This window comes from Azolla caroliniana, unplaced genomic scaffold, assembly GCF_043228905.1.
Source record: "Azolla caroliniana isolate FFs.n. ecotype wild unplaced genomic scaffold, voAzoCaro1.0.p SCAF_10, whole genome shotgun sequence".
NCBI lineage: Eukaryota > Viridiplantae > Streptophyta > Polypodiopsida > Salviniales > Salviniaceae > Azolla > Azolla caroliniana.
The window spans coordinates 14,690,720-14,762,808 of NW_028230445.1; the positions used below are offsets into that span (position 1 = coordinate 14,690,720).

The 72,089-nt window shown below is 39.8% G+C and overlaps 4 protein-coding genes across 4 annotated transcripts; 2 read left to right on the plus strand and 2 right to left on the minus strand.

The window, feature by feature from the left end:
- The first annotated feature begins 10,330 nt into the window (after positions 1-10,330).
- LOC147859136 (U-box domain-containing protein 26-like) lies at positions 10,331-13,494 on the plus strand. The gene has a single exon (XM_087325752.1). It carries the CDS (start codon positions 10,712-10,714, stop codon positions 12,338-12,340), a length of 1,629 nt encoding a protein of 542 aa, XP_087181878.1. The 5' UTR covers positions 10,331-10,711; the 3' UTR covers positions 12,341-13,494.
- Positions 13,495-23,105: 9,611 nt separating this feature from the next.
- On the minus strand, positions 23,106-27,923 carry LOC147859137 (uncharacterized). Its single transcript, XM_087326257.1, has 7 exons — positions 27,787-27,923; positions 26,268-26,400; positions 25,997-26,100; positions 25,134-25,305; positions 24,478-24,618; positions 24,265-24,363; positions 23,106-24,124 (listed from the first exon to the last, which is right to left on the minus strand). The coding sequence occupies exons 1-7, from the start codon at positions 27,828-27,830 to the stop codon at positions 23,402-23,404; spliced, it is 1,416 nt and encodes a 471-aa protein (XP_087182383.1). The 5' UTR covers positions 27,831-27,923; the 3' UTR covers positions 23,106-23,401.
- A 3,928-nt stretch (positions 27,924-31,851) lies between these two features.
- Positions 31,852-38,994, plus strand: FKGP (L-fucokinase/GDP-L-fucose pyrophosphorylase). Its single transcript, XM_087325493.1, has 7 exons — positions 31,852-32,166; positions 33,851-34,082; positions 34,175-34,551; positions 35,178-35,304; positions 35,446-36,450; positions 37,007-37,695; positions 38,380-38,994. Exons 1-7 carry the CDS (start codon positions 31,864-31,866, stop codon positions 38,758-38,760), a joined length of 3,114 nt encoding a protein of 1,037 aa, XP_087181619.1. The 5' UTR covers positions 31,852-31,863; the 3' UTR covers positions 38,761-38,994.
- A 1,282-nt stretch (positions 38,995-40,276) lies between these two features.
- Positions 40,277-41,016, minus strand: LOC147859139 (uncharacterized). Its single transcript, XM_087326138.1, has one exon. It carries the CDS (start codon positions 40,996-40,998, stop codon positions 40,300-40,302), a length of 699 nt encoding a protein of 232 aa, XP_087182264.1. The 5' UTR covers positions 40,999-41,016; the 3' UTR covers positions 40,277-40,299.
- Positions 41,017-72,089: the final 31,073 nt, after the last annotated feature.

Sequence of the window (72,089 nt, forward strand, 5' to 3'; positions counted from 1 at the left end):
CATTTTCAAGTACATATGCATACACTTACACTTATATATACTCATACCCATACACACATCCATAGACATTCATATACCCATGTACATATACATAAAATATTGTATACACATACACATTAATACATACATATCTTCACATATTTGCAAAAATAGAGATACAATTTCAAGCACATACACATAAACATTAATTCAAACATAATACATATACATATATAAACATGTCCATACTTATACAAGTAATCATATGCATACATTTGATTGTGTGTGTGTGATGTAATGTATGTATGTATGTATGTATGTATGTATGTATGTATGTATGTTACACGTATGTATGTATGTATGTATGTATGTTACACGTATGTATGTATGTTACACGTATGTATGTATGTATGTATGTATGTATGTATGTATGTATGTATGTATGTATGTATGTATGTTACACGTATGTATGTATGTATGTATGTATGTATGTTACACGTATGTATGCATGTATGTATGTATGTATGTATGTATGTATGTATGTATGTATGTATGTATGTATGTATGTATGTATGTACTTGCCCATATATGTGTACATATATACATACATACATACATACACACATATATACAAATATACAAATACATATACACTTACACATACAAACACACATTGCATTTATGCATACATACATTTTAACACATATCCGCACACATATACAAGACAATTACATAAGTAATATTGTATGCTTATTCTTTTATTTTTAAAAGAAGATATCATGTCATTAGTGTGAACATTTTACAAGATTTTAAACTCTATGTGATCAGTGGGGGAAACAACCATTTCAGAGGTTGAAAATGCCAATAAGGAGTGTCGTAATTGGATGTCATGAATGAAGTAGTTGTCTGGACGATAGGAAACTCATGCCGATGAGCAATTTTAGCCTCAAAATCTCCAACTATACCATCCCATTGACCCTTCTAAGTATGAACTATGTCTAACCAAATATTTGAAACCAATTCAGTTGGTGATGTTTTCAGTTGATGGAAAACGAGAGAGCACCGAGGCTTCCATATGTGATATACAGTTGTACTATTCAGTATCTCCCATATTGGTTGGACTTCCTTCTGTATTCCTGAAAATTGTAATGACAACAATGGTAATGCATGAACACTTCCAGATTTAGTGTAAAATCCATGGTCCATAGAGTCGGCATCATAATGGAATGCATCATGGACAAGTAATGTCCAAACCACCATGCCCCGAGTGAAAACCAATGGGGGAAAATAGTTAGCAAAAATTCTAAGGAGACATTGCCACATCAGTTGAGACTCAATGCATTCCCAAAACAATGTTTTTGAGTTTCCATTTGTAAATGGCATCGAGCACAACCAGAAGATACGCTCATCTTATGCAACCATGTGCTAACCGGTAAGGCTCGATGTACAAGTAACCATTGTACATGCAATATTTGGTCTAGTTGTTTTCTTGCTCATAAGATAACCCAGAAGTTTGCAAGGAATTGGAGAGTAATACCTTGTTGATTCCAATATTGAAATGCCACCAGTAACACATCCCGTGTATCTAAAAGCACATGTCTTCCCAACTGTACAAAATATTGGAAGAAATTTAACTTGTTACCCGTAAAAGGATTTGTCCACTAATAATCAATTGGGTCCCAATCTAATCTAAATACTGGTTTCTTGGCCAACACACACAACTTCCAATGTGCCCTTATATCCTCTATTAGTGGATCAATATACCATTTACGATCAGCATATCCGATGACCCTTATCTTGTGTTCAATAGCGCAATAGTAATCTATCACCATTTCCCCCAACTGAGACAATTGATTTGTTTCATCCACCTCAAAAAACCGGTAGGTCTTATACTCAGAATACCCCTTAACATCAAGAGTACTTCCAATCTTGAAAAACCCCAACCCATGTATGGTTAGAGTTATTGGGTGGTATGGGGAGTCTACTCATAGCTTCCTGAATTTGCTGACACATTATTTGACCTCCATGCATATTACCTAGGATTTCCTTTTGCTCTTCTCATGAACACGATAAAAATTCTTGCCAGGTCCTAACTGATTTCATAGGACCTTCCGTCATTTTTCCCCATGATAACCATTGTCTAGAACCCAACTAAACCATATGATGTTGTAAACAACAGGTTCCAAACTATCCTTTGTCTGAGATACTCAAGATAATGTTTGGGGTTGGGTTTATTCCGAAGCAAACCATGTAATACTTGTTTCCATGCTGAAAATAGTCTCCTAATAAATTTGTCTTCCCATCTATTGGTTGAAGGTACTTAGAAATTTCCCCTAAATATCCAATTTACATTCTTCGACCAGGAGCCACCTAGGTGAGGAGAGCAATCTGAACAACGGTCAAGTAATAATACTTTCCACATCTCTCTCCCCAAAGTAAATCCTCTAATGAGCATCTTACTTAACAATGCTCTTGATTGGTCTACTAGGTCAATAATACCGAATCCTCCTTTAGAACGAGGTAAGGTAATATGATTATTCTTAAACTCACATACATAATGAAATACTCGTATACTTTCACTAGTACATAGAGTCACACTTAGATACATAATCAAAGTTCATCAAGCATGTCCGAGGGAAATTACAAACCATTACAACCAACAACTATGAGGGTCTTGGAGTCATCAACTTGATCCAATCCCATCTTCCTTAGTTAAAGCCCTAGGCGGTCACGCTCATATTTCACACACGTGTGCAAGTAACATCGTGAAAATGCTTCCTTTCCATTAGATCTTAGCAATTTGATCATGATTGTGGAGCATTCTGAAATACTATGGTTTATGATCGTTGTCTTCTTTGGGACACTCATCAAGCTAGAAGTTAGGCCACCAACATGGTCATGTAGTGTTTGTCTTGGCTTATGTTCTCAATCATTATGGAATACATCACGATGTTTATTTGTCAAATTTCATGATACATTGGTATAGAATATCTTTCCAAATAGTAGGGTTGTGGCACATGTTCAAGTCAATGGCCCACAAAGATGCACATAGTTGGTTAAGGACGAAGCTTGGTTCATACTTCATAAGAGACTTTCATATATGTAATGTATCCAAAGACTTTGTAGCATGAAAGACCTAAATTCCATCCAAAAAAGTGTTTATGGGGAGTCACGTTGTGTAATACCACAATTAAGCAACAATTCATAATGTAGAACACCATGGCTCACACAATCCCCCACATCCCCCAATTTAAGCATGGAATGCTCTTTCTTGATCATGAGCATGACACTTCTTTGATATGATGATTCTTTAGCTTTGCTATTTTTTTGTTGAGGCATGTACTAATGCATGAGTTGTCTACATGTTCCCACTCTTTGTTGGCATGATGTAAATTCATCAAAGATACTCTCTAGAGCTATCAAATAGAAGACATCAAATCTTTTGGTCAATATATTTCTTCAAAAAACTTCACTCTTTACAAACATTAAGTGAACTCGTGTGTGCTAAGAGTGATTTTCAATGAAGATGACATAATATCTAAATCCACTTAGTGTAATGGTGTGCGTATGCCCCCCCATATATCTAAATGGACGACGTCTAGGAGTCCATTACTCACATTCCAATCCTTTGGAAATGAGTGTTAATTTTGCACACACCACTCACCCTATTTGCTTTGAAGCTCATGAGTCAACTCACAACTCCTCGTCTTTGCATTGTGTTCTTAACTTTTGCAAGTTGATATGACTAATCTATTTGTGCCATATTTTGATGTCAAATGTGTTTCCCCCCATTGGCATGCATCACAAATTTTACCATGTTGCCTTCAAGTATGAACATCTACCCTCTCTTCTTCAACAAGTGACACTGGCCTTTCTCGATGAAGCATATGTGACTATTGAATTTAAGTTGCATGCCTTGCTCCACTACATTGTATGGTGGAAACAAGTTCTGTATAATAATGGGAAGATGCAAGTAGTTCTTGATGCACTTCCTTATTTTTGTCATCATTGCTAAATGGGACATCTTGGATGTGGAAAATAGGGTGCTTGGTGTCATCACATGTGTCCACGTAGTTGGGTTGCTTGGGTCTTCACAAGTTGTGAAACCATTTGTAGTTACTTGTCAGATTTCTTAGATGCACCCAAGTTGACAAACCATACATTATCTACCACACTAGTGTTTGTTGTTGTAGAGTTTGCTTTATTGCTCATCACAAACATTCCTCCCACAATCTTGATGGTCAAAGTTGGTGCAGCAGTTAGTGAGTTGTTGGCCATTGGCAACATTACTCTTTTTCTTGCAACAGTTCGCATCAATATGATGAGTCTTGCCACAACACTAGCATTTTGTTTTGCTTTGTCAATTTGAGTTGTTTTTTGAAATTCTCCCTTTTATTTTTCTCGTCCACTCATGCTTTTGTTTTCATGTCGAGGTTTGGAATCCATGTTTTGTGAATATCATTCTCTACTGCTTAATCATTCTTCTTCCACAACTAACTTGTCGTTTGAATCTGAATAGAGCACTAGGCTTTTAAAGGTCATAATTTTCATGTGAACATGGTTTTCTTCAACTAACAATGTTGATTAGAAGTTAAAGAGAGACGACAATGTTTCTCTAGAGACAATAGTGAGAAGTTATTGAGGCATATCTCCACCATCTATTTCTCACGGACTTGCACGTTGATGGAGGCAAGAGAATCACACAAACAATTGATTTTGAGAGTGTAGTTAAAGAACAATGACGATGTTTCTCTAGAGATGATACCAATTGTCAATGGAATGAGCTCTTATGAAGCATCTCGTCATCGACTTGGTCATTGACGGAGGCAAGAGAATCACATAAAGATTTGGTTTTGAGGGAATAATTTACATATTCCTTTTGTTGGATGTCAACCACAATATCCTTGTCCTAAGTACATATTATATCTCCATAATGCAAATTTACTTTAGTTAAGCTTCCACTTGCAAGAGAGATATTGCATTTGTGTGTTCATCATCAATGGTGGTTTCATTTTATTTTCTTGCACATTTCTTCACAATGACGAACAACAATAGAACTTTTCCATGCATGAGCAATGTAGGCACACTACAATCGTAGTGATCGACCACGTTGATGTGTATAAGACAGTCCTTCGACAAATTGATCACTTCAAGAATAACACACAAGAAACGAAGAGGCTACCTCAATGAATATCCTTCATGCTCTCATACCATGTTAGTGTATATGTATGCGTGGATGTACATTTAGTATGTACGAGATTTTTATCCAATGTTTCGTTGGTCTTTTATCTCTTTTGTACGCACTAAAGTTCATGATTGTAAAAAGGGAAAAGTACCAGGATACCCCTAGAAGTTCGTCTATTTACCAGAATGCCCCTAGAAGTTCCAAATTTACCAAACTACCCCAATGTCCCAAAAATTACACTTTATAAAGTAATTATACACTCAAATCTACAAGCCCTATTTACCAAAGATGGAAGAAATGGACCCGAACTAGCCTTATTTACCAAAGATTTGAGTGTATAATTACTTTATAAAGTGTAATTTTTTGGACATAGGGGTAGTTTGGTAAATTTGGAACTTCCAGGGGCATTGTGGTAAATAGACAAACTTCCGGGGGTATCCTGGTACTTTTCCCTTGTAAAAATCAATTGTCGAAGTCAATGAACTTATATAAAGCCCAAATTTGCAAAAACTAGAAAGGAGTCATACATATTTATATAAGCTTCGTTGTTATGACAATAGCTCCAACGAATCGAGTTTCTAAGTTCGTCACATCAATGTTATATCGTTCACCTACTACGAATAAAGCTAAAGTTAAAAACTTGTTCAATATGAACAAGTCGACGACAGTTCTGGATTATAAAGGTTGTCACTATTCTTTGTTTTGAATATTTAGAAAACATCTATAGATCAGTCCAATGCATCACTATTAATTATTGAATCACAATATTTTGATGAAGGTATACATGCACACCCAAGTAAGGAAAATTATTGTCACAATAGGTGTTTTAATGTACAAACATCATGTTTCTTTTTGAAGTAATGTTATTGCAACATGGTCAAACGTATTTAACTCGATGACAACTTTTCGTGACAAATGATGATCAAGTGGTAATGAAAAGGAGAAATGTTTGGGCTTTAATGGATGCTTTAACAAGAGCATTCCGGTTGTATGAAAAGCTATTCTCATAAATTTGAACTCGGGGGAAGCATATGCTTAACATCAACTCTAACCCACTTTAGACCATGCCTTCGGTTATCATCATATATAGCAACGCCTCAAAATTTTTATGGAAATCAATGCTTTCAAACCTGGACAAAATAACATTACCTTGGTGATTCGATTAACGACATTTCTTGTGACAAAACAAAAGGGGAAAAAGGCCATTTATATCATTTATCCTCGAACAACGTATTTCATCTATTTGGGGGACTGTTTCAAATAAAACAACATGATTTTTCGGCATAATATATTTGATCACACATGTGATATTGTGTAAATGCATATCACCATAGAACTAGATGTTCACGGAAAGATCGTCTTCAATTACATGGAGTAAAAGCTAAGGGACTTCTTCGTAAGAGACAACCCTTTTAATACTTGATTGGGGAACTCACGGTCGAAATATAAAATGGGTTTAAATCAGGAAGGTTCTTTTGTGGCCACAAAATCTATTTTTAAGGACTTGTGGCCACCTTACCTAAATTGTAAGGCTTATTAAAATGCATCTCATGGATGGTGAAGATATTATTCATGAGTTTCAAAGTAGGCCATGAATTTTATCCTTACTTTTTTGGAAAAAAATAAAAATAAAAATAAATTATCCTTACGATGTTGGGTACAAACTTGAAGAAAGTTTGAAAAAGTGCTCATACCAAGGGTTGTTCAAGGGTAATGACCTCTTTTTACTAGGCAATCTTTTTCTTTTACGCCCGGAATGCTTTTGCTCAATGGCCGACAGCCAATTGGTGGCTTTCTCATTGATAACACCACCAATACATTACATACGAGTGTAAAGTCTAAGATAAAATCTATTTGCTTCATTTGTTACAACTATCGGGAAAATGATGTTGTCACTTTGTGATTCTTGTGGTATTCTTTGAAACGATCCCCCCCCCCCTTCCTCTAGTGGTCACATATTACTATTTCCTTGACTTCTTTTTCTTTCTACTTTATTATCGATGTGCAAATTTTGAGTCCCAATAACCAATTGCTCAACCCCATGGACCTCGTGAGCCTTTCTCAAAAAACAATACATATCGAGTTCCCAATCTCCTAGTGGTCCAAGTGATGAATTGTGCTCCTTTCCATGCCTTAGGGATAGTCACTTTTGAATGGGATTGTAGCTGGTCAAAGACTGTGCTTGGGGTTTCACATCCTTTATTTCTTTTCTTTCTTGCTTTTCATCGATGGGAGACATGTGCAACGAAGTGGGTGAACATGTCCCTTTCTCCCACGGGCGCAATGAAATTGAGGAGTGGTTTATTCAATGTTCCGATATTACGTGTCCATGAACTTTAGGGAGGTATGCCAACCATTCATAGTTGTGTTATTCCGAGTTTCAACATATATTATATATTATATTTATATAAGTGTGTAAGATAGAAATCCTTATAAGGCCTTTGTATTTAACTTTGATACCTTATTATTTGCTCCACCATCCGTATTCTAATATATTTTGCCAAAACAATGTCTATCCACTACAGTATGTCATGGAAACAAGATATGTCAAAGATAACATAAAGACTAAGAATATAAAAACGCATGGAAATGGAACCAAGATCCCATCAAAGAAAGACAATACTCATCACTTTTCTTTTGCACAGAAACAAAGTAGATGGTGTTGTATGGACAATTGAAATCTAAGGATGCCTATTCCATTTCCATACATGAAAGCAACATGTGGACACAGTCACACATACCATGTGTGACTTTGCACACAATATTCCAATTTATACCCCACCTCTTTCGATTTGTCACCATGTAGAGAATGTACGAAAACTCTATCCCTTGTATGAACTCATCCAAGTTTTATAGCATCCGACTTTTATAGGCTGCCAACCTAAGGATCTAGATCTATGTAATTTCGATGAGTAGAAAAAGGGTGTTCCTACATTTTTTTTGTTGAACAAAAATGCACAGGTGGCAAGGAGTGGAAATATTGCCCAAGTAAGTTACCCTTTGTAACCCATTAGTATTGAAATGGTGCAGTACTCTAGTTCAAATGTAATATATTGAGTACAAGTTGTTTTAAGCAATGGGTTCTTTCTCTCGTGTACTCTTACAATAAAGAGCTAGCGTCAATATATGCGCAGAAAGTGCGGGCTTGAAGTAAAAAACACAATGCTTGCGTAGATGCACTTCTAAGCAAATCAATCAAACATATTGCAAGCAATGTTGTTTTGTGTACCTCTTACATTATTCCATCCATTTAGTAGATGTTTATTTGTCAAATAGCATGAATTTGATTGTGTTAATGGATCACTATATACCTTGGGTTCATTCATAAAGTGATGGTAATTGATGGATGGCAAGTTATGTCGAAATGTCCATGAGCACTTCCCAATGCATCACAAAATTCATTCACATGTGGATAAGACAAATGTGGCAACCTAACCCATAATGGCCATGTGAACTTGACACCATTCTCACCTTCCTTTGTCATGGAACTACCTGCACTCTCCACTGAAAATGCTTGAACTTGAGCATCAAAAGATGAATGAGCAAAACAAACGATAACCACAAACACATGTCACGAAAGCACAAACTTGAACCAAAGAATTATTACTAGCCTTGATACAATAGCCAAGGAAACTACAAACACGTGTCACGAAAGCTACAAACTTGAACGAAAGAATTACTACTAGCCTTGACACAACAACCAAGATACTTCGCTACTTGATGATGTGGTTTGAGAGGCATATGTTTTTGGATGATGTTGGCATGCCACAATATCATTGTTGTCTACAAGTTGAAAATCGGACAGGAAAGTCAAGCAAGCCCAAAATGTGTGCAATATAGCAAGTCCAAAGAGCTTCTTGGGGAAGAGGGGAGAGCACAAAATGTGAGTTCTTGGGGAAGAGGGGAGAGCACAAAATGCGAGTTCTTGGGGAAGAGGAGAGAGCACAAAATGCGAGTTTAGTGAAGTGTGAACAACAAAAGGAAGCTCGTCTCAATGAGTCACTGCATGGGCGGGCAGCCGTGCATCCCAGCCACCACCGGTGGTGGTGGTGGGACTGGAGCCTCTTACATGCAAATCGTGTTACTACAAACATATAAAAACACACACATACATACAATAGTACATACATACATACATACAATAGTACATACATACATACATACATACATACAATAGTACATACACACATACATACATACATACATACATAACATACATATATGTATACATAGATGGATGGATTGGATGGAGGGGCGAATTCCGGTAAATGTCTAGCGTGGAGGAGATGATATGTATGTATGTATGTCACACAATGGGGACGAAAGAGAGAGAGAGAGACAGAGACAGAGACAGAGGGGGGTAGGTCTAGAGAGAGAGAGAGAGAGAGAGTATTGCGAGTTTCTAGAAAGGGCGATTCTAGAGAGAGAGAGAGAGAGAGAGAGAGAGAGAGCATTGCATTGAATTTAGAGAGCGCGAGTCGACGGTGGTTGGGCCGGTTTAGGGGTTTATTTAGCTTCTCGGTTTGTTTATTTTAATTTTTTAGGGTTGCTTTTTTTTTAGCTGCTGCTGCTGCTTCTTCTTCTTTCTTTTCATTTTTTTTGTTTAGGGTTCCTTTTTAAGGAAAAGCGAAGAAGAAAAAAAAAACAGAAGGAAAAGAAGAGAAGAGAAAGGGCGGGTCGCGGTCATTGCCACGCGTGGGGGGAGGGGGGGGGGGTCTCCGGTCAAAAGTGGATATTTGACCAGGAAAGGGTCGGTTTTGTCGTGACGCGCCCAACACAGCTCAGCTGACGTGGCAAGCCACGTAGGCTCGCGGCCCTGGCGGTCTTCGGTCGTCGCCTGCCTTTTTCTTTTTTTTTCTCTCGTTTTGGAACCGCGCCTGCTTCCACCCACCCTCTCTCGTGAATAAATAATAAAAATATAAATAAATAAATAAATAAAACAGAAAAACAAATATATCTATATGTATATATTTTTTCTCCCTCTCCTTTTTATCGATATCTCTCTCTCTCTCTCTCTCTCTCTTCTCTCTCTTCTTTCTCTCTCTCTCTCTCTTCTCTCTGTACTGTTCGTCTTCTTCTTGTTCTGTTCCTTCTTCTTCTTTCCTCTGTTTTTGTTCAAAATGGCTCCCCTCCTTCTGTTCAAGAAGGTCTCCATAGCTTCCTTATCATAATACATACACACAGTCCCTCTCATCTCCACAAGCTCTGACTTCTCTTCCTTTCTTCTTATTCTTCTCTTTTGACCTATCCTTGCTTAATACTATCTATCTGCAATCAATCACTCCCATCTCGCCATAGCCAAAGAGCTTTTGATCATCCCATCTGATCTCTCTCTCTCTCTCTCTCTCTCGTATTTCTCTTCAAACCTTCCGATCATATCCCCCCCTAATCATTCACCTGAAGCACCGCCATAGCCAATTCCATCATCGTCTCCAACATCACCACCATCAGCATTGCGGCCATAGCCACGACCTCAAAGCTCCACATCTACAACCAGACCTTCCTTTATTTTTTATCTTGCTCTTTCTGTTTCTCAAGGTTCAGAGAATGCCCGCTCCTCGACCCCTCTCCCCACTAAACCTAAACATCCAAATCCCTCTCCATTTCCGATGCCCTATTTCTCTGGAGCTCATGAAAGACCCCGTCATTCTCTGCACGGGTCAGACCTACGACCGATCAAGCATCGAGAAATGGGTCGCCAGCGGCAACACCACCTGCCCCGTGACTATGCAGAAGCTCGACGATTTCATTACCTTCATCCCTAACCACACCCTGCGCCGTCTCATTCAAGAATGGTGCGTCGCAAATCGATCAAGAGGAGTCGAGAGAATCCCTACCCCGAAGCAACCTGCAGATCTGAACACCATCCGAGCTTTCATGGCGGAGCTTGCCCCCACTTGTGGTAACGGTGATGATGAGAGCGAGGTTGGGAGGAGGATCTCTGCATTGCGGAGCTTAAGGAACCTCGCTAAAGAAGGCGAGAAAAACCGAGCTTTGATGGTGGAAGCTGGTGTGGTACCGGCAGTTCTCGCTGCAGTGTTTGATGACATCAAAGAAGAAGAAGAAGAAGAAACAGGAGAAATAAATACAGAAGAAGAAGAAGAAGAAGAAGAAGAAGATACGGAAGGAGATACAGAAGAAGAAACCGAAACAGAAACAGAAACCGAAACCGAAACAGAAGGAAGCTGCAGCAGCAGCGATGGAGATGGAGATCTTGACAGTATACTGTATAAACTAGATCTGAAAAAGATTAACAAGAAGAAGAAGAAGAAGAAGGGAGGGAGATCAGCGAAGACGACGCCGCCTATGATTTGTGGATCTGTGGCGGAAGAAGCCTTAGCTACCATCGTTACGCTGCCGATTCGAGACACAGAAAGGTGTGATGCCGCGAGGCCGAGGCGGCTGCGATTCCTGTCAGAAGTCCTGAGGAGGGGCAGGAGCATGGAGGCGAGGGTGAACGCGGCGTCACTGATCGAGATGATGAGCGACTCGAGGGAGCATCAGGAGATGCGGGTGAAGCTGGCGATGACAGAGGGAGTGATGGAAGGTCTGGTGGAGCTTCTGCGGCAAGGGGCCACGGGGGGAGATCCAGGGAACAACAACAACAGTGAAGAGGCGATGGCGATGAAGAAGACGACGAAGGCGAAGGCGAAATCGGCGAAGGCGGCTATGGCGTCGACCTCGTCGTCGAGGTGTGTGAAGGTCGCCATTAAAGCTCTGTTCTCGCTGTGTCTGAGGAGGCAAGGGAAGGAGAGGGCGGTGGAGGCGGGGGCGCCGGAGGCTTTGATCGAGAGGCTGCCGGAGACTGTGGCGGATCGGGGGGATGCAGAGAGGGCTCTGGGGGCGATCGAGCTCCTGTGCACCACAGAGGGGGGAGTTATGGCGGTGGCCGGCCACGCCATGTCTGTGCAGGTCCTGGTCCGCCTCATCCTCAAGGTCTCCGGCAGGGCCACTGAATTCGCCACCGGATCCTTACTCGCCATCTGCAGCTTCTCTGAGAGATTGCAGAGAGAAGCTGTGCGCGCAGGCATCGTCAAGGAGCTCCTCCTGTTGATGCAGAGCGATTGTACCCACCGCGCCAAGACCAAAGCCATGAACCTGCTCAAGCTCCTCCGTGGCTCCTATGATCAATCCGTCATGCCTGAATATGGACGCACTGATGTTGTTCCTTTCTGATTTCTCCCTCCCCCTCCCCCTCCCTTACCTTACCTTACCTTCTCTTCCTCTCTCCCTTTTTAATTCATCAGGACCAAAAAAAAAACGAAGAAGCTTTCGTTGCCATCGCCATCGCCATCGCCATACATTCCTCCTGTTTTCTTCAGGAAGGAAAATATGCTTTTGCTTCACCACGAAAGCTCCTCCACTTGCCAAATGATTCCTTTGGATTGCGAGACTTTGAATTAGGCGATTCATATGTTGTCCATAGCTTAGGTGGATCTTTTTCCTCCCTCTTCTTATCCACCAGAGGCATTGACACTGCAATTGTCGGTCTGGTCTGGTCTGGTCTGTCGACATAGCCATAGCTTCGTATGCAGCAGAGAAATGGCGAGAGCACAGCAGTACAAGTCCTGCATCTTCAATAATGTCGGAAGCGTCCTTCACAGAAAGGCCAGATCCTGCTGCTTCTTTTGCTGTACTGCAGAAAATAGCCAAAATCAGATCGTTACAGCTGGATCTCTGAGTTCTTCTGCGCAGGGAATATGGCGTCACAATTAGCACAGGTTCCATCTAATTTCTCTTCTTGTTCTTCATCAGAAATAACTTCAATGGCCATAGCTTCCATGGCATGTTCTACACCGTTACTAGTGACCACAACCCTGCCTTTTAACATCAGAAGCTTCAATGGCCATCGCCATAAGTTGTTGCTTCTTCTTTATCCTGTGCACTGGAAATATAGACATAGCTTCCGCTCTTCTATCGCCATAAAATCATTGGCCCTAAACCTCTGGAGAGATCGTAACTATAAACAGACAAAAAAGAGTAAAAGATGTAAATCTGAACCAAAGATCAATCTTTACCAGAAAGATCGGAGAATTCTCCCCCTAGCCAAGAGCAGTTACAGTGACATCCTATCTATATAGTCTTTTCGCCATAGCCATCTCTGCAGACTTCTATCTGTGCATCCAGAACTGATCAGAATCCGGTTCTATGTTGGCCATGTCCATCGCTGCTAACCTCTACATTCTATCCCTGCGATTTGAAAGAAAACCTAATTTCTTCCTGTGTAATGTCGTCTTCTTCCTCATCATTCCCTTTGCTTTGTACTTTCCCGTGTATATACATATGTTCAAAAATCTGTTTCATCAACAAAAAGGCCCTAATTTTGTTTCGTTCCTTCGGAAGAAACCCTGATTGTTATTTACTTTTTGTTCTATCAGTCCATCAGAATGTTATGTTTTTCCTTACACGCAGGAAAACGGAACCCTAATTGTTAGGTTTCGTGTCTATTCAAGTAAGATTACAACGCCCCGCAAGTCTGTTTTCCTTCCTACGTGCAATCAAGGAGACGGAACCCTAATTCTGTGTAATATTAGCCCTAATTGCATTCGGCAGGGGATACGAAAACAAAACCCTAAATCGATGTCTGCTTCTGCTTCTCCTCCTCCTTCCATTTGCTCGTGTTATTCATGAACGGATTGAAGAAGAGGAAGAGTCTATTTTTCTGTTTCTTTTCTTAAGGTCCAAGGTTCAAATCCTAATGGGAAACCTGTGCATTCATCTTCCTTTTTCAGTGTTAATTAATTGTATTGTAAGTGTTGCTTAAACATTAGGTTCCAAGGGAAATTGGACCTAATGTTTGTCACTTGGATGAATTTGTGTCTCGCGTGGACGAGTTGTGCAATTTGGCCTGTAGTGGTGAACAAATGGCTGAATCCACTCGGCCAATTCATGCATTCAGGCATTACACGTATGTTTGTTCAATCGCATGAGATAAAGCCATGCTCGAGTAATCCCCACTCTTCTTTTATGATTCTCAAGCACCCCAGAAGAAGTTTGTTGATTTGGTATAAATAAAGGTTTGGGGTTCGATCACTCTTTTGAGACTTGGTCGATCACATGTGTTCGAGAGAGTATCGAACACTCGACTCCATGAATGTGGGGCTACTTGGTTAGCAGTGATGTTGAATGACAGAAGGTTTGAATTTTGAGTCATGATAGAGTGAGTCCTTCCAACATTTTCTAACATACTCCCATCAACATGAATGTTGGATGAGTTACCCTTCCAACGCCATCACAATGACCTTTGTTGATCTATCATGTCCACATATCATTGATCAAGTAGGATGAGGTGATGGGTGACAATCAAGAGTGCAATCTTTGAGTCAATGTGGCGACCATTGTTGATTTACCACGTCAACATATCACCGAGCAATAGGATGATGTGATGGGTGATAATCAAGTGTGCAATCTTGAGCATTGACTGCAACATATCAAAACCTTCTTAGGACCCCAACATATGGTTGTGCTTGCAAGATGAGTTACCCCTCCAATATCAACATATCAACGATTATTCACTTACCATGAAAGCCATTAACGAATGGTAGGATTTGATGACACTTTAAATGTCTCCACAATGACAGTCAAGATTGCAATCTTGAACACCAATTAAGAAATGTCAAAACCTTATGCTACGAACCTAGATTTACTTATGCACATAGGTTGGTTGCACCTCTTTGCTCATTTACCATGTCAATGTATCACCAAACCATAGGATGAGGCACAAAATAAAATTGTCCACAATGACAATCAAGATAGCTAAATCATTTAATGAAGAACACGAAAACAATAATCACAAGACCAATAGGAAGAATTAACGAGGGACAAGAGCAACTTGGTAACAAGCCATACGATGAGGCATAGAGTAAATTTGTCCACAATGATAATCAAGATAGCTAGATAATTTATGGAAGAACATCAAAACAATAATCATATGACCAATTGGAAGAATTAACGAGGGACAGGAGCAACTTGATAACACTTTTCTTATGCTAACACTTCGTATGTAGAAGTAGGCATTATAGTTCCTCAAATACTATAGGAACTTTTGATATTACCCCTTATATATAATAATCAAGCCAATACTTTGCTATGTAGAAGTAGGCATTATAGTTCCTCAAATACTATAGGAACTTTTGATATTACCCCTTATACATAATAATCAAGCCAATACTTTTTAGCAAAACCTAGAAGATTTGATAGATGCTTAAAAATCATCTCCAACTAGGCTTCTCTAAACATATGCCTAGTGATATTTGAAACTCCTCTTCCTTCCTTCCTACTAGAACGTTCTTCTTTCTATGACTTTCTTGCAAACAACATCATCAAAGAGAACAAAGGGACAAGTTTGAGATTTACATTAGTGGTGCATGGTGTTGGATTTGGGTATTTTCACAAATGGCTACAAATTACAAATTATTGGGACCAAATACTTTGCTAGTGGCGTCAAGTCTATAACAACCCATATTTGTTGCAAGATGATGTCTCAATCAAGGCATTTCTAACACATGACCACACTGTCCTTTCCAAATCATGATCATTTGGTAGGTCTCATTTGGTTCAACAAGTTTTATGGCATGCGTATTTTTATGTGCTTATGACCGACCGTTTGAAAGTTGCACATAAGATGTGTGTGTTCTTGTCCATCTCCTTCCTAAATCATCCCTCTTTTAAAATGAAGCCCTTGGAAATAATAAAAAGAACCCACAAAGAAGTTTAACATAACATCATGTAACATCCAATGGGCACTAAGAGTGTTTGGCATAGTGTAAGTGTAAATACAAGAGAACAAGAGACTATTAGTAAACTAATGCTTGCCATCACATTCTTAAATTGGAGTTTAGGAATCCTATAAATAGGATAACTTTATTCTCATTATCCAAATTTCACCACTATTGCTATCTAACTCTAGACTACATGGAGCAAAGGTCAATTCCCTTGTCATTGGATCCCACACTCAAGGGTTATCTAGCCTTTGGAGTATGTCATGTCTGTAGCTTGTGGATCATCGAGAGTACTGTCATGTTCTTATTAGGATGTTAGCATGTTATGAGATGATATATGCACTTATGATGTCATACAAATTAAATTAATAGCTTGAATCTTGCATTAGATAAGCTGCTCTAGAACCTTTATAATGCATACCATTGCGCAGTCATTTTTCCATTCCAACAAATTACACACATATATCATGGGGCAAGTTTGAGCTCATATAAGGTCCTCATCTACATAATGCCCTAGTATGAATAATGGGAACATACTCATGTTGATCACTTTTATTTCATATGCTCCATAAGTTATCCTTCTAAACCGTTTATCGGATATCATAGCAATTTGTTATTATTCCACTGAAAAAATCAATACATGCATATCCCTTTGCGTGTTTTCCTTTGGCTTCTAAAGAATTGGATAATACTAAGTGTAGACAATACGTAAGGTCCAATTATTGAAATTTGAGCCTCGCGTCCCTTTTCTAATTTAATGCCATTGTAAAATGAGTAACTTATTTCAACTCAATGGTATATGCTTATATGCAATATCACAACCTATTTGATGCTTTTCACCATGGTTTGTCTTCTCATAGCCACATGCAAGTTTACAATAACATTGCTTATTGCTTACTCGAAGTAGTAGGACATGTCATTCTGATCTCATTCCCCTAGTTTGAATCAAAATCTCATTGTTTTCATCATCAAAATAGGTGAAGATATGTACATATCCTCAAAATGGTTTAAATAAGACTCACATATTCATAATTATTTGCTTCCTTCTCCATTTCCTTTTGTCACATGACGTTATGTGCTACACTTTGTGTATGGTTATGAAGACACAACATCCATACATCATCTACCAAAATGTACACATTCTCAATTTATATGAATTCATGCTACAACGATATGTGCACATATTCATGTGAGTGTATGCTTTCAACTATAAAACATAGTTGCTAAAGTGGGAAACTTGTAAAAATCTTATTCAAGATTCACATTTTTGCACAATGTTGACACTTTTTTTCATGAGATTTTGCATAGTTTGTAGATGCCACTTGTGTGTATTACTACTTCTATGCTTTGGTACTTCAATGTTTGATGAGTGTGGGCATATGACATCTCGTACACATTGATGCTATGTTCTAATCAAAATTAAAGGACGAAAGAGAATAGGTGAACACATTCGTCTTGTATGATAGTTGAGGCTCATTGCAACAATTTTACACAAACCTATATGCTTGATGTCTCACTCATTCAAATGTTAAAAACTATTTGTACATGAATCGGTATTATATGGAGAGAAATGTGGTATGTTTTCTTTTTTAGCGAGCCAAATAAAAAAAAGTGAAATCATTGAGCATTGAAGCCTCAAGCAAGTGCTGAGTGTAAAGTTTAAACTATTCTTCCCGAGAAAAAATGGTTCTTGTCAAGTTCGTATCCATGTATATATATATATATATATATATATATATTTATTTATTTATTTGCTCATAAGAACTCCTAGGAAAAGTTTCAAGGGATTTTTCTCTTGTTTCAAAAAGCCAAAAAGAGATTACTCATATAAGAACTAGAGTCTTACACATTATTCTCACGTTTGAATCTCTCGCGGTCAAACTACAAATCCTGACATAAATAGGGCGCACGAAATGCAACTACTATATCATATATAATGTCACGGGTTGATACGTTTGGGTTGCATTGGATCTTCTAAAGGGCGGTTACTATGAACACATCAAGGGGCAATGGGCCTATATGTGAAAACCATGTGGCTCAAAACATGTTAAGGGGCTGAATAGAAGTTCTCCCTTCATTCATAGAGTTACAAACCCATTGGCTGAAAAGGAATAAGGGAAATCATTTTGAAAATAGAAACAAAAGACATATTGTTGTGGTATTTGTGCGATACGATTCTTCTTAAAGACGCCAACATGTGACCAAATGGTAAAGTTTTCCCTCCCGTCTTTGTAATTTTTGCTAAAAAGTTAAAGCACATTGGGTCCCGCCCCCCTTTCCTTCCAAGTCTCCCATCTAATGTGTTGGAACATGCGTGGGATGGAATTCACATATAGATTCATGAAACAACACCTAGCAATAGTGATGTGCATCATCATTATGTAGCACCGAATCATGATAGTTGGCGATCACCTGTTAATAGGATGACGCACATGATTGGGATGCCACAAACAATGTTGCTGGCATTTTACAAAGGGATGATGTCATAGGACGATATGAAAAATGTGTCACTGTCAGGGACATATTGTAGGACTCATTGCACAAGGCCATTAAGTTAACTTTGACTGATCATGCATGTAATGTTGGATCTATGTTAGCCTTACCCTCACTGTTAAACTTTGAAAATATATCAAATGTTCCTTCATTGAGAAAGCCTTGTTTTTGGAAGCAGGACTCGTTTTTTTTCCGAGACCACGTCTTTCTTATCTATTCTTTCATGGTATTACATCGTCAAAAGTTCACCACATCTTCACTCTTAATTTCAAGCTTCAAAGAACTATGTACTATCAAAATTTAAAGAGTCACGACAACTTCAAGGCTGAAATTTCAACTCCCTAAACTTTAAACGCGTCCTATAATGGTTTGGATTAAGTTTGTGGTTAAGTTTTTTATGACAACATGTAGATAAAGCCCTCCCTCTCGATCTTTCACACTCATCAATAGCTGCCAAAATAACCCTAATAATCAATTCCCAAGTAAGAAAAAAACACACTTGAGACTAAGCATGAGTAGCTAAATTTTCTTTCCATGCATGCTACTTGAACACCGCTTGCCGCTTGGTCACTACTTGGGTTCACTACTTGGGTTCAGGTAGGGGTGAGGTATTATGGATGGAAAGAAAATAGCTAAACATAGTCTCTCAAATGTGCTTTTTTCATACTTTGAAGCCATTGTTGAAACCATTTCCATTGTAAGTTCTTGATCATTATCCTTCATCCAATATCTTTGGTTTAATTTGAATAATCTTCCAACTCCTCATCAACTCTCCTCTTAATGTTTTTTTATTTCTACTTACCTTTGGAGACTAATGTTTTTTTTCTTCTCAACCCATTGTATGCAACCAATTTTCTATGACTCGTTTTCTAGCACTTGAATGTTTCAACTGTGGTACTATTATCTTATTGGCCATGACACTCAATTATCACTTACACTATTTGGTTCTTGGTCTTCACAGTAGCAAATTGGTCCCACGCACATTTTGAGCATAACATAACACATCAAATTGTTATCACCGCTTTGCATTGAATTTGAGTATTGCACTACTCATCAAATTTTTATCACTCCTTGGATTCATGTAGGGTTGACATATAATGGATGGAAGGAAAATAATGACAGTCTCTCAAGTGTCCTTTTCTCATACTTTGAAGCAATTGTTGGGAACCAATTCCATTTCAAGTTCTTGATCATTTCCCTTCATCCAATATCTTTGGTTTAACTTGAATAATCTTGCAACCCCTCATCAACTCTCCTCTTAGGTTTATTGATTTCCACTTACCTTTGGAAATTGGAGACTAATATATATTTTCTCTCAATCCGTTGGAGGCAACCAATCTTCTACGACTCATTTTCTAGCGCTTGAATGCTTCAACTGTGGTACTATTATCTTATTGGCCATGGCACTCAATTGTCACGTATACTATTTGGTTCTTGGTCTTCACAATAGCAAATTGGTCCCACATGCACTTTGATCCCTACTCAACACATCAAATTGTTATCACTCCTTTGCATTGAATTTGAATGTTACACAACTCATCAAATTGTTACAAGATCTCATAAGAACTCTGAGTATTACAAAAGTAAAGTCCACATGCATGGGGCTCACAAATTCCATTAATGCTCATTTTAGCATTGTGCCATTGACAAATCACTTGGTAAGAACATTCATAAGATTCACTCTCCATGACACGAACAATGTCAAACATCATCAAAGCATATAGAAAACTTCCCATGTGCATTTTTAAGAGGTTAGGCATTAGCTATTGCATAACTGTATTTCTATGTTTAGAAACATCAATACCACATGTGATATTTGTCCTACACTTTCTAAGTCCAAAAAACATCACTTTGCATCCTTGGTCAAAAGCACATATGCCCCACAAGCTTATCTTAAATATTTTGAAAAATTGTTCATTCACCAAATCAAACAATTCATTATTATTGGTGAGATACGCCATAACATAACTTGCATAGTTCGGTTATGGGTTAATTAGGAGTGAACCACGCTAGCACTCAATCAAAATATTCCCCATTTACATAAGGAGGGTAGGAGGATAGTGTGTCACTAACATTTTTAATTCTCCTAATGAAGAAAGTTGCAATTAGAATTATTGTAGATGTTGTAGAAATGCTTTAGCCATAATATTGCCTCATTAATCACAATGTTGAGTATTGTAACGGTATTTACTATTGATCACAATATTAAGTATTCTAACTGGCACTCATCACAACATTGTGTTCCATATATGTAGCACAAATTAATTATCTTTACGAGTATCATGTCTCTCCTAATGAATTTGTTGTTTCTGTGAAAATGATTAAAATATGATTTTGCACATGTAGTTGAAGATCAGATATTTTTTAGAATAATGAAGGGTATATCCACATTTTGACCACTTGAGAAAGGGTCAATATTTCTAGAAAGACAAAGTGTAGTAGTGCCCACAATACGAAGGCATAGCTGGATACTACGAAAACATTTTACAATCTGTACTTGCCATTTATAAGTACCTTTTACTTTTCATTGAATTTGGCTTTTTAAAATTCTCATAGTGTACAACGGTCATATGTCAAGAAGCGCTAATAAGTGCTATACTCAATTTATTAACCCTCAAGAGTCCTTGAAGCTAGCCTCTCTTGTATATTCCCATAACTTGTACATCTTACTTGAATCACTAGTTCATTACACGCCCTTTAGTGCCTTTTTCTTTAAGGCAAGTCTAAAGTTCTTCAATATGTTTCTCTCTTAAGGCACGAATAAAATTGATAAGTATACAAGTAGTCGAATGAGAGCTCCCCACACAAACTTTAGAATGTACGAGCACTTGAACTTGAGACCATGTTGATGCTCTCGCACACTTTAGAGCTTTCATTTACATTGAGTAGATTCCTTGAGTACTCCTAACGAGGTGGGAAAAAACTTATCACAAATGAAAATCAACTAATAAAGGGCAAACAAATGTTCTTTCGTGGGGATCTCAAACAAAAAAATACATGAGGAAGTCATCTTGTGGAAGATTGTGTAGTCTGGTCAATCATACAAGGAATTTTGAAATAGCTACTTATCAACGTAATAATTACAAAGCTTATTCATCCAAAAAATGAAATTGTTTGGACTGAGAAATAGCTCGACAAATAACGCCTAATAACACTTCCAAAACCAAATCATTGCAAATCAATTTTTTGAAGATTGTCACCATGTTATCTAAAATGCATTTTAGTAGCTTGGCACACTATAGCAAATTTCTAATAGAATCTTCATCAATACTTTAGCAAGAACATAGTATATTTCTATTAGAATTTAAGTATCATGCGATATCTTTGCAAATTGCTTGGCATACATTTGACATATTTTAGTAGCTTGGCACAACATAGCAAATTTCAAATAGAATCAATCTTTGCCAATACTTTTTTGGGAACGTAGTATATTTCTACTAGAATTTAAGCCAATCATGCAATATCTTTGCAAATGGCTTGGCATACATTGTCCCTCTTCACAGTTGACACATTTTGATGCCTCTAGTCAGCCCCACTTCAATAAGCTAATTTCAATACCCTTTGATAATTTTCAGCAGTCTACATAGAAATTGCTAACATGCAACATCAATTTATTAATTGCAAATCTTGTGGCTATAACTAAATGATGGACTACTAGATATTGAGGTTACACATAAAAAGTAATTTGTTTTCCCAATGGCAATAGATATTTCATGATAGGGTAAACAAGATGAGTGATTAAGTCAAGGGTTTTAAATGGATTTGTGTTGAGCAATTATACAAGAATTTCTTCCAAGTTGCATGACCATGTAAGAGCATTTACATACACATGTTGTAATCATTACTCACAATAGATAGAATTTACTACATCAACAAAATAGAGAGTGGAGGTTTGTTTTTTTTATGAGGTGGATGTGAGAGGTACATGTGATGTGTCAAGGCAGTTGTGCTTACAAGGGTCCATGTACAAAGTGATATGTATATAATGAAATGATGCCAGTGAACCCCATGCATTGGGTGTTTGAATATGATAACATGTATAGGTCTATGCCAATGCTTCATAGTTCTTTGACATGTCTACCAAAGCAGCCAACCTTTAGTTTATCTTTTTTGATCTTTCAAATTTCATAACTAGCAGCCAAATCAGGTACTCAATTTGAAGCATATTTCGAAACTTAACTACTTTCTTTTTCGAATTCAACCAAGCTCCATTTCGAATTTTATCTCAAAGAGACTTATGTGACTCCTTGAGAATATTGATGAACAGGCCTTACTAACCAAATGCTTGAGCCTATGCCAAGAATATGCACTAACATTAATTAATATAATGAGCATAGACTATTTATCATATTATTTAAAATGTACATACATATATATGTCCACAATATGGTTGGTTGTGAAGAAGATAACAAACCTTAGTGATTCTAAAACCTAAACACATTGAAATGATTCCTTAAGCCCCCCTCCCCCTCGAAATTGTGACTGACTTTCTTTTTATTCACTTTATATGTGAACACATTAAAAGCACATACTACTGCATTAAATGGCAAAAGTCTTTCTTTTTCTTTGTTGCAATCCATAAAAACTCAAACACACCCTACATATCTCCAAAAAATGTGCTCTGAGTTCCCCGTGACAAATTGAAATACATTACACTTAAATCAATGGTATTCACAAGATACTTTATCCCTTTGAATTCATTCCACTTTCATGCAATTAGATTTAAGTGTAGAAAAAACATCTTGAATAGAATATGCATTTGAGATGAGATAAATTTAAACTGCAATACAAACTTCATTTCAAGTATCCACAACCATCGATATTCAACACTATAATGGATGTATTGTGAATACTGGCTATTAGTTCTGTTAGTAACACACACTACTTATTTTCTATTACGTTGTGGTAGTTATTATTCCATGGTACAACATGTATATCAGTATAACAGTGTCAATGACAATTCTATAGTACCAAGTGTATATCAATGTAAATGTGGAGCAAACAACCACAGGTTTGAGATGATTTACCGTTTTGTTTTAAAACTCTGAAATAAAGAAGACAATCTATCATAATCTGGGAGTTCTGAATGAGCATGAGTACTTGAAAACCCAACTTCTGGATCTATATCTCTATCAAAGAGGTTACTTCTATAACTATCAGTGTCAAGGTTGCCTTCTTGTTCATGTTCATGTTTCCTTTTAGAATAATTACTATCACCATTCAATGGGTTATTTTCGTTGAAGATTTTATGAACGTTTATACTTCCTTTCTCTTTAGCATTCTCATCAAACAGCGGATCTTCATTCTTTATATGGTGCTCATTGTCTGTAGTATACATCACCGATTCATATGTCTTGTCTCTCGATAATGGAGCATAGTCATCTTCATCAAAATCATATTGGAATTCCTTACTTTGATCAAAATGTTTATTGGCAAGAAGAGCTGCAGCTCGGGCAGCATTTGCTGCTCTCTCAGCCAATTTAACTGCTGCTTCAGCAGCAGCAACAATATCATATAAAGAATCTTTTGTATGAATTTTTGTTTCAATTTTATCATCATCATTAACATTCTTACCATCATCATCATCATTGTCATTACCATCATCATTATGAAAAATATGCGGTTGAATATGATGGCTATCTTCTCGTAGTTCTGGATCAACTCTTCCTAAAGATTCATTCACATAATTTGTCTTTAACAATTGGTTCACAAACGGCAAAACCAAGGGAATGCTTTGTTTTTCATCCTGCAAAATGCCAGACAATCTATAAATATATTTTCAAAAGCTTTGAGACAGGTACAGTGAATTAAAATATTATTATTATTATTTTGGAAGGAACTGGGAGTGCTTAATGATATCTCTTTAGGATTTTGTGATGATGTAACCTTAGGTTCTCCTCTTTTTGTTTGCTGATACTGTTGTTTCTCTTCATAACGTGACTGTAATGACATCTGCGTTGCACCCATAAATATGTTTGATCCCTCCTGAAAATAAAATTAACATGGGTGTACCCATAGTATATATAAGCTAGCATGTTATGAAGACAAAAGTTACAAGAAAGCTATTGCATTATGATGAGAAGAGATGATAATACTTACAAGAAGATCTTCAGGAGCCTTAAGAAGCTCTGATTCTGAAGTTGTAGGGTCCCAGTCTACACTTAACTCTGATGCTATATCCTTCATGAGTTTCAACTTTACTTCTCCAGAAGGTGGCCTAATAGACAACTTTTCAATCACCTGTCATAACAGACCAGGATTTTCAGATGCTCATATTGGTTGTGAATCAGAAATCATTAAGAAGTTTGTGTCGCGTAAATCTTTCTAAGAACAATATTTTGGGTGTGAATGCAGATATGAAAGATGAACCAAGATACCCGCATAACTAAAGAAAAAGTCACCTTCTCCAAACCATAGTGAAGAGAGAATACACATGTGTTCATTCGGATGAAAGCATCTCAATGCATGAACAATCACATATATATGTACATAAATCCACACAAAAAGAATACATTTAGATCGAAAGTAAATTTCAAATCCATCCTATAAAAATCATAAGTAACAATAATATGTACATGTGAGAAAAGAACAAAAGATGACACTGGCCTCCATTACTCAAGAATTTCTAAATACTATATATATAAATTATGTACAGGAATTTATATACTAAGCAGAAGATTTAATTTAAACAATCACATAAAGGAATTTACGCACCGATAAAGTAGAATACGGAAAGTTCAAATAGATAAAGTTACCAGCCTGTTTACACCACAATCAGGACGCAGTTCAGCTGCTGAAGCTACAAACTCTTTTCCATACTTAGAACCCAAAAGGTTCCCAATTTGAAGTAACTCTGGGAGATCAGCACACCTTGGGGCAGCAAAAATTATACTAGCTACTGCTTCTTTCAGATCGATTGGACATTGCCTAGACACAAAAGAAAGCAAGAAAGATATATCAACGTCCACTAGCGGCCAAAATCATCCGTGAAACAAATCATGATTACAAATTGACATCAGACCTTCACACTAATGCATACTTCTAAAAATAAAAGATTTGGGTTTCCTAAAGCTCATAGTGCATGAGGTGGGTTTATAAGATCATTGATGTTGTACTCGCAACTATTTCTAGATCTACTTTGACGTTGACTAGAAAGAAAGATATATTTGCATCTACTAGAGGCTAGAATCATCCTATGAGACAGATTATGATTACAAGTATGAGTAAGTTCTGGTTTGAATCCATACTGAAAAAAAACTAAAAGCTTTGGGGTTTCTTGATCTTAATGCATGAGATGGGTTTATAAGATCATTTATCTGATACGGACTACTAGTTTCAAACCTGTTGGGCATTGCCTAGTTATACTCTACTAGATGCAGAAATCTGCCTAAGAGACAAATCAGGTTTACAAAAGTGACTAACTTCAGGTTAATCCATACTGAAAAAATAAAAGATTTGGGTTTTCCAACAGAATCAAGATGAATGATAATGTTCTTAGTACATGAACTGGATTTACAATTGGTAATGATTCTTCAGATAGTTTTAAAAAGCATATATGCATAACTACTGTGTAGGAGACTAATAATTAGACAACGGTGTTGTTTATATGAACCCGAACCTTTGTGCCTCAATGATTGGAAGTCGCACAGCAATAAGTTCACAAAATAGCTCAATTATCTCATAAGCTGCCATAATATTCTGCTCACGATATATATGTTCCACCTGTTCCAGCAGTTTAGACATTCTAAGTATATTCTTAAATTTGATTGAAAGGTGTTAAATATTAGGAATAACTCTGTGGCAATTTGGAGTCAATTGGGAAAATAAATAAATAAACTCTGGTGTTTTTGAGTTTTCCCTTAAATATGACCTCCAAAGTGTCTACTTACCCTAATGCAAGCACTAGGCTCTTGATCACTTTGAAGCAACTTTACCAATTCTCTCTTCATCTGTTTCAGTTGAATGTCTCTCTTGTTCCTCAGCAGCTTAATGCGCGATATTGCAAGGCGTAGCAAGGTTTTACTGTAAAAAAAGTTATTTCGGCGGAAGCATAAGAAGACATAACAAAACACCATAAACATTGGTCATATAATGTTGCAACGCATAACAAATTTTTGCCTGAAATATATATTTCTTCTGATGATGAACAGACTGGAAGAGAAAAGTACCAAAAGCTCCATGAAAGGCAACTTGTAATATCCTTCACTTTTGTTTAAATTTCATGAATGTATGTCCGGAACATATGAATATCAATCTATTTTCAATTTCTATTTGGTAGTAACTTTGGTCTTATAAACTGCACTAGCCTTTTATAGACACTGAGACAATAAATTTTCATGCAATGCAGACACTTGCGGTTTAGATATTTCCCCCAAGTGAATTTTGTTATTGTTAACATTCTCTCACTTTTTATTTTCATTTGTCCATTTATCCACGTAGTGAATAATTATCAAATATTCTTCTGTCATGCATGCCTTTGAAGAAGTTTTTCAAACATAAAATAGGCCTGGGAAAATCTTTGTAGAAGTAAAATTTTCTATTTTGTCATCTCTAAAAGTCCTTTTGTCCATCTAGTTTTAATGATCGGAGGTAGAGTATCCTATCCCTCTTCAAGTTTTAGAGGTAACTTGATTTTTTCTAACCTAATTCTCAAGTCGTGATGAAACATATAAATCTCCAGATTTTAAAAGCTTTATCACAAATGTAAATTTCAAGCTTCTATAATTTATTGCTTTGCTCAGTCTAATTCCTTTTTTCTTGTCCTTTTCCATGTCCAACCTTCTAAGTTATTTCATTTACTGACTTCTATATCTTTCCCTCTCTCATTTGTTACTCTTAATCTCTTATCCATCTAGTGGTAAGAATTTTATGCTGTCAACACAAGGTTGTGGGTTCAAAATGCCATATCAGTTAACACAAGCATCTCAACTATGACCCCAATTCTCTCTCTCTCATAACGCGAGAATGTGAAGCTTTTACTCATCTAAAAGGAATGTATTGATAACTTTCATCTTGTTAAGTCGTTAGAGAATCTCCAAACATATCTATTGCAAGTTCATGTTCTACATTAGGGTTGCAACGGCGAACTTTCACTTCCTAGATCTAAAATCACAGACTAAAATGGTGAAGGGAGAGGATTCGTATTCACAAATTCGAAATTCACTGGTTCCAAGAAGAAGATATCAACATCAGTTGACTAGTTGATCTTCTAGGAGAATCAAATAGAAAACCACACAACCAAGAATTGAAGCAAAAAAAAGAAACAAGGAGATTAAAACAAATCTATTCAAACGATCATATAAATAAAGGGAGAAAGATCATCATCAAGTGAGTATTTGATCGTCTGATGGAAATCAAATGCAAAAGCAGCCATAAGCAAGGGAGGGGGAGAACAAAAAGAAGTCCTACCATTTTGGAGAGTTGAAAGGGGTGCCGAAGAAGGATTCGAACATGGCTAAGCTTCTTACTCCGTCGTTTTCTTCTTCTTCTTCTGATTCGTCGTCGTCGTCGTCGTCTTCACAAGGATTTGCAAAATTGCAGGAATTGCCCCCAACCCCACCTCCCCCAAATTTTCTAGAATTCCCCAAAATACCCCTCTCCTAATTTCTTTGAGATCATCATGAGATTCATCATCATCAATGCCTGGAATAATGGAAGTAAAACACCTACTTCTCATTCGAGTAATACACACGCTTAGAGGGCTCAGGTAAAATAAAAACACATCCTTTACATCGATTTGCCTACAAGAAGAATCGCATGGGAAACTGCTTAGAAGATGAAGAATCGCGTTGGATTGCATTGCAAATAATTAACTTATATGGAAAAAAATGAAAGCATGCCATGGTTTGGAAGATTGTGAACACGCTTGACTTGCTTCGTGCAAACAGATACATCCATTAGATTCCTCTACAAACAAGGCCTCTTCCCACAACCCCATTGTATCGATTGGCTCACATTTCTTACACATTATTGTTATGCCCCTATTTCATGGGGGTCCTTAAAACCACAAGAAAACACGATTGGGACATAAGTTGGGACGCACAACACACTCATATATCATATAAACAAGATAAATCTTACAACAATCCCAAATTTGGGACAAACCATAAGCCAAAACTCAGAGTTGGGACAACTCCCAAACAACACACACGCACACACACACACACACATAGAGAGAGAGAGAGAGAGAGAGAGAGAGAGATGAAAAATGAAAAATACCAAGTTGTTGATTCACTAGATATAGTTTATGATAAGATTATTAAACTGCAAAAATAACGGTCATATTAACATGTCTTTGAGCATAGGGAATTAATCCCATATCTTCATAGAGTTTTAAGAAATGACCCTTGTTTTAATTAGGGACTAATCATACCAATAGCACTCAATCTTATCGGACCAATTAATCACATTTGATTCATACTCCAATTAATCCCATCTAATTCAGAAAATAAACATATCCTACTATCTAATTAATCCCATCTAATTCAGAAAATAAACATATCCTACTATCCAATTAATCACATCAAGATTCAAAATATGACTGCGATGAATCCACATGACCCTGATTTGATCACCTCATTATATGATGACGAGGATAGTTATGGGCCATCATACTCTGCAACTTTTGATGAAGAGTTGGTGTCGTCTTCATTAGAACGGGAGGAGAAGGAGCTTGATCCCTTCATGTACTGTTCATCCAGGTATTTTGCATTCACAAGAGGTACATATGATTTGATGCTTGTAGCAAGAGGTACAAAACATTAAGCACAGACGCAAGGGGTGCACCTCTCAATCTCCATGCATGGAGGTGCATGAAGAGCCGTCTCATGCTTGGAAATGAGAGTGAGATCTACCTTAAGGAATCACCTAATCTTCAAGCTACTTACGTAGAGAATTGGTGGAAGGTAGTATTGGCGTCACATGGTGGCGCATCGCATCACCCATTGACGGGTACTCTAAAAGTCTAGTTAAAGAGACATTACATCCATGATCTTCATGACCATGGGATCCCCAGTGTGTATGTGAAAGCATTGGTTGACCATTGTTGTTGTCAACTTGTGTCGAAGTCAACTCCTACCGACATGGGGGGGACAAGTGTCATGAAATATAAAAGTTGCAAATGGGCAAAGGTCGCAAACACATTATACGACTTTTGTTGTGTCAGTTCCACGCTAAAAAATCATGTTGTGGAGAGACATTGCCACTTTATCAAATATACTACCTTGAGAGGAAGAAAAAAACCAACCAATTCCCAATCTTGTGCATGTTTTAATTGCAGACAATGAAACTAGCACTTGAATGGTACAAGCAACGACAAGAAATATGTGAGAGTGGTAGATTTGCACCCCATCCAAATTGTAGGGATCAAAGGTGAAGAATTAAAGAGGCCAAGAGTATACTCGAAATGTTTGAAACTAATATTCCGACAGTACATATTGTGGATGAGGCCCGATATTGGTTTAAAATATTGAGCTTGACAACTCCTACTCTATGGTATAATGTATCACTCTACTGCTCATATTGTGATTGCCAAGACCTTGTGAGTAAATGTAAGCACATACTCGGCATCCAGATGATTATTGAGAGGCATGTGCCACATTTATGTGGGTCGTTGCCTTTTATAGATCACGTGGCCCATATGCGCAATGACCATTTCACAGGAATAGAAGTGGAGACAAAGGTAGAACCAATCGAGGAGACAAACCCTATAGCCTCAGATATGGAGGAATGGGAGTCGAAATTACGAACAACCGAGGCAACTATTCAATGTCTCATGCAAGGGTTACGATCCCTCAACCGTGCAATAGTTTTGGCATGTATGGAGTTCATTGAAGAAATGACTCAAACTATGGTGTATCGCGATGGTGCACCGAAACCAACCAATGAAGAAGAGGGTGGATCCATAAGGTGGAAGCAAGCAATTGGTACAAAGAGAGGAGCATTAGTCGACATTTCACAAGATCTTATTGGCAACTCCCCAAATACTTCCAAAACGCACACAAGAAAAATGCAAAGAGGTGCAAGTCAAGTTAGGAGGCGGTTGCCAATATGTGTGACGAAGAAGATTCGATGCTTGCATTGCAATGCCTTAACCTTTAGATCAAGGGACTCGAATGCTGATTGTTGCGAGAATTGTGGCCGCATCTTGCCATCATCCCTAGATGAGCCATAAACATGGCTTTAATGGTTGTTTAGGAACTTTAGTTTAGTCAATTTTGAAAGACCAGAACATTTTGTTTTAGGACCATTGTAATTAGATTTATGAATCAAGTATGTTTTATGTTGATTTATGTTTTAAGTTGACTTTGTTGTTTGGTCTAAATTTGTGTATTTTTTGAAGTGTTAAAATGATTTTTTGTTGTTAAGCCTAAGTTTGTAAGTATGGTGAAGCTCATTGATTTTGGAAGTTTTAATGTTTTAGTTTGTGGCAGATTGACTTGTTAGTTTAAGTTTTAATTTCAAGTTCAAAGTGATTGTAAAGAATCGATGGTGATTCTTGTGTAGCGAAAGAGATGTGTGTTATATGTATGTGTGAGAGAAATTAGAGGAGAGATGAGAGAACACAAGATAGATAGAAAAAGGAATACTCAAGAAGAATGTGTATATTTCACAAGTCGAATAAGAATTACAAAATGTAGCATAATAAGGAGTCACAACCGACTTAGTATGAAGTACGAGGAGGGTGCTTTATATAGAGTCACCCTCTCTCTCTTGGGGAATGTGAAGACTCATAGTCATGGGGAATATATAACTCATTAGTTATGTGTCATAGAATATGATTCTATGACACATAGTTAATGTCTAGAGAGTAGTGGTGTGACTCTTGACCTTTGAGTAATCATGGATTCTCAAAAGCTGTGTTCACACGTTGCACTATGTTGAGCTTGATTCTCAACAGTGATTAAAAGATTTTGGTGGAAATGATACATTTGGTTGGGTAACCTGCAACGGTCAGAGTTGGGCGACCTCTAATAACTCTTTTTTCGCGCGTATTTTTTATCTAAATCAGACAGTGTATATCACACACACCCTCAACTGAGTGACATGTACCGTTTGTGGTTGCGATTCCCTTGCCAACCCTATTTATGATTTGGTTGCGGATAGACATGCGCCACACACACACGCCCACACATTCTATTATCTTCTTCGAAGATCAAATATGACCTATGAGACCAAAAATATTACATTTCATGCGATATGTGTGAAAGTGAGTAGCGACTCTCGATGTTCAAGAACTTTACCAATGAATCTTGCAATCAAGAGTGCATATATGTGATTAGTGTGAGAAATTCGTGCAAAGATTGGGCTTGATCGAAGATATGTGGAAAGCATGGTTGAATATGATCGAAGGGCAGAGCATTGTGAGAGAGTGTTCATGGAGTGAGTGATTTGTATATAATGGACACATTGATTACATAGAGTGACTGATTGAGTGTACCACACGAGAAATCACTTCCATAGCTAATATTATTGCACACGCATACCATGGAAGAAGATCCTCTTGCAATCCTATCCAAGTCATGGTTCAATCTAAGGCTATCTGTAAGATGTTCTGCTAGGGTTTCTACATGGGATGCTATTCTTCTCACGGCCTCAAGCCCTGAACAAGCTCTGCTTTACCAATGGAACTTAGACTATGCGAAGGAAAGAGGAACCATTGCATCTTCCACTGTTGCTCTTGCGATTCCAGACCCCCTCGGCTGTCGGATCGGATCGGGAGGCGCCACCCTTCATGCCATTAGGTCCCTCTTTCTTTGGCTTCGCAATTCCTCCCCGTCTTCAGCCGAGGTAGGTCGATCAATCAATAAAACGAAAAGGTCTTATCTATTGTTTCTATTTATTTCACCAAATGTCCCTGAGTTTTTATTATTTCCCTAAATGCCATAGTCAACTCTAGATAGATCAACCCATTAATTTCTCAAGTTGCTCGAATATCTGAAATAAAGGAGATGTATTGATCAAGAATAGTACAAAGATAAGCGCTTTAGGCGTTTGGCATTTGGGAAATTACAAAAACATAGGGGTATTTGATGAAATGAAGAAGAATTCAGGGATATTTTGTATAAACCAATTAATTAAAATCTAGTTCTAATGCTTTATGAAATGATCTATCTTGTTGTTCTGTCAAAGGAATGGCTTTTATGATGGAAAATGGAAAATGCGTAGCTATTGTTTTTCTCTTGAATAGGTCTCATAATGGGTGTGCAAATTTAGTGGTATTTTCTCATCAGTTCATATTAGTTGAGCTAGAAATTTAGTGGTGTTTTTTCTCATGATTCCCTCTTATTTCATGCATGAAGAAGAAACTCAGCTGATTGATAAAAGAAAAATCCCCCCCTTGGATGTCGAATTTTATTGGTATTTCCTCATGGCTTCTATTGCTTCATGCATGAAATTAGTGGTATTTTCCCATGTGATGTGAAAAGGAGACTCGACTTTGACTGATTGATAAAGAAACAATTGCTCAACATTTGGACTCATATGCATCAGTGACAGCTAAGCCCTATCTAATTCTACGTATATCCTTCAAAGCCTTCAAAACATGTGCCAAGAAAGTAGTTGCAATCTGACAACAGAACCATTGCTCGGGTCTTCAACAGATAGCTATGACCTATCTGATCTTACGTATGACCTCCAAAGCCTTCAAAACATATACCAAAGAAAGTAATTGCAATCCGACAGCAGAACTATTGCTCGAGTCTTGAACCCATGACCTTGAATCTGCAAAGCACAATCTTTACTGCTGCACCATCATGTTTCTGTATTACAATCTAAGAATTGTAAAGAGGAAAGCTTGTGAATTTATGACCAACAACTTGTGAGTTGGAAGTGCTTGGAATCTCTAAAGTCTCGTATATGATGTATAAAGGCAATGCTCTCATTCGTGGGGATGTGTATGGTCTCTTATATATGGTATGCAATGGCAATGCTTTCATCGGTGGGGATGTCTAATGTCTCTTATATGATGTATGAAGGCAATTCTTCCATTTGTGGCGATGGCTAAAGTCTCTTATATGATGTATAAAAGCAGTGATTGAATGTTGTGCTTTAGCACGTAATGTCGCTGGAAATTCTTAACCATGATGAATGAGAGGAGCGTTCTCATTCATACTAGGGAGCAATCTCAAATATTATGCCTTAATGAAGATATCTGTCAAGTCCAAATTTAGTAAAGGTACTTACTTCTGATATTATTGGTATCTTTGGCTCAGGCTGAGGACAATTTATCTATGACTCCAGAAATAACAGACTCAAAACTGTTGCTAGCAGAATTATTTATGTGAAATTTGTTTTAAATCTTTAATTCTTTCAGTTCTAGCACCAACTTTGTCATTGTGGTGAGCTATAGTCAAACAATGTTTTTCATCTCTTTTGTATTCCAATTCAATAGTTCTACATTTTCTCAATTTGTACATGTATATAATAAAGTGCATATGTAGAAATTTTTCTCAATGGAGGTTTCACTCCACAGGGAAGTGCTAAACAAGATCATGAAAGTGAAATCAAGTTGATCTCAGACATGAAGATCTTGCTTGTTCATGCTGGTGGAGACTCAAAACGTGTTCCTTGGGCCAATCCTATTGGAAAGGCATTCTTACCTTTACCATTTCTAGCTGAAAATGAACCAAATAGCCAGGTCCCATCATTATTTGATCATATTCTAGCAATATCATCCTACACAGTCCAACAGTTCAAAAACAAAGGTTCGGAATTAATGGTATAATTTTCTTACGAGATCTCCTATTACAATATGCAGTGATAATTGAACTGAAATAAATCTTTTTAAGGGTGGCAGGAGGTTTGTTTATCATGACAGGAGATGTGCTACCATGCTATGATTTTTCTGATTTCATGGTACCAGAAGATGGAGCGTGCATTGTGAGTGTACCTGCTGAACTAAGTATAGCTTGTAATCATGGAGTTATTCTAACATTTGCAGAGGAAAAGGAAAGTGTTGTTAATGGTCAAGAAACCAAGTTGGAACAAGTGTCATCATTGCGACAAAAACCAACCTATAATGAGCTCTTGGAGAGTGGTGCAATCCGTTCGGATGGAAGAGTGCTCCTCGATACTGGTATCTTTGCAGTTCGAGGAAAAGCCTGGAGAAACTTGATAGGTCTTTCCATTGAAGAACCAGACCCTATTTCAGCCCTTTTGGAGAATCAAGAAGAAGTAAGCTATATCTATTACATGTGCTTCATACATGAGTCATTGCTAAATAGAAACTTTTGGATGTAATTTGGAGGTTTTATTTCTATCCCAACAACTAAAATTTAGACATAAAGTTTTTGTTGTATACATGCTCTTTTGGTCCATCAATCTAGGACACAATTTTCACACATTTGTTTTGTAGAAGGTATTTTTTTACATTGTTATTCATTTTGATTCATGTTTCCTTGTGTTTGTATGCATAAGGATACCACCAAAATTCCAATCAGATATATCCTTTTAGGAACAAAGAGTTATCCAGTATGTATCTTGAACATTGTTTTACACCAATACAAGCATGTATTTTATGAAGTTTGAACCAAGTTTTAAAAATGTGTTTCAGAAACAACTATAAAACATTGTAATAGTTTGTATGGATTGAAATGGCAAAAAACAATGGGGAACAAAAATACATATTTTACATTTTGAACAATATTGAATTAATAGATTTGTGAACAATAGTGTATACCTAAGTCATGTTAATACATGCTATTTGATGATATGAAAGTGGTTTGTGCATATGAAAAACGTAGAACATGGTCACTATGGAACTGGCTTGGTGATGCTTTTTTGTGGGTTTTTCATTGCAGATCAGTTTATATGAGGAAATTGCTGGAGCTTGGGTCCCTGCTTGTCATGAGTGGATTAAAACTCGTCCGTTGGGTGTCAAACTTCTTGAAGCTCTTTCTTCAGAATTCCTCTTCAGTTTTTGTGCTCGTAGGTGAATTACGGGATGCGGTTTTTGTTAGGCTGAAGATACAATGTGGATAGGTGTTATGAATATTGGAGGTTATTCTTGTTTGAATAAAGGGACAAATTGCATTAATTTATACTAATCCTTAAATTATCATTGTTCAGAGGATTTGTCATTTCTTCATTTCGGAACTAGCTTGGAAGTGTTAGCTCATCTTTCCAAGGATCATGGAGGACGAGTTGGACGTAGGCATATGATACTTGCATTTGAAAGTACCTTTACTCAACTAGCATCTTCTGCCATCATACTTTCGAGTGAAATTAAGGGCGATGCTTCAGTGGGCGAGAAAAGTCTTGTATACAAGTGCACATTCACAGATAGTGTAGATATTGGAAATAATTGTATTGTTATGGGAATTCATTCAAACAATTTGCGAGGAAACCAATCTTCATTTTCCCTTGTTGTACCTGATCATCATTGTCTTTGGGGTGTACCTGTGTTTGGTAATGGGCCCAGAGTGACCTTATGTTGCAGTGTCCATGATAATCCAAAGCTTGCACTAACAATGGGGGGAACTTTCTGTGGAAAATCATGGAAGGAAAAATTTGAGGAGCTTAGAATCAGTGAAAATGATGTTTGGCCTAATCATGTTTTGAACGATGAGAGAACCCTTTGGAATGCAAAACTATTTCCAGTGGTAGCACCAGAGAAAGGGATTGTTTTTGCCATGTGGTTGATGGGGGTCTATCAAAGCTGCAGCGGTCTTTTACACGAATGGAAGATGTGTGATCGTGTCAGTCTTTCCAGAGTTCATAGGCAAATTGATTTCCATACGTTTTGTAATGAACTGGATGCACATCAATCAAGAATTGCTTTAGGACTAGCCAAAGGTAGTTTACAATCGGGCCTACTCGATAGGGACTTGTCAAAATTGTGTAAACAAATAGTCAAGGGCTGCGACAGAGGTACAGAGATATGCAAAGATTTGCTTACATTTTTCTCCGATCCGAGAGTGGATACATGGAAGGTGCCATTGAGTAGAGTCTATCAGGCTCAACTAGACATCAGTAAAGCATGTAATGATGATGTGGATTCCATTGCTACCTATGAAAAACATGTATGGGATGCTGTGGCTGAAGAAACTATGATGGCTATTCACCAAAACCAAGGTAAATATCACACATTTTTGTTGGAGTCTTACTTATTTTAGAAGAGGGAAAATATAACATACAAAAGAAGGCTCCATTACTTTTTGCTGCAAGGGAGGGATTTTTATTAGTAATATCTCTACTTCTTTAAAAGCTGCAAGTTCAAAGGTTTTTGTAAAGGCTGATTATGAGGATAAAAGAGCAGAGTTTTAGTCGTCCTTGGAAGCAAATAATTATTTTTCAAAACTTACTACTATCTAGGAATAGGTGAATGGAATGTGGACATTTAGCATCTTTTAACTTTTTCTAAAAGTAAGAGAATTGTTCATCTAAACTCCTAAACAATGATTTACTACTAAGTTCCTCTCCTCCAATCTCTATCTTATTTTCACTTGGTATAAGCCATCAATACATATGCAAATAAGAGACAGTGTATCGCTTGTGCCATGTGCATAATGTCAATAAGAAGCAGTCATCACATTGTACTTTGTATTTAATGCCTTGTTTTGTGTTGTTGGTATCTCTTTCATTTGAGAACAGGAAAACAATTACACAATAATCTCATTTCTTTTTTCAGAGAGGGATGTAATATACAAGCAACCATGCTATATTTTTCCGGTTATTAGAGCGAAGGTGGAACTACCTGTGCGTATCGATTTCGCGGGTGGGTGGAGTGATACACCACCATGGAGCTTAGAAAGGGTAGGAAAAGTATTCAACATGGCTATATGTATTGATGGATTGGTGCCCATTGGTTCCGAGATAATAGTCACTTCAAACATAGGGATTTCACTTATTGACGATGCGAATCACCATCTAATTATCGAAGATCAATCCACTCTTAGTGCTCCTTTCGAAGTAGATGATCCATTTCGGCTTGTTAAATCAGCTCTCGTTGTCACTGAAGTTGCATATTCATCAGCTTTGAAGAATAATGGTCTTTCAATCAGGACATGGGCTAATGTTCCCCGAGGGAGTGGTCTTGGAACATCAAGCATTTTGGCTGCCGCTGTTGTGAAATGTATTTTATGTGTAATGGGTCGGGATGGGACCAATGCAGAGGTAACTAATCTCGTTCTACTCGTAGAGCAACTAATGGGAACTGGTGGAGGTTGGCAAGATCAAATAGGAGGTTTATACCCGAGTTTAAAATGCACAACTAGTTTTCCTCGACGCCCTTTAGTGTTGGTGGTTGAACATATTCCTATTGCCCCCTCTCTTCAGAAAGAGCTTGAAGACCGTCTCGTGATTTTTTTCACTGGACAGGTGTGTTTTTAAGGCATTGATGATTTTCACAACTCACATTAAATTCATTCATCGTGTATGCATCTACTATGTGAATTAATTACAATTACAGTTGTGCATATAGACTGGCTGCAGTGTCTGACGTAACGTGAAAGGCTCCTAATAAGAGACTGGATTTCCAATGTTAGGACTCACCACACCGTTAATTGGAGGGAGGTTGGGGTCCTATATATACATAGGAACCTGGAGCCCTCATATTTGTCATTGAGTGGTCCCATTCTTTTAGATGCTCATAGAGAATAGAATGAACGAAATGTCATGTACATGATACCCTGAGCGTTTTTTTCATGTTTACAAGGATACACCTAAGCTTTGGGTGCATTCAGCATTGGAGGTTCAATGTCAAGAGTAGCAGGAATATTGCATGCACCCATCCGGTTGTCTATTTGTAAGGCTGGCTTAACCTCCCTTCAACTAAGCATGCATTCATATTGAGGAGGTTTAATCTCTTAATATGGGCCTTTCATACTATGCTGAACATTATGGGAACCCGTTTGGATGTTTGTTTATAGAATAACTCAACCTGCTTCCATGTTCAATCGAACATTCACACTCAAATGCAATCTCTTAATATGGGCCTTTCAAACGCAAGGCACCCATCTAAATTGAGCATGGCTTACGCTGGACATGTATTCATTTTGACAGGTGAGATTGGCTCATAATGTGCTCCAAAATGTGGTTCGCCGCTATCTCCAACGGGACACAACACTCATTTCCACAATCGAACAACTTGTTTCTCTTGCTGAAAAGTGTGAGGAGGCAATAAAGCTCAGCAACCTTGACATATTGGGCAAAATTATGTTGGATGTTTGGCTGTTACACCAAGAGTTGGACCCGTTTTGTAGCAATGATTTTATTGATCTGATCTTCAAACAAGTACATAAATATACATGTGGTTACAAACTTGTTGGTGCAGGTGGGGGGGGATTCGCTATGTTGATAGCGAAGGACAAACATGCTGCCAAGTGTGTAAAGGAGATTCTTCAAGGTTTTTCTGTGAAAGTCTATAACTGGAGTCTTTTTTAATCATAGTATGAGAACACTTAGTAATTGATTTCATCTGGAGTACTTGGGATGTATTTATCCAATATATTATATTTTAAAAGATCCCAGTCACATCAGATGGAGCAAAATAATGCAACATATAGCATGCAGGCTTATTTTCTTGTTACTATCCTTGATTGTAACTTGTAAGTAACATCAAAAACTCATTTGGCAATATCAAGTGTAGTTTTAAATTTATAAGTAGAGTTGCAATAATATTATCAGCTCGTATTTTTCCAATTATAAATTTGTTGGAACATTTTACAAATTGTTATTCAGAATCTTGTCTTTACAGAATAACGTAATTCTCTCCTCTTTTAACATTTTTTAATTACATAATGGACATGCCTTGGATAAAGTAAAGGTGACAAGGTGGAATTATGTACGTAATCTCTTTTGAACAACCGAGAAATGGGATATACATCCAAAGAGCATGCATGATCCCTCTTTGATATGTGGATGGATGGCTAAAGATCACGATCTTCCACTGTAGAGCCTAGTTTATTTTTCATATAACTCCTCCTGAAGTCCCTCTAGTTGTATGTATGTAAATGCATATGTAATTAATAATTGCAATTTAAAAAATATATGTTATTGAGCATGTGGATATAGCACAGATACAAGGTGGGTGATAAAGGAGGTGGATTTGTGCATATTTATAGAAATCTCAATGTCAATGATTGGATGGTTTATGTTTTTGTCACATTGAGTTTTCTTCATGATCTCAATTGTTATTTCAGAAGTTATCACTTCAGACTATAGGTGCGCAGAAAAGAGAACAAGTAATTTAGGCATTTGTAGGCATAGGCATTAGTGGTTTGTTTCCTTAGTTTATAACTGAGTCAAGGATATCCTGCCAAGTTTCCGCACTCATTGTTTGTTGTTCACTATAATGCGATGAAAAGAGTTCCTCACATGCTCAGGAGAAGGAGATGCTCTATGCAACAATTTGAGTGTATGGATGCTTCCCTATGGTATATTTGCACTCTTGTAAACAGGGATTAATTACCAAACAGTTCAAGAGCGCATAAACATGCATGCAACATCATTCGAATTTGTTTGTTTGTTTCATTATAAACGAGCAAATCTTGAAAGATTTGTCACTGATAGGATGAGAGAGCAAAGGAGAGGTAAAAAACGAATTTGGTATGGAGGTGTTTGCGGCACTACAAGGGCCTACCTACGAGAGGTAAGACTGCGACAAGTACCTAGAATAAATAATTAACCACGCACCGAGAGATTTTATAACATGTCTTTAACATTTTCCTTTTTGAAGTGGAGAGAACAAACGAACGAAACAAACGAAGTCAAGAGAATCGAAAAGAGAAAGCGAACGTAACAACAAGATTGTGTTGGGCGAAAATGGATCCATAGGATAGAGAGTATTAAAAAATGCTGTATATTTGTAAGTGCTTATGTATGTATCTATGTATGCACGCATGCATGAGGTTTAAAAATGCTCTATATTTGTATGTGTATGTATGTGGTATAGCATCATCATCATCATCACCGTCATCATCATCATAGCTTGAGGCGTTTGAAGACATGGAAGATATGGCTTCTTGCTCTTTTCCTCGTCTGAACATTAGGGTTATTTGAAACAGAGGAAGAACACGAGGACGTAGACGACGAAAGACAGGAAGGAGAAGAAAAAGGAGGAGAATCCATGTCTAGATCTTCACGAGTCTGAAGCTGGAGGCACGAGCAAAGATGGAGGCTCGAGAAGAAAGCTGAAGAAACTCCAGAGAGCATCCATTGAGCTGCCTTTGAAACCTTGTTTTTCTTTTCTCCTTCTCCTTCTCCTTCTCCTTCTTCTTTCTTTGAGTCTGATGATATCAGGAATTCATCTGGCCTTTCATAACGACGACCGCCACCACTTCTACTCCTTCTCAAGCTTCCATGGCGTTCTTCATCTGAAGAAGAACAACTACTTCTGTTGCTTTTGCTGATCAGATCCGAGAAATCTGAACCTCCACAAATTCCGCCTCGCCATTCAAGACCTGAGAAATCCGAGCTTCCATGGCTTGCTTCAATATGTGAGGGAGCCGAGCTGTTTCCATGAATCTCTCTTCCTTCTTTTCCCGATGTTAATCTTAGTCTAGCAAAGTCTTCTTCTTCTGACACAGAGGAGCTTCCATAGCTAGCTCTTCGTCGTGATCTTCCTTCTGCTGGTCTTTCGCATGAAAGCAATCTCATCGCCATCGCCAAGATGAACTCCATGGTTTCTGTTTCAATTTATTATGGGAGGAACTACTGCATAAATATTCTGACATGTTAAAGGAAATTACAAAAATAGCTCTGCCTGTTTTTACAAACCTATGTCTATACATACATACATACATACATACATACATACATACATACATACTGTACATACATTACATAATGTATGTATGACACACAAATATACATATATGTATGTATGATACATACAGACATACCTATATGTATATTTGCATGTGTGTAGAAATTACAAAAGCAACCCCCCACTCGTAATCCTATTATGAAGTTCTTCGCATTCATACATATATTCGATCCTCGAAAACCCACGGACCAACCAGAATGGTCACCTAGGTCCGAAACAAAATGAAATGGGTTAATCTAAATGTAGGATGAGATGAAGGTTGAAAACTCTTTTCCAACATTGGCTCCTTGCTTGCTTATAATTGTTAGAATTCTTTTCTCGAAAGTTGTTGATATCCCCCTCCATGTACTTTGTACATACTCAGAAGACTACTAACACGTGGTGTATTAGAAGCACTTGAATATTTGAGGCTTCGTGATTCCTTAGTAATGAGATCGATCTTGATGAATTTGCCCAAGATATCTTGAATCATATTGCTCTAGATCATGCTTCTTGTTTGCGGTTTAAGAGTCCTTGTAATTACTTTAATTGACATGATGAATAGGTTTTCCGAAACAAACTTATGGTATGTTCCTAAGAGCCCTTTTCAATTCAGAGCCTTACAACATTCCCATGAAACACTAACATTTTGGTGCCTACAAGACTTTAGAGTTAATTCCTTTGAGATATTGGTGACCTCAAGGTTGTAACTTTGTTGAGAACTATGTTTGTAATTCAAATGCATGTTGTTGGTCAAAGAGTCATTGACATCGACCAAATGGACCGCTACATTCATTTACAATTCTTGACAATTCATGGTAATCTACCTTGCTAGATTTCATTGTTGATCTCTCAACCTCGAAGGGTTTTGGTGTTGCACTCATTGTGGTAGATTAACTCATTAAGGTGGCACTTGTTATTGCATGCATGAAGAACATTAATGGTCAAACTCATTGTGGTAGATTAACTCATTAAGGTGGCACTTGTTATTGCATGCATGAAGAACATTAATGGTCAAGATACACCAAATATAACTATGGGATAGGTATTTCAGCGTTATGGCATTCCAATTGACATCATTAGTGAGCTTGCACCCTTTTACACCATTTTTGAGATGCTCAAACCACATATAAGAAGTTGTAGAATATGATTGTCTCAACTCTTCATCAAAAGAAGCTAAGTTTCAACTTTTTGGATTATATGGTCTGGGTTCAAATGTACCTTTAGATATATGATATATCAATGAAATCACATTTAGTCATGTGCTTCTTCACCAAGTGTCTCATGTTTCGCTTCTTAAACCTTATGCTTTGAGCTCCATTCCCAAATCACATTATTCCTCCCTCACTCTCTATTGAGTTGTTGATGGACCAAAGTATGAGGTTGATGCCATTTTGAACTCCATGGTTGTGCAGAATAGCTTGTATTAATTGGTTAGGTTATATGCACAATGACAAAACTTGGGATCTTCGTGAAAATTTCTCCAATGCCACAAACCTTGTAGGCTTGTAGCTAAGTTTCATCACTGATATTCTAATAAAGTAAGTTCCAATTCATGTATTATAATTCATCGAACTAATCATCGAGGGGGATGGCATCTTGACAATACAATATGTCATAAGTTTTGTAAATGTGAACGTGCGGAAGCATATTACAAACCGGCTCTACCGGATAGCAACGGTAGAGAGGAAGGTTCAATGGAAGCTTAACATAGAGAATATGCACGGGAGAGGGAGAGAGAGAGAGATAGAGAGAGAGAGAGAGAGCGAGAGAGAGAGAGAGAGAGAGAGAGAGCCCATGGATGTAGCTCAGTTGGAGAGAGAGAGAGATGGAGACCAGGTGGTCATGGGTTCAACCCCTACATTCCACAGTGGCATCTAGTGAAATAGAGATATATATGAAGTATATAATAGAGAGGTGAGGAAATTGGGTTTCGAACCTAAGACACAATGCGTGTAGTGTTATCGACTTACCACTAGGGTAAGTTAATTACGATACAATAAATAACACTCTGTAACTCTATACATACAATATGCTTGACAACACTATTTATACAAGTCCTTGGAGGATTGACAGAAGTACCATGTACTTCAATGCTCATACGAGCGACTGACACTAACTACAAGGACTCTGACTACCTAGTAGTCTAGACGCGTATAGGCTACTACTAGCCTTCCGGTTCACATTTGAATCCGGTTCCCCGATCCGGCTCCTGGTTCTGGATATCATCCAATTCTTTGTCCCGAATACTGATCCGGCTCAGGCTTACCCAGCCGATCCGGATCCGCTTGAGCTTGCGCGCTCAACACTCCCCCTCAAGCTCAACTTGAGGTCGGATCGTAGTGTTTGTTAGGAAACAGGTCCCTCCGGATGGGAAGTGAGAAGAACAGTGTTGATGAGCAACTCAGCCGAGGCCGATAGGCCGAGACCGAATCCGGATGTGGAGTACCCGACAACGGAAGATCCGGTGAGAACCGGATGACGAGTACCCGGCAACGAAAGACCCAGTGAGAATCGGATGACGAGTGCCCGACAAGAGCCGGATGATGCAGGCCCGGTGAGGAGTGCTCACCGGATGAAGGGACATATTCGTAAATATGTTTCTGAGAGTCCATTGGGGCTATATTTGTAAATAGCCGAAAAGTCATATTAGTATAAATATGACTTAGGGCAAACTTAGTGTAGAGTAGTTGTCATTCTTGTTGGTGCAAGATTTGAGTGCAACCGTGTAAAGAGAGAGAGTGAGAGATGAAGAGGACGTTGTCTCTGTTGTAACCGCCGCCTGTCAGGAACAATACTGAGACAGAGAAGGAATTAGTACTAAACGAAGGATTAGTACTATGAGAGGTGTAGAACTTCTTCGAGAGAAGGAAGGAGTGAGCGAGACGGAGAGAAAGAGAGAGATCGAGAGAGAGAGAGAGTGATGATAAGAAAGATATGTATTATATGAAGAGAATATACAATGGTGGCTAAAAGGCTTAAGACTAGCGTTGAACCAATTTGGTTCAACATAATGCCTAGTGCCCTCTTTTATAGTGTTTTCAGGAGTAATCCTGAAGCTTCTAGAATGTTCCAGAGAAATATGGAATATACACTAATTTCCTATAATAAAATGTAAATGAAAATAATATCCTACGTATTACAATAGATGGTCTAATGGTCAAGAGCTCGACCCATATAACCTAAGGTCATGGGTTCGAGTCTTGCCATATCATGACACTATCCCCCCTTCAAAACGACGAGTGTCACGAGTCGTCTTGGATTGAGGACCCAGTTTGTGTGGATATTGATGATGGAAGTCTTCAAGAAGAGCACGAGCATTGGTCACATTCTCGATCGGTTCCCAAGTACATTCGCTGGGGCTATAGCCTAGCCAATCGACTAGATAGTAGAGCTTGTTGCGAACAATCTTGGAATCAAGGATGGCGGCAACCTCGTACTCCGGCCCATCTTCAAGCTCGATCGGGGGTGGAGGTTGGATAAGACGTCCTGGGATGGTGCTTTCGTGGTAGGGTTCAAGGAGAGAACTATGAAACACCGGATGTATCCGAAGTTGAGGAGGTAGATCGAGACGAAAAGCGACATCATTAATCTGTCCAATAATACGGACTTGATGTGTCGTCGTAGCAGCCACACCCGATCTCCAATATTAAAACTGGATGGAAGTCGATGACGATCCGCGTAGACCTTGTGTGTTTGTTGAGCTTGCTGGAGATGAGTAGATAAATCCGCTTGTATCTTGCGTAATCGCTCCAAACGATCCTCCGCGCACGGATTTGTGGACACCTCTGGGGTTTCAAGTACACTCCACCGGGGGTGACATCCCCTATAAGCATAAAATGGCGTAACTTTAGTGGATGTGTGGATAGAGTTGTTATAGGCAAATTCGGCGAAATGGAGAATATCTGCCTAGTCGTCCTGATGATAACTAAGAAAGCACCGCAGATACTGCTCCAACGTTTGATTTGTTCATTCAGCTTGGCCATCGGTTTGTGGGTGGTAGCCGGAGGAGAGGTTACAAGAGACCTTGAGCATGTTAAAAAGGTGCTTCCAGAATTTTGACACGAACTGGGGTCCACGGTCGCTGATGATACTATCGGGAAGTCCATGATGCCGACATACTTCACGCATGACAATTTCGACAGTGTCTTCACTGGAGATCTCCTTAGTACATGGCAAGAAATGAGCCATCTTCGTGTATCGATCGACCACCGTTAGAATCGCATTGAACCCCTTAGAGACTGGAAGATCTGTGATGAAGTCTAGAGCAATGGATTGCCACGGCTTGCTTGGAATTGGTAATGGTTCTAATAAACCATATGGATGATGCCTTGGCATTTTCGCTCTGCAACATGTATCACAAGTCTGAACAAAATCCTCGACAAATTGTCGCATATAGGGCCACTAGAATGATCATTGTACTAAATGTAATGTTTTAGTACTACCAAAATGCCCAGCTGTATATGTGTCATGGCAGTTTTGAACTACTCGAAGGCGGCAAGAACCATTAGGAACATACAAAAGTTCTTTAAAGAAGAGTAATCCATCATGGTATTTGAATTGCCGATAGTCCGTACCTGGTGGTTGCGACTGTGAACACGACGCTCGAGAGGGAACAATTTGTGCTAGTATAGCTTGGGCGAACACATCTGTCTTCAAGTCTTCACGTATGGTATCGATAACGTGGGAATTCATGGGCATGTCAAAGATCTGTGTTGCTTGTAGTCGTGTCGGTCCCAAGATGACTTGTTTTTGGTTATTGAAAGCTGGCTCGCCGAGACGGGGTGCTAGATACGAACGCCGTGATAATGCATCTGCCTTCCCTTGGTGCTTCACCGGACGATATGTAATTTTGAAGTCGAAACGCGTGAGGAAGTGGGCCCACCGAGCTTGACGTCGATTCAACACACGAGCATCTTGAAAGTAGGCAAGATTCTTGTGATCACTAAATAAGGTGACTGGATAAGAGGATCCCTCCAAAAAATGCCTCCATTGCATAAAAGAATCCACTATTGCCAATAGCTCCTTATCATGAATTTCGTAGTTAATTTCGGCGGCGTTAAACTTGCGTGAGTGAAAAGCCACAGGATGTAGCTTCTCATCATTCCCCTGTTGTGACAGAATGCTCCCCAATGCAAAATCCAATGCGTCAGCTTCGATAATGAATGCTTTTTCCGGATCGACATGAGCTAGAATTGGAGCCGATGTAAATGCCCTTTTAAGACTCTCGAAAGCCATGTCCGTTTCTTCAGACCAGATGAACGGTTGTCCCTTCCTGGTAAGTTGTGTGAGAGGTAGAACGATCTTTGAGTAATCTTGTATGAACTTCCGGTAAAAATTGGCAAAGCCTAGGAAGCATTGCACATCCCGCACCGAACGTGGAGTCTACCATTCTACCACCGTTTTGACCTTAGTTGGGTCCATGGAGATGCCTTCTGACGAAATGATGTAGCCGAGAAATTCCACTTGGTTGCACCCGAAATTACATTTTTCCAGCTTTGCATACAGACCATTTTCTCGAAGTCGTTTTAGTACTAATAGTACATGAGAATCATGTTCTTCTTGGGTCTTTGAATAAACCAATAGATCATCCAAATAGATGATCAAACAATCATCCAATAGATCTCGGAATATATCATTAGCCATGTGCTGGAAGACTGCCGGTGCATTAGTGAGGCCGAACGGCATGACCGTATACTCGAAGTGCCCATATCTGGTGCGAAACGCGGTCTTCCATTCGTCTCCTGGTCGGATCCGTACGAGGTTATATGCTCCCCCTAAGTCGATCTTCGTGAAGAACTTGGCACCATTGATCCGTTCTAAAAGACTTGAGATAAGGGGAAGAGCATACCTATTCCTGATTGTAACCTTATTCAGGCCACAGTAATCTACAACAAGACGAAGCGATCCATCCTTTTTCTTGACGAAGAAAATGGGCACGCCGGCTGGAGATTTCGAATGCCGGATGAAACCATTTTCCAAATTCTCCTCTATATAGGCCCGAAGGACTTCCAGCTCGGTTGGTGACAAATTGTAGATCGGTCCCCATGGCGGCTCTTTTCCCGGTTGTAAATCGATGGGGCAATCGTACGGTCGATGATGAGGAAGTGTGTTGGCTTGTACTTTATCGAACACATCGGCATAATGACGATACTTCTCGGGAAGTTGAACGGTGGATCCTTCTTTAGTGGTGCTGGAGGGGTTTACTGATATTGCAAAGAGGAATGTATTTCCTCCTTGTGCCCTTCTTTATGCAACTGACGTAGCGAAATGGTTGCCATCTTCTGAGTTGACCCTTGGGTTTGTCGACACCGGATTTCTCTTGTTCTCCAATCTATGTCTAGATTATGTAACTCGAACCACGGTAATCCTAAAACTATGGGATGTTCTGGGATACTAATAATATTAAATGATACTACACATGCGAAGTTATCTAGGACAATATTAATGGGCTCTGACTCTTCTATGATATTTCCGGAAGCAATGGGACGTCCATCAATGACTACTACAGAGGCTGGACACTGGAGTTTTCTTAGGGATATCTTATGAGCTTGAGCAAATTTCTTATCCATAAAGCAAGAGTTAGCTCCGGAATCTAGGAGTGCTAGGACATGTACTGGAGGGGTATTTTTAGTACTAACTATTACTTGGGCTACGAACACATCACTAACTTGTTTAGAGGGAATGGAACCACTAATGGGCTGCACAGATCTAGGGCCGTCCAACCAAACAACTCCTATTTTGGCTGGGCTTAGTCGTTTAACTCTTCTTCTAACTGACTAAGGACATCAAATTTGTTCGCTAGATCTAGGCTATTAGTACTATTAGAACTATTAGTACTATTAGTACTATCAGATATCCCTACTGTAATAGGCTCGGGTTTAGTACAATTAGAACTAGCAACTATTTGGTTTACCTGTCTTCTTGGCCTATGGGGACAATTTATTGCAATGTGTCCTGGTCCACCGCAGTAGAGACATAGTTGATTTGTTGGCGTCGCTGCTTTTCTTCTTCGGATAATGGCCCTCGACGACGTGTAGTGTCAATCTCCATCGGAGTCGAAGTATTCACTGGAGGCGCATTATAGTACTTCGTGGGAAGGCCAATCTTGGGTTCTTTATGAATCCCTTGTGTTCTGGGCCCTTGTTGTTGCATTGCTACGATGGTTGCTTCGAGTTGTTGCACGCGTAACGCAAGTTCCCCATGCTGTTGTTGCGTTTGCTGCTTTTTTAAGGAGATTTGCTGAAGATCCCCCAGCAACCGTTGGTTTTCTTGTTCCAGCGGGATGAAAGAAAAGAGGAATAAGAGATTAGTAGGAAATGAGAGAGATAGAAGGTAGGAAAATTGGTTCAAACTATCAGGAACAGTATTGAGACAGAGACGGAATTAGTACTAAACGAAGGATTAGTACTATGAGAGGTGTAGAACTTCTTCGAGAGAAGGAAGGAGTGAGCGAGACGGAGAGAGAGAGAGTGATGATAAGAAAGATATGTATTATATGAAGAGAATATACAATGGTGGCTAAAAGGCTTAAGACTGGCGTTGAACCAATTTGGTTCAACATAATGCCTAGTGCCCTCTTTTATAGTGTTTTCAGGAGTAATCCTGAAGCTTCTAGAATGTTCTAGAGAAATCTGGAATATACACTAATTTCCTATAATAAAATGTAAATGAAAATAATATCCTACGTATTACAATAGATGGTCTAATGGTCAAGAGCTCGACCCATATAACCTAAGGTCATGGGTTCGAGTCTTGCTATATCATGACACCGCCTCTGTGTTCATCTATTGTATATTATAACATAGTGATAGTTTGCAGTCTGTGGATTGCCGTGGTTTTTCCCGTGTTTGGGTTTTCCACGTAAACATCTTGTGTATTATTCTCTTTACTGTATCGTGCGTACATTACCCGTTTTTTTGTGTTTGATCCTAGAATCGGTTGTGACCGAGCGTGTAGTCCTCACAGTGTTAGTGTCTGTAGTAGCCGGTCCTTCCATCGGGTTCCTTCTAGAGTCGTTCTGCCTTGCTCACGCTCCTCGTCCGGTCTAGTCCCGTTTCCCGCGACCCTTCTAGTTTCGCACACCTCGACCTCCTCGGTCGGCTTGTCTGCTCAACAGGCCCATCTCAACTCCTTCGCTGCTAAGACTTCGACACTTGTCAACCCATTGGTTACTCCGTTTCAGTGTCGACTTCCGTTGCCTTCTCGTCCGCTTGGCCTTTAGTTGATCCGCCTCCTCTTGCTTGCTCCGACTTGTTCAGATGTGCCAAATCCTTTGGTCAGCTCGGCTTCCTTTTTCTGCTTATCTCCCTCTTTGGTTCTTTCTTCCTCTCCGGCTCTTTGTTCGATGGCATCCGTTCCCGTCGAGACGCTAAATGTGGAGCATCCGTTCTTTCTTCCTCTCCGGCTCTTTGAGCTTGTTCCTATTCTCCCCCTCAAGTGCGGCACGTCGAGACACTGAATGTGGAGCATCTCCGAAAAATGCTGCAACTTGTCTGATCCAAGCGGCTTGGTGAAGATGTCAGCAACTTGTCGATCCGTGTGAACATACCGAAGTTCAACTTCACCGCTCAGGACCCGCTCACGAACAAAGTGATAATACACTTCTATGTGCTTTGTTCGAGCATGGAATACAGGGTTCTTGTCGAGTTGTATGTTGCTTATGTTGTCACAATAAATCAGGATCGAGGTCAGCACCTTGATCCGGAGGTCACGCAGCAATCACCGAAGCCAGATGGCTTCATAGGTGTCAATGATAGTGCCCTGGTATTCAGCCTCAGTGCTCGATAGTGCCACTGTTGGCTGCTTTTTGCTGCTCCACGCAATAGCCACGCTACCAAGAGAAAACATGTACCCGGAGGTGGATCGGCGAGCCGATGCATCACCAACCCAGTCGGCATCGGTATATCCGACTACCTTCCCAGCTATACCGTGTTGGTATAACAATCCCCGGTCCTTCGTGCCACTAACATACCGAAGTATCCGGTGTGCGCACTGAAGGTGCTCGACAGTCAGCTTCTGCATGAAATGGTTGATCACTCCGACCAGGTAACTAATGTCGGGTTGAGTGATTGTCAAGTATATGAGGCTTCTGACAATTTGTCGGAACCATTTCTCATCGCAGGCTGGTCTAGAGTCAGGACGTAGCTTCAAGTTCCGGTCTAGGGGTGTAGAGATAGGTTGGCATTCCGTCATGCCAAACTTGTACATCATATTCAACACATAATGGCGTTGTGAGAGCAATATGCCGTCGGGGGTCCGGATCACCTCGATCCCAAGAAAATAATGAAGGTCCTCCAGGTTCTTCATTTCAAATGCATTTGACAGTTGGGACTCACTCGGCTGATTTCATTGACTCCGGGTCCGGTGATGACTAAATTATCTACATAAAGCAAAATGCAAACCGAACTGTCCGGATGAACAATGAAGAGTTGGACTTAGAGGCCACAAACCCCATCTTATGCAACCGGTGCGTGATCTTCAGATTCCAAGCTCGGGGAGCTTGTTTCAGACCATACAACGATTGCTTGAGTCAGCACACTACCGACTTGTTCATCTTCGATTGGAAACCGGGGGGTTGGATCATATAGACCCGTTCTTCAAGATCTCCTTGAAGAAATGCATTCTTCACATCCATTTGGTGAAGATGCCATCTCCTTGCCACAACAAAAGCCAGTACCACACGAACCGTCGTCATCTTCGCTACTGGAGCGAAGGTCTCGTGATTCCATGGGTCTGTGCGTATCCTTTCACCACTAACCAGGCTTTGTACCGGTTGACTAAACCGTCGACATTGTACTTTACCTTGTATACCCACTTACATCCGATCGGTTTACACTGTCGGGGAGGGTCAACCAGGTCCCATGTGTCATTGGGATTGAGTGGCCGCATTTCTTCCTCTATAGCAACACGCCAATTTGTGTCTTTTGTTGCTTCTGCGTAGCTCTCCGGCTCACGCACTTCCGCCACCGTAGTCATGTACGCATAGTGATGCACCATATACTCATTGTAGCCGTACCTCATGACGGTTTTCTTCTGACGGGTTGACCAACGTAGCTTTTCGTTACCCGGTTTGAGGCCCTTCTTGGCTGGTTCAGACTTCCTTTCTAAAGATCCGCCTTCTTCTTTCCCGGGGTCTGATTCGCTCCGATCTGAACCTTCACTACCGATATCGTATTCCGGCATCTTTTTCTTCCCCTTCTCTTTGCTCGTGAACCGTCTCCTTGGTTCCTTGCGCATGGAGAGCATGACAAAGTCTCCACTACTCGTTAGTTCTTCACCTGACTGGTCATCCCAACTCAGCCGCTCATTCAACCCACTTAGCCGGAATGAGATCAGACTCTCTTCTAGAGTGCCAAAGTCTTCATCTTCTACCTAGACCTCCTCGAGCTCACTAGCCTCATCTTTCGGAATCGGGTCGGAGTCAGAGGTTGGAGCCGGTAGAGAGTACCATGATGCCGACTCATCAAACTTGACATCTCGGCTTACTCGGACTTGCTTAGTCCTGGGGTTACACTTATACCCCTGCTACTCATGCGAGTAACCGACTAGGATGCACTTCTCCGACTTCGGATCTAGCTTCTTCCGCTTCTCATCCGGTACATGCACATATGCTATGCTACTGAATATCCGAAGGTGCCTCAAATTCGGTTTACGCCCTAAATACAACTCGTGTGCAGACACCTTGTTGAGCAAGCAAGCTCAACCGGACCTGGATCGGCTGAATAAGACTGAGCCGGATCGGCATCCGGAAGGATGAGCCAGATTCGAACGGGAACCGGAAGCATAGTAGTAGCCTAGACTACTAAGTAATCATTGTCTCGCAATTAGTGTCAATCACATGTGTGAGCATTGAAGTACTTGTCAGTACTTCTATCAGTCCTTTATGGACTTGTATAAATAGTGTTGTTTAGCATGTTGTATGTACAGATTTTTAGAGTTAACTTTTGAATATAGTTTTATGGTCTGCTCTCTCTGTCTCCTCTGTGTTTGAAGCTTTTCCATTAAACCTTCATCTCATTTTTCTGTTGCTATCCGGCTGAGCCGGTTCTGTCTAACACTTCCGCACACTAACATTCACATGGTATCAGAGCGCGAGGGTTGAGAACCTCTGCAACCGACGCTTGCCTTCGTAGACGAACCCTAGAATGCAACAACAGACATGCAAGAATGCAACAACACACAGAGAGAAGATATGGGCAGAGGAATGGCGAGTTCACTTCCAATAGAGAAGCTTGACCGGAGCAACTACGCGTTTTGATCATATAAAATGCACCAGTACTTGCTGGGGCATGGATATTGGAGCTTCGTGGAACGAAAAAATGAAGTAACACCGAAGCCGTCACTCAAAGACTTCCCGGTATGGGAGCAACGAGCGAGTTGGGTACTGTACTGTCTCGTGTCCGGTGTGCATGATCAAATGCTGAGCTACATCAAGGATGCAAAGACGCCGAAGGAGGCCTAGGAAAATCTACGGAAGATTTTCGCTGCAAGTACCACAACTCGTAAGTTGCAGCTCCAGCAAGAGCTGAACAACATCCTGCAAAGAGACATGTCGGTTACATATTACACCACCAAGATAAAGGAGATTTACGACGCACTCGGGTCCATCAACGTGACGGTGGACAAAGATAAGGTGGTACAAATCTGCCTCGGTGGTCTAGCACAAAGGTATAGGCAATCCGAACAACGATCTCCACCCGAGAGAAACCATTGTCCTTCTTCGACTTGCAATCGATGTTGATGGTCGAAGAAAACCACGCAAGTGGGTCAAGGACCACTCAATCGGACGACTGGATGTTGTACACCACCAAGATAAAGGAGATTTGCGGCGCACTCGGGTCCATCAACGTGACGGTGAACAAAGATAAGGTGGTACAACTCTGCCTCGGTGGTCTAGCACAAAGGTACAGGCAATCCGAACAACGATCTCCACCCGGGAGAAACCATTGTCCTTCTTCGACTTGCAGTCGATGTTGATGGTCGAAGAAAACCACGCGAGTGGGTCAAGGACCACTCAATCAGACGACCGGATGCTGTACACGAAGACAGATCGGCCCCATGGACGTGGTGGACAAGGTGGGTCGGCACACAATGGAGGTGGCCGACAAGAGCAGTACCGGAGGCACAGAGGGTGTGCCGATAGCAGTTCCGAACCCTCCACAAGCAGGGGGAGTCAAAACGGCACTGAGAACCGGCAAGGAAAGGCCAGCATGGAATGTTGGTACTGTGGCAAAAAGGGCCATAGGGAAAGCGAGTGCTGGAAGAAGCGCGCCGATTCGGACAAATCTGGATCCGGCAAAACCGGTCGGGAGAACTGGCAAAGCTTGCACTACGTGGAAGGATCGAAAGGATTTAGAACCGGGAAAACCGGTAAAGGGCCAGCCTTCGTGATGAAGCACAAGGCTAACTCGATGAAGAAGACTACTTCTGGATCGGAGGAAGTATGGTATGTTGATTCTGGAATGTCCAACCACATGACAAGCCATGAAGAGTGGTTCTCTTTTTTGAAGAAACCGGACAACCGGGGGTTGTCGAAACCGGAGATGACACCCCTCACCCGATTGTGCATGTCGGAGAAGTCCCTTTAAACCATGTCGGACAAAAGGGGAAGTTGATGAACGTACTACACCTTCCGACTATCACAAAGAACCTGGTGTCAGTTGGACAAATCGTCGACCAGGGGATGCATATGCGGTTTACGCACCTAGGGTGCTTCATCGAGGAAGAGGGCCGGATAATTGCGCAAGGGCGCAGAGATGGGAGGATGTTAATCCTCAACACTAATGATGTGGGCACCGCTATGTTTGCGAAAGGGTAGAAGGTCAAATCGGATATCGACATGTGGCACAAGCAGATCGACCACGTCAATTATCAAAGACCTACAATTGAAACAAGTCGTTTTCGGTTTGCCGAAATTTGTGAAGCCTGCCAACTCGGGAAGCAACACCGACTTCCATTCCCCACCGATCGAAACCGGAGCCATAACAAGCTCGATTTAATCCATGCGGATGTATGGGGACCAACACAAACTGTTAGTCTTGGCGAGAGTCGGTATTTCGTCTCCTTCATCGACGACTACAGTCGGCACACGTGGATCTACCTCATCGAGAGGAAGAGCGAAGTCTTCGAGTGTTTCCGGAAACTTCAAAACTTGGTTGAATGGGAAATGGAGAGGAAGATCAAGTGCCTACGGTGGGATGGCAGGAAAGAATACTTTTCCGGCCGGTACACACCGGAGCAAAACGGTGTGGCCGAAAGGAAGAACCGGTCGATCATCAACGCAACAAGGGCAATGCTGGAGGAGAAGAGCATGCCCCATTTCCACTGGGCCGAGATGGTCCGGATGGCCGTCTACATCCAAAACCGGATCGGTAACAAGGTGTCAGCAAATGAGATGTATTTCGGGCAAAAGCCGAATTTGAGACACCTTCGGATATTCGGTAGCATAGCATATGTGCATGTACCAGATGAGAAATGGAGGAAGTTGGATCCAAAGTTGGAGAAGTGCATTGTAGTTGGTTACTCGCATGAGCAAAAGGGGTATAAGTGCTATAACCCCCGGACTAAGCAGGTCCAAGTAAGCTGAGATGTCAAGTTTGTTGAGACAGCATCATGGTACTCCTTACCGACTCCAACTCCCGACGAAGACCCGATTTCGGAAGATGAGGCTAGTGAGCCCAAGGAAGTCCGGGTAGAAGATAAAGACGTCGGCACTCTAGAAGAGAGTTCGATTTCATTCCGGCTAAGTGGACCAAATGTGCGGCTGAGTCGAGATGACCAGTCGGATGAGGAACCGTCGAGTAGTGGAGACTCTGTCGTGCTCTCCCCACGCAAGGAACTGAGGAGACGGTTCATGCGCAAAGAGAAGGGGAAGAAGAAGATGCCGGAATACGAAACCGGCAATGTTGAGTCGGATCGGAGCGAATCGACTCCGGAAAGGATGAAGGCGGACCTTCGGGAACGAAGTCCGACCTAGCCAAGAAGGATCCCAAACCGGGTAATACCAAGTTACGCTTGTCTTCCCACCTGAAGAATCCCGTTACGCGGTATGGGTACAATGAGTACATGGCACATCATTATGCGTTGATGACTAAGGTGGAGGAAATGCGTGAGCCAGAGAACTACGCAGAAGTGGCAAAGGACGCAAATTGGCATGCCGCTATGGACGAAGAAATGCAGGCACTAGATGCCAACGACACATGGGACCTCGTTGACCCTCCCCGACACTGTAAACCGATCGGTTGCAAATGGGTGTACAAGGTAAGTACAATGCCAACGGTTCAGTTAACCGGTACAAGGCCTGGTTAGTGGCAAAGGGATACGCACAGACCCAGGGAATCGATTACGACGAGACCTTCGCCCCGATAGCGAAGATGACGACGGTTCATGTGGTACTGGCGGTTGTTGCGGCAAGGGGGTGGCATCTTCACCAGATGGACGTGAAGAATGTGTTTCTTCAAGGTGACCTTGAAGAACGGGTCTATATGATCCAACCTCCCGGCTTTCAGTCGGAGATGACAAAGTCGGCGGTGTGCCGGCTCAAGAAGTTGCTTTACGGTCTGAAACAAGCCCCCCGAGCTTGGAATGCGAAGATCACGCACCGGTTGCGTAAGATGGGGTTTGTGACCTCTAAATCTGACTCGTCGTTGTTCATTCGGCAAGGTCCGGATGGTCCGGTTTTCATCCTACTTTATGTTGATGATTTAGTCATCACTAGACACAGACTCAATGAAATCGGCCAAGTAAAGTCTCAGATGTCAGACACATTTGAAATGAAGGACCTGGGGGACCTTCATTATTTTCTTGGGATCGAGGTGATCCGAACCCCCGAAGGCATATTTCTCTCACAACGACACTATGTGTTGAATATGCTATACAAGTTCGGTATGATGGAGTGCTGACATGTCTCCACACTCCTCGACCGGAACCAGAAGCTCTGTCCCAACTCCGAACCGGCCTGCAATGAGAAACAGTTTCGACAAATCGTCGGAAGCCTGATATAATTGACAATCACTCGACCCGACCTCAGTTACCCAGTCAGAGTGATCAGCCAGTTCATGTAGAAGCAGACCGTCGAGCACCTTCAGTGCGCACACCGGATACTCTGGTATGTGAGTGGGGACTGTTATACTGGCATGGTATAACCGAAGAACTAGTTGGATATACAGATGCCGACTGGGCCAGTGATGCATTGGATCGTCAATCTACCTCCAGTTACATGTTTTCTCTGGGTAGCATGGTTGTGCGTGGACCAGCAAAAAGCAGCCAACAGTGGCTCTGTCCAGCATTGAGGTTGAATACCGGGGCGCTACCAATGCCACCTGTGAAGCCGTCTGGCTTCGGCGACTACTGGAAGACTTGCGGATTGAGGTCCCGACCCCGATCCTGCTGTATTGTGACAACATGAGCATCATTCAGCTCGCCAAGAGCCCCATGTTCCATGCTCGGACAAAGCACATGGAAGTCCATTATCACTTTTGTGTGAACGGGTTTTGAGCGGTAAAGTTGAACTTCAGTATGTTCAGACGGATCGGCAGATTGCCGATATCTTCACCAAACCGCTTGGATCGGACAAGTTGCAGCACTTCATCGACTTGGCGGCAGCGGTAGAGTCAAGAAGGACAGAGCCGACCGGAAGAAAACAGCCAAGACCTGGACGTGGTCCGGTGTGGTGAAGGGCCTGAAACCGGAAGACGAGTTGGAGAACACCGACTCGGACAAGCGCTGGAACGAATCGAAGGAAACCGATTCGGTTGAAGATTCAGAGAAGACGGATCAACTAAAGGCCAAGCGGACACGGACGCAGCGGAAGTCAACGTCAACACGAAGGAACCGACAGGTCGACAAGCGCCAGATCGCAGTAGCGAGGGAGCTGAAATGGGCTTGTTGAGCAGACAAACCGACCGAGGAGGTCGTGGTGCGCAGAGCCAGAAAGGTCACGGCAAACAAAACCAGACCAGACAACGAACGCAAGTGAGGCGGAGCAACGCCAGAAGGAGCCAAGTAGAAGAACTGGCAGCCGTGGACACTAACACCACGATCCGACCTCAAGTTGAGCTTGAGGGGGAGTGTTGAGCGAGCAAGCTCAACCGGATCCGGATCGGCTGAATAAGCTTGAGTTGGATCAGCATCCAGAAGGATGAGCCGGATTGGTATTATAGGGAGCCAGATCGGGGAGCCAGATTGGAGAGCTGGATTCGAGCGGGAACCGAAAGCCTAGTAGTAGCCTAGACAACTAGGTAATCATTGTCTTGCAGTTAGTGTCAGTCCTTTATGGACTTGTATAAATAGTGTTGTTTAGCATGTTGTATGTACAGAGTTTTAGAGTTAACTTTTGAATATAGTTTTATGTTCTACTCTCTCTGTCTCCTCTGTGTTTGAAGCTTTTCCCTTAAATCTTCATCTCATTTTTCTATTGCTATCCGGTTGAGCCGGTTCTGTCTGACGCTTCCGCACACTAACATTCACACACCTTGTCTCTAATCCGATTTTGGATGCAGACGGCCATGCGGATCGCCTCAGCCTAGTAGAATTTGGGCATGCTCTTTTCCTCTAGCATTACCCTCGCTGTGTCGACAATCAACCGATTCTTTCTTTCGGCCACACCGTTTTGTTCCGGTGTGTACCTGCAACTGAATTCTCTCTGAATTCCCTTCTGCTGCAAATAACTGTTGAATTGGCCAGAAAAGTATGCTTTTCTGCCATCCGACCACAGGCACTTTATCTTCCTCTCTGTTTCCCTTTCGACTAAGCTTTGAGGGTTCCGGAAACAGTCGAAGACTTCGCTTTTCTTCTCGATGAGGTAGATCCACTTGTGTCGTCTGTAGTCGTCAATGAAGGAGACGAAATACCGACTCCCACCAAGACTAACATTTTGTGCGGGTCCCCATACATCCGAATGGATTAAGTCGAGCTTGTTACGACTCCAATTTCGTTCGGTGGGGAATGGAAGCCGGTGTTGCTTCCCGAGCTGACAGGCTTCACTAATTTGAGCCATCCGACCACTGAATTTTGGCAAACCAAACACAACTTGTTTCGATTGCAAGTCCTAAAGCCTCTGGTAATTGACGTGGCCGATCCGCTTGTGCCCGAGATCGATGTTTGATTCAATCTTCTGTCCTTTGGCAAACATGGCGGTGCCAACGTCATTGGTGTTGAGGATGAACATCCTCCCTTCCCTGTGCCCTTGCGCAATTATCCGGCCTTCTTTCTCGATGAAGCACCCGAGGTGTGTAAATGACACCTGCATCCCCTGGTCGACGATTTGTCCAACCGACACCAAGTTCTTTGTGATAGTCAAAACATGTAGTACGTTCATCAGCTTCCCCTTTTGTCCGACATGGCTTAAAGGGACTTCTCTAACATGCACAATTGGGTGAGGGGTGTCGTCTCTGGTTTTGACAATCCCCGGTTGTTCCAGTTTCTCCAAAAAATAGAACCACTCTTCATGGCTTGTCATGTGGTTGGATCCTCCAGAATCAATGTACCATACTTCCTCCGATTTGGAAGTAGTCTTCTTCATCGAGTTAGCCTTGTGCTTCATCACGAAGGTTGGCCCTTTACTGGTCTTCCTGATTCCGAATCCTTCCGATCCTTTTGCGTGGCGCAAACTTTGCCCGTTTTCCCAACCGTCTTTGCTAGATCTGGATTTGTTCGAATCAGTGCGCATCCGGTTGTCCGATTGAGTGGTCGTGGACCTACTCACATGGTTTTCTTCTACCATCAGCATCGATTGCAAGTCGAAGAAGGACGGTGGCTTCTCCTGAGTGAGGATAGCTGTCCGGATATGCACATACCTTTGCGTTAGACCTCCAAGGCAAATTTGTACCATCTCGTCTTCGTCTACCGTCACATTGATGGACCTGACCGCGTCACAAATCTCCTTTATCTTGATGGTGTAGTCCGTAACCGACATGTCTCTTTGTCGGATGTTGTTCAGCTCTTGCCGGAGCTGCAACTTTCGGGCTGTGGTACTCGCGGCGAAAATCTTTCATAGATTTTCCCAAGCCTCCTTCGACGTCTTTGTATCCTTGATGTAGCCGAACATCTGATTGTGCACACAGGAGGCGAGGCAGTACAATATTCGGCTCGCTCCTTGCTCCCATGCCGGGAAGTCATTGTGTGCCGGCTTCGATGCTACCTCGTTGGTTCCTTCCACATAGCTCCAATATCCATGCCCCAGCAGGTATTGGTGCATTTTATATGTCCAAGATGCATAGTTGCTCCAGTCGAGCTTCTCTGTTGGAAGTGAACTCGCCATACCTCTGTCCATACCTCTCTTTCTGTTGTTGTCAGGTATTAGGGTTTGTCTTCGAAAGCGTCTATCGATTGCAGAGGTTCTCAACCCTCGCACTCTGATACCATGTAAATGGGAACATGTGGAAGCGTATTACAAACCGGCTCTACCGGATAGCAACAGTAGAGAGGAAGGTTCAATGGAAGCTTAACACAAAGAATATGCATGGGAGAGAGAGAGAGAGAGAGAACGTAAACTCTATTCAATAAATAACACTCTGTAACTCGATTCATACAATATGCTTGACATCACTATTTATACAAGTCCTTGGAGGACTAACAAAAGTACCATGTACTTCGATGCTCATACAAGCAACTGACTCTAACTACAAGGACTCTGACTACCTAGTAGTCTAGACGTGTATAGGCTACTACTAGCCTTCCGGTTCACATTTGAATCTGATTCCCCGATCCAGCTCCTGGTTCCGAATATTATCTGGTTCTTCGTCCCGGATACCGATCCGGTTCAAGCTTACCCAGCCGATCCGGATCCGGTAGAGCTTGCTCGCTCAACAAGTTTTTTAGGGACTAAAATTCAAGACCTCCTTTATGCACATCCAAACCTCAAACAAATAACATTTATGTTGTATTTCGAAATGGGCACGGTTCGGTTCGGTTTCAAGGCAAAGAAACCAAACCGTTTATTTAAAACAAAACCAAACCAAACTGTTTATGAACTCTAAGTATTTAAACCAAACCGTTTAGGGAAAAGTTGAAACCAAACAAAACCATTTAATAAAAAATTTAAACCTAACCACTTAAGTCAAACTAATTAACATCTAAAGAAACAAAAATACATTGAATTAAATAAGCATTTAAGTTAAATTTATTAATTTAATAAAAGAAACTTTAATTGAACCATTAAATTAAATAAACATTTAAGTTAAATTAATTAAATCAATAAAAAACCATTATATCAATAAACTATTAAGGTAATAAAAAAAAAGTTAACCAAAAACCTATAAACCTTTAAATCAAACCTATAAACCCGAGTTTTAGAACCGAACTGAACCAAAACCGAACCGTTTATTGAGAATCCAAACAAAACCAAACCATTAAATTTTTTTGGAACCAATAAATCGTTAAACCATGGCTTAACGGTTTGGTTCGGTTTGAGCCGAAACCGTGCCCATTGCTAGCTGTATTCCATACATTTTACATGTTTGAAATGGTGACCATGTGTATATATATAGATAAGACATTGTCGTGTTAGAATTATTTTGGTTCAATGTTAGCCATCAACACACCTGTAAACCTTATCCTTGTTCATAATATATTACTTTTCTCCTTATTTTCCATTTCTTCTTACTTTTCTTTCTCATTCAATATAGGTTTTGGTTTCGGCTTGTGACACATGCTATGGACAATTTTCCTATGCACCCATACCAATAGATGACATCCTCTAAGAGGAATTTGCATATTGATATCATTGTTTTGTTTCTTAAGGTTCTATTTTTATAGGCATAACCTTAAGGACTAATTCTAAAACTAGTTTTAATGAGTTAAGGTTAGGATATTGGGGAAACTAGTTATCCTAGGAATTGGGACAAACCCATAAGGATCCATGACATGTAGTGTCTTACGAGCCTTAAGCCTTGGATTATACAAAGAGGACTAGCAACCTCCTTCAATACAACATCTTAAGATACTATTCAGAGTCTATTGCGTAGGCTAAGCTCTCATATTTGGATCCATTATCAACTACCAAGTTATAACATAAGGTAATATTTGGTTGTATGGGACATTGATGGTATATTAATGTTTGGCTCATGTCCTTCACAAGGCAATGATTGGTGTGGTTAAGCACCCTTCTCCATTATTTTCTTTAATATCTTATCATACTATACATAATATTTGTATCAATGCAATATAATGATTCTTCTCTCTATTTTATTGTACTTTTTGAAGCTATTGTCTCATATCTCTTCGACATAGTCAGGGTGTGGTTAAGCACCCAAATGCATTCTTTTTCATAGTCACTCTTTTGTTTGATCTATAAGGATTGATTTTAGTGTAGGACTAATGATTTTTCTTCTCTTGTTTTTTGTATTTTTTTTGGAGTGAAGAACAAGATTGTTGATCGATTTTAAACATTAGAACAATCAAAAAACTATATTCTTTTTTCCTTTCTCTTTTAATCTTGAGTTATTAACACTTTGACAATGATTTAATAAATAATATTTGAATAAGCCATCATTAAAATGTTTCATATCTTGGGATTTTATACAATGTCAAGATTCGATGATACCTTGTATCATGAACATTGACTCGAACTCGAACCTAGGTCCTTGTATATATATTTCTCCTAGGTGAACATTAGACTTTAACCTTTGTGCAAAGACTGATATGAGTTAGCATGTGCAACTTGGTATTATAGTATCGAAGTTTGAGTATGTATGACTTGGCATGCAAGTATTACCATCCTTGGCATGTAGGTATTAACATGCATCACTTCATGTATAAAAAGTCATACATACTATAATACCAAGTTGTGCATGCTAACTCATACTAGTCTTTGTACAAAGGTCAATGTCTAAAGTTTGCCTAAGAGAAACATACAAGGACCTTGGTTTGACTTCGAGTCGATGTTCATGGCATTTTGTTTGATTGTGTTTGTAGTTTCAATTGATTGTTACATATCTTTAACCGATTCCTATAGATCACCTTTCTGTCTTTATCATCCTTTACAAGATTTGAACCCTTGACCTTCCATTCATATTGTACAATATTTGATGATTGAGCTAAGTATTTTTATATATTTCATATTGTCTTGTTTCCTTCTTATCATCTCTATCCTTCAATTGTTTATATATTTTTATTTTAATTCATTTACTCATGTGCACTCCTCACATCACAACTGTTAGAAATATTGAGAATCAATTAGATATGCATATAGAGTTACAATCACAAATATGTATATATGAAAACAGACTTTCTATTACATATGAGAGTGGCTCACAATGGTAGTCCACCCATGCCCTCACACCTTAGAGCTTAGATGGGATTGGGACAAACCAACTAGAAAATTAGTGGGGATAGATAATAGTCACAACCATTGTGTAAGAGATAGACAGAGTGGGTTATATTCTCTGTTTGGCTTGGTGTCATATTAAATGTGCAAGTCAATTGATAGTAGGGGAGATCTTCCTTTTCTGTCAATTGACTTGTCATTTAATATGACCTAGCACCCTAGATACAACCTAGTTCTAGATAGTACTTATATTAAAGTCAATGACACATACTTCAAGACTAAGTACATCGTAACTCGCCTACAAAATATTCTTCTAATCGACTTGACTAGTCAATCCTATTACCCTACTTCCCTCTTTCCTAAATACATTCCGTCCTACTCATCTATGATTTCTTAAATTAACACCTTATCGACCCATATGGTCGGGTTGCACAATAACTACTCCTTATTTGGGGAGTTATCACAAAATGTGCGCTCTCTAAGAGTACATATGGGGATAAATTGACAATTTGGGGTTGATCATTGATTATATCTAACAACAACAACATTGGGAGATAACTTTAGAGTGTTTCAGGAAGTCTTGGCTCCTTAAAATAAAGCAATCAAATGTGAAACAAATAAAGGCCTAGGGTTTCAATCAATATAAGAAGGCTAGCTACCTTCATTACGGGGATGTTTTTTGTTATTTTGATAGAGACTCTAACAATGTAACAAAACTCTAGCTTCATACACGTGTGCCTCCTTCAAACCCAATATATGATCCATGTTCAAACTCTGTGCTATGGGACACCCAACAAGGGACTCAAATCCATCTTACCTTTGTTAGGGGGTGGTCTAGTGTCCTTTCTTTCTTAGTTTCTCCTTAATTTTGCTTAATGTTAATTTAGATTTTTACACCACTATACCTACCATTAACATGTAATCCATGGTTAGAGGGTACATTGGATGTAGTCAATCCTATTATGCACACATTAGAGTGTGTTTGACAACTTTCACATGTCTCTACATAATGTGTTACATCCTTACATATATTTTTCTTTGAGCTTTGGAAATGTCACCCGTATTCCTCTACGACCAGCCCATAAGCTATCATGGAATTTGGCAAGCAACACAAATTGCCCATCCTTTTGTACACGACTCTAAGTGGTTTTCTTGTCCTCCCTTGAGTGTGCTTCCACAAGTGTTCCTCTTGCAAAATAAACTTGTAAACTTTCATCCAAATTTGGTGAAACTCTTCCTTTGTCCATAGTTGGCACTTGTAGTTACCCCACTTAGACACCTTCCAATTTTCAAACACTCCCCATCATATTTATTTAACACGTTTCGCGTTCAGAAGTGGAAGGATCGCGCACAATTGGAAGGATAAGGAATATTCCATTTGATTTCAAGGTTTTAATAACCATCTCAGAAAACATGTGATACATGTATCACATGTGCTTAAATATTCAATGGAAAAGCTTTAAATCTCACCATTTCATAAAATTGAAAAATTCACAAAATTAGGCAAATTTCACAAAGTTACGCCATGTTTTTTACCGTAAAATTAATAGTTGATGTTTTTTATAACAAACAATATTCACAAGGGGAGATTGATTTAAAAACAATTTAGATTTATATCATTTGAGTTCTTACACGCTTATATTATTACTACCGTTCATGCCAAAAATACAATCACGAGTTATTCCTCTAATAAGAATCACTACTATAGAGCCTAGTATACAATGGTGACTCATCCTCCTCATCGACAAATGTACCAATCAAAGCATTGTCTTCATCTAAAACCAAATGTTGCAACTCCAAATCATGTGTAGAAGATCGTGTCCATCTTTGATCTAAGAAGCCTTGTAGACTTGGCAATTTCTCTTTTATTATGTCTATTGTTGACTTCCTTAAACGTCCAGCTTTTGTCAATGTAACGTCGTACACAATGATATTCACCTCTTGCATGTCAAGCGTCGATGTGTTACAAAAAAAAAATCCCTGCTTTCTATTTCCTCTTGATGTTGGACATTCCATCATCTCCAATGTATATTTGCATGTAAATGCATTCTTGCTTTTAGTGTTGTACCAATGCACCTTTGTAGACTTTATCTAATTTTGGTTTTCATGTATCACCACGTCCAATACTTAACCAATCCAGAATTGGTGCCTGAAGTCATTGTCATTTGTAGGTGTGCCAATCAACATCCCAACCTTAATTTCTTGCAAGTTTCCTTGCCAACGAGCTGTTGTTGCTTTTGTCATCCTTGGTCCCACTAAATGTCTCTCTGTTGTGGATGGAGCAAGTTGTCAAGATCAGCATGAGGTGGCGTTGGAGAATTAGGTGAGTGTTGTATGGACCACGTAAATGGTATTTACAAGGACCAAATACCAACGAAGGAATTATCAATAATTCCTTGTTGATCACTAAAGAACACGTCCCACCATGGGGTATATTGTGGTCCAACATACTTATTTGCATATCAATGTGCTTCCTTTTGTCCTGTAAGGGTTGCATCCAGAAGTTCCTTTGTTCATGTCACAGACATGAAGACAACATTTGAACTCTTGACCTCTTGTATATAGTCAAGTGTTGTGTTCTAACCAACACATCCAAATACATGGTCATGTTATGTATATCTTAGTAGATTATTAGTAGATTATCTATTTCAAGTTCTAGGATTTTTAAGAAAGTTCTAGAATTAGAAGGTTCTAGAGGGTTCTACAATATTCTCCTGAATATTCTAATGCATGTACTTCGACTCACAGTATAAATACTTGTAACCTCCTTGGTCCCTTTCAAGGGATTTAACACCAGTCATTGACATGTCAATCTAGTATTCTTGTTTAGCCCAATCTTCTCTCCTTGATTTACATCTTTGTCTTTATGCTATTGTATTGTTCCTAGCGTCTTAAGTTCCTCATCTCCTTGCTCCCAACTTCCCGAGTTTCTAGCCTCATCACGTTGAGTTCCACGTTGAGTTCCACGTTGAGTTCCACGTTTGTAACCTTATCGGTCGTAGCCTCGTCATTCGTGCTCCGTCGTAGTCTAGGGTTGGTGTGTCCGTGACAGTTCATCTACCAACTCACTATGCATTTCCTTTTTAGTCTCAATCGGCATTTGTTTTGCACCATAAACGGTAGTGGATGGCATATGATGCAAATACTGGCAACTGTTTTTTGGCTCCCATTGTGGGGAAGATGAATATTGCTTTGCATGCAACAACATACAACCACTTATATCATTTTCTTTATCAAGAATACGTGATTGAAACTAATATTGTTTAATTGGGCTAACACTTTCCCATTCCCCTCCCCGCCATCTGCTATGTATCTCTTAAAGTCATATATCTCCTTTAAGTGTGTTGCATTAACTTGAAGCTTGTCAATAGATTTTGTTTCTAAGTGTGTTGCATTAACTTGAACATTTCTTCTTTCTTTTGGTTGGAGTTCTATCTCTTAGACATTGTGTGTTAGGGTTGGATCATTGTTTACCTATTCATTGAAAAAGGGGAGAGAGTAGTTGTCAATCACTCTACAAAACTACCAATAGTCATTTATTATGATCTTAGAGAGATCTTCCTTTCATAACTACAAATCTAATTAGTGTGAAAATGTGGGTCAATCATTTAACCAAGCAAGTTAACAATATGACAAAGCATACACAAATGAAAAAAACATGTTTCAATTAGTTAAGATACGCTACAATCGCATATAAGAGTATTATCACAAGGCTTAGAGTTAAGCATTTAACATCAATCTCATGAAAAATCGACAAAGAGAGCAAGGGAGAAAAGCTCTAGTGTAAGTCTTAAGAACGATGAAGAAGACGAAAAAAGGCACAAATTTGAGTTTTATAGTCTTTTACAACATAGTAAAATCTAGGCATACTAAAATCTGATGCAATGCATTGGATTTCAGTTCAAAGTCCAATATTTTTTGTTTTTTTATTTTTCCCATAAACAATTTAAATAAATAACTTGGATTTTCAATTGAAATCTGATGAATTGCATCGGATTCTAGATGTATAGAATAAAATAAATAAAGGAAATTGGTAAATTCACAGTTTTTTTTAGTATTTTCACAATTTTTTTTTTGAAATTGGTAAATTCACAGTTTTTTTGGTATTTTCAGAGTTCTTTTGGAGAATAATGACAAATCTGATAGTGATGATGGATGGATGGATGGGGCATAACATGTACAGGTACTGGAATTTAGATGTCACAGGCACTGCGTGGATGTAGAGAATCATAGGCAGAGAGAGGTGGAAGACAGACTAAGTCTCCTCGTCCAGACATGCGCAGAGGCAGAGAGACATTATGAAATAAACATGTGACATGTCTATATGTATACAGAAATGGGATATATACAGAAAAAACTGTGAATTTACCAATTTCCTAAATAAATCTTGGATTTCAACTGAAATCCGATGCACTGCATCGGATTTTACTCTATACATCTAGAATCCAATGTATAGAATCCAATGTAGTGCATCAGATTTTAGTTGAAAATCCAAGATTTTTTTTCCATAAAAAAAATCCCAAAAATAATTTAAAACAAATCTTGGATTTTCAACTGAATTTTGATGCAATGCAACAGATTTCAATTGAAAATCCAAGATTTTCTTTTTTTAATTTTTGGAATGTCATGCACTACATTGGATTTTCGGTGTATACAACAAAATCCTAAGAAAAACGAAAAAGCATCTTTATGGAATCTTTTAGAATCTAAGGATTTTGGCAGAATAAATGGTACCTTGAAGGTTTCTCTCACATAATTAAATATCGTAAACAGAAAGTTTATAATCAAATCTCATAAACAGAAAGTGAAGAAGAAATAATGCACCGAGCATGTCTACTCTCACATTGGATAGTATTTACATACTAGTGTATGACTTCTCTTTGACCAAAACAGGCCACAATCAAGATACTAAAAGAGAAGATCCCAAATGTGGCTCCAGATACAACACAAAGACAAACAAGGCTGAATTTTAGAAAATGGTATTGTACTACACCGATGGCCATAACAAATGGAATGGATATATGATGGCAATGTGTAGTACCCAAATGGTTATTCCCCCCTCCCACTAGTTAAAAGTGGGGTGTGAACAAGATGTAATGTGGGATATTGAATGCACGTGATGTATAGGAAAGGATGGCTAGAGACACGGGTGAAAGTGTTAGATAAATAAGTGAGATCATTTATGAAGGATTGGATAGTCTAGGCAAGGCCTACCTGAGAAAGGGATTGAAGTTGTGTATATTTTAACTAATGTAGTATATTCTTCTTTTGGAAAAAAAGAAGAAGCATGACTCATAACCACGGTGAGGTTGGATTGCAATTGGGTGAAGACAATGCATTAGTTGCCACTAATGATGACGATGAGACCTCACAAACTCTTACTAATTCATTTGATGGGTTTGAAGATGATGGCATAGATTTCGAAAACAATAGTTCTGATACATGAATTGTAAATATTGTATTGTACATCAAAATCTAGATTCACAAATTTCTATAAATATAGGTGGTTGTCATTTTGGACATTTATTTGTATGTTTGGCATGTCCATTATGTAGGCATTTTTTTGAACACCTAAATTTTCGTTGAACCCGATATACATATTCATTGAACCTAACCACATTATACATTGTCATGTCAACTACATAAGACTTTCCCTCCCACATAATGACTGCACCGATGTCGATCAAGAAGGGAATGTCCCCAACTTCATCAACAATGCCACCATCAAAGCAATCTTCCTTAGTCACATCCTTAGTGTTTCTACTACACTTTCACATGCATGTGCTTATTTTTGCGACATCTTCGAACAATTGAGTTTGATATCCCTGTTACCCTTTGGGGCAAGTGTGACAAGTGTGAAACATATCAAAAGGAGTTGAGCACTAACAGAGGAAGCCGAATATCAAGGAAGGAATCGGTGGAAAGCACCGAGCAGAAGGGAGCTATATATATCGGGGATTAGCGAACACAGAGAGGAGCGTGGAGGGATCTAGAGGACTAAGGATAGGAATAGAAAATCTGAGAGAGAGTGAGTGTAACCGAGAGTACTCGGTGCTTGTATCTGCATATTACACTTTAAACAAATATGTAGGCATTTTGTGGGTAACTTCTGTGTTCTGTTTTTGCAACGCCAATGTATCATGACATGGGACAAATGTGGAGGCTCACGCTTCACACATTATACTACACATGTTGCACCTAACTACAAAACCATATTCTTTGCGGAACGGGGAAATCGTACACATCCATACATGTTAGAGCCCATACCGTTATCTACCATTCGAACCATTGCTTCCATGCAACTTAGCTCACATGCATTGCGATGTGAAACAGGGTGTTGGGGTACAAGTGATGAGAGTGGTCGGTTATGCACACTTTGCCCTAAACAAGTTCGCGAGTCTGAGTATCACACTTTGATACAATGCTCTGCCTTTGATCATATTCGACCATGCTTTCCACATCTCTTCAATCGAGCCCAATCTTTGCATGAATTCCTCTCACAACCACAATGTGCACTCTCGATTACAACATTCATTGGTAAAGTTCTTGAACATCGAGAGTCACTACTCACTTTCACACGTATCACGTGAAATGTAATATTTTTTGTCTCATAGGTCATATTTGACCTCCGAAGACGATAATATAATCTCTCTCTCTCTCTCTCTCTCTCTCTCTCTCTCTCTCTCTCTCTCTCTCTCTCTCTCTCTCTCTCTCTCATATATATATATATATATATATAAGTTTGGTGTGTGTAAGGAGCGTATCCAAGAATCTGTTGTAGCTGATTCCGCAGCCTATCCTTTGTATTTTCCCCGGTCGTAAATCCCTCCCCAAGTGGGACAGTCTAAATAACAATCACGGGCCTTAGGAAGTCATATAACCGTAACGACTCGGTTGACGATCTCGGTAGGACGTCGTGACCCACTCTTCTGCACACCACAATACCTTGACCCGATTACTCAGGAGGAGTAATCAAAGTTGTTCTCCAAGAGGGAGTAACAATCCCAACGAATTTCAACTCCATAAGAGCATTGATATCGCCGATGTGTGTAAGAGGTCGTTTTTTAGAACCTAACGTTTGATTTCTCCTCTATTTCATCTGTTCTCAAATTCATAGTAAGATCTATTTTGGGAATAGCACATTTGTTCCATATTTGAAATTTTCTACTGAGTGAAGTGGATCATTATAATAAAACAATGCATGGATTGTCCTTTTTTAAAGTCTTCTCGCACATTTGCTATTTGTGTTGATGCTAAAAAAGAAAGATGATCTCATATACACCAAGTTCATCAATTTGTGAGCTCTTCAACTTATCGAAAGATTCCATATCAAAACACATTATATTAAGATGAAAACTTGGGGGTGTGAGGTAACAAATGATTCATCTTTCCTAATAGGTCTCTAAGTCATTGTCAAGATCATTGGTTCATTATAACAAAGAATATGAAGTAAAACTTGGGGGTGTGAGGTAACAAATGATTCATCTTTCCTAATAGGTCTCTAAGTCATTTTCAAGAAATAAAGAATATGAAGTAAAACTTGGGGGTGTGAGGTAACGAATGATTCATCTTTCCTAATAGTTCTCTAAGTCATTGTCAAGATCATTGGTTCATTATAACAAAGAATATGAAGTAAAACATGGGTTATTTACAATATGTCATATTGTAACATGGTGTGAGATGTCTCCTTTCTTGATCAAGTTGGTTATGTGGAATACTAACAAGAGAAACATTGGCAATTCTGGGATTCATGAAATAATCCATCCAACATTACAAGAGAATAGATAACTTACTTGTAGTTCATCTCACAAAAGCAACTAAAAAGGGTTTAGCCAGACTTCGATGCAAAGGAAGAGCAAAAAAAAGCGGCCACAACAATGGTAATTATTGTATGCTTCCTAGGCCTACCCTTCCAACTCCACCATTTCATCCCAAAGCCCGCACACAATATAGGGATGATATGTACAATGAAACCTTCATTTGCAGATAAGGTAGCCGAAATTCCCAAGATTAAGGTGTTGGTTAGAGACATTAATGAACAACCAACTGAGATTAGAGTCCCCATGGAGGATTTTGGCCTAAGGGTGGTGAAGGTTGGTTATGAAGGCTTGCCGGGTCAATGCTTTGCATGTAAGGAGATGGACCGTATGGCCAAACAGTGCCCTCTGTATGGGAAGAAAAGAGCGGATAGGACACATCAAGGCATCAAGTTGTAGGGTAACCCAAATTTAGGAATGGGAGGCCAGATGATCCGGGTTCACAATGGGAAGCAAGTAGCAGGGGGAAAAGGATGGCTATCTCTGAGGACAATTGCCAAGCCTGACCTCCATGGTCTTATTGGCCCACCTACAAGTGGCAGTTCCATTTTGAATAGATTAATTTTGACATCCTATCACAAATGGAATCCCAAGAAGGAGAAATAATTTTAGCAACTCCATTCAATTTACTGCCACGAGTCGAGACCCATGAAACACTTGTAGAGCCCTCCGAGGGCCGTGGCAATAGATTTTCATCAGACCTAAGAATGGTTAAGGCATGGATCAAGAAAGGGAAGGACAAGGAAAGTCAAGCGAACATTGGGAATAGTGAATTGCAAAAAATGGTCGCATGGATTGAGGTCGGAAATCCCTCGACTACGGGAGTTGAGTTTGTTATGTTGCAAGAATTGAGGATGCAAGTTATGCAAGTACCCAAGGTCGCGGTGAACATTGGTAATCCAAGGGGAAGAGTTCACGAGTGGAGTAGAGCACACATGGTCCTCATCAACAACAACTCAGGTAGACCGGAGACCGGTTGTTCTTTTGACTTGGAGCCTGATTTGGAAGATAAAAGGGGAGAAGACTCGTCCTTGAAGTCGTTTTGTAACAAGGCAACAATATGTTTCTGGTACCTTACATCTGAAAACGAGGTTGTGGGGCTGCAAACGTTATGGAAGAGCTCCCCGATACAAGGTGAGCTTATTGAACTTGCTCAAGATGTTCCATTGGTTTGCATATGGAAGGTACAAGATCTAGTGTTGAAGCTTGGTTTGTTCCACTTCCATTGTGATGAATTAACCAAGAATCAACAATGGAAAATAAGTATGGAGTGGGAATTTCTATGGCGTATGATGGAGACATATTTGTCGAGCATGGGAGATTCCCCCTTGGCTTTTTTCGTGAAACCAAGTTAATGAGAATTTGTTCTTGGAATGTGCAGGGAGTTGGTGGGTCACAACATCAGCTAGAGAAGCGAATTTTTAGGAGAGAGTTGGAAGTTGTTGGCTTATGTAAGACGATTGATATTTTGCTCTTACAAGAGCATCACCTTGGACGAGAAAGAACAGAACTTTTCAAAGACTCGTTGCCAGGGGATTGGTACACATGGTGGGCTCCTCCTCACGATGTGTTAGAGAGGAGAGGTGGAGTCTATATTTCGGTGAGGAAATCACCGGATATCGCCATTTTGGATCATGGCATACTAATCGAAGGCAGGGCCATGTTCAGCTACCTAGAATGGAGGAATGTAAAATTTGGGTTGCTGAATGTCTATGCACCAAACAATAGTAGTCAAAGGAACTCATTTTGGAGTCTGCTGGCAAAAAAAATTCCCTCCTTCGACAATTGGATAGTGGCGGGGGATTTTAACATGACATAAAGAATGGGAGATTGTCTTGGGGCTCATTCGAACTTGCTACAGGGGGAGGAGCTTAGAGCATGG

Excerpts from the sequence above, each read along its gene's own strand:
- LOC147859139 (XM_087326138.1), bottom strand. The coding sequence starts at position 40,998 with ATGGAGTTCATCTTGGCGATGGCGATGAGATTGCTTTCATGCGAAAGA.
- LOC147859137 (XM_087326257.1), bottom strand. The coding sequence starts at position 27,830 with ATGTTCGAATCCTTCTTCGGCACCCCTTTCAACTCTCCAAAATG. Across the intron at positions 26,401-27,786 it reads CCTTTCAACTCTCCAAAATG|TAAAACCTTGCTACGCCTTG; the intron begins GTAGGACTTCTT and ends CTTTTTTTACAG. Across the intron at positions 24,125-24,264 it reads CAAAAAGAGGAGAACCTAAG|GATGAAAAACAAAGCATTCC; the intron begins GTTACATCATCA and ends GGCATTTTGCAG.
- FKGP (XM_087325493.1), top strand. The coding sequence starts at position 31,864 with ATGGAAGAAGATCCTCTTGCAATCCTATCCAAGTCATGGTTCAATCTA. Across the intron at positions 34,552-35,177 it reads TTTTGGAGAATCAAGAAGAA|ATCAGTTTATATGAGGAAAT; the intron begins GTAAGCTATATC and ends TTTTCATTGCAG. Across the intron at positions 35,305-35,445 it reads CCTCTTCAGTTTTTGTGCTC|AGGATTTGTCATTTCTTCAT; the intron begins GTAGGTGAATTA and ends ATCATTGTTCAG.
- LOC147859136 (XM_087325752.1), top strand. The coding sequence starts at position 10,712 with ATGCCCGCTCCTCGACCCCTCTCCCCACTAAACCTAAACATCCAAATC.